Source organism: Aplidium turbinatum, chromosome 1, assembly GCF_918807975.1.
Source record: "Aplidium turbinatum chromosome 1, kaAplTurb1.1, whole genome shotgun sequence".
Taxonomy (NCBI): Eukaryota; Metazoa; Chordata; class Ascidiacea; order Aplousobranchia; family Polyclinidae; genus Aplidium; species Aplidium turbinatum.
Genome location: NC_137472.1, coordinates 53,670,065 through 53,741,342, shown reverse-complemented (window position 1 = coordinate 53,741,342; position 71,278 = coordinate 53,670,065). Strand labels below are relative to the sequence as shown.

General features: G+C 37.9%; 5 protein-coding genes across 7 annotated transcripts; 4 read left to right on the top strand and 1 right to left on the bottom strand.

The window, feature by feature from the left end:
• The first annotated feature begins 7,686 nt into the window (after positions 1–7,686).
• On the top strand, positions 7,687–12,666 carry LOC145771947 (RNA exonuclease 4-like). Its single transcript, XM_082583722.1, has 4 exons — positions 7,687–8,274; positions 9,333–9,487; positions 9,915–10,079; positions 11,490–12,666. The coding sequence occupies exons 1-4, from the start codon at positions 7,723–7,725 to the stop codon at positions 11,722–11,724; spliced, it is 1,107 nt and encodes a 368-aa protein (XP_082439848.1). The 5' UTR covers positions 7,687–7,722; the 3' UTR covers positions 11,725–12,666.
• Positions 12,667–37,148: 24,482 nt separating this feature from the next.
• Positions 37,149–44,436, top strand: LOC145767170 (mediator of RNA polymerase II transcription subunit 25-like). The gene is made up of 2 exons (XM_082578946.1): positions 37,149–37,182; positions 38,146–44,436. The coding sequence occupies exons 1-2, from the start codon at positions 37,149–37,151 to the stop codon at positions 40,638–40,640; spliced, it is 2,529 nt and encodes an 842-aa protein (XP_082435072.1). The 3' UTR covers positions 40,641–44,436.
• A 32-nt stretch (positions 44,437–44,468) lies between these two features.
• LOC145782991 (tRNA (guanine(10)-N(2))-methyltransferase TRMT11-like) lies at positions 44,469–47,212 on the top strand. Its single transcript, XM_082594749.1, has 2 exons — positions 44,469–45,266; positions 46,312–47,212. Exons 1-2 carry the CDS (start codon positions 44,471–44,473, stop codon positions 46,881–46,883), a joined length of 1,368 nt encoding a protein of 455 aa, XP_082450875.1. The 5' UTR covers positions 44,469–44,470; the 3' UTR covers positions 46,884–47,212.
• Positions 47,213–51,635: 4,423 nt separating this feature from the next.
• LOC145778051 (glycerophosphocholine phosphodiesterase GPCPD1-like) lies at positions 51,636–62,949 on the top strand. 3 transcript variants are annotated; one of them, XM_082589464.1, is made up of 16 exons: positions 51,636–52,145; positions 52,313–52,427; positions 54,542–54,655; positions 55,002–55,114; positions 55,682–55,773; positions 56,092–56,192; positions 56,988–57,114; positions 57,335–57,464; positions 57,889–57,943; positions 59,739–59,831; positions 60,118–60,235; positions 60,514–60,635; positions 61,111–61,247; positions 62,091–62,200; positions 62,300–62,480; positions 62,832–62,949. In XM_082589464.1, the coding sequence occupies exons 1-16, from the start codon at positions 52,075–52,077 to the stop codon at positions 62,851–62,853; spliced, it is 1,701 nt and encodes a 566-aa protein (XP_082445590.1). In that variant the 5' UTR covers positions 51,636–52,074; the 3' UTR covers positions 62,854–62,949. The 3 variants fall into 3 exon arrangements, with proteins under 3 accessions (XP_082445590.1, XP_082445582.1, XP_082445598.1); XM_082589456.1 differs by having other exon boundaries at positions 52,310–52,427; XM_082589472.1 differs by lacking the exons at positions 62,091–62,200; positions 62,832–62,949 and having other exon boundaries at positions 52,310–52,427; positions 62,300–62,451.
• A 4,622-nt stretch (positions 62,950–67,571) lies between these two features.
• LOC145771717 (V-type proton ATPase subunit D-like) lies at positions 67,572–70,500 on the bottom strand. Its single transcript, XM_082583448.1, has 6 exons — positions 70,367–70,500; positions 69,816–69,933; positions 69,083–69,262; positions 68,710–68,826; positions 68,563–68,629; positions 67,572–67,980 (listed from the first exon to the last, which is right to left on the bottom strand). The coding sequence occupies exons 1-6, from the start codon at positions 70,405–70,407 to the stop codon at positions 67,730–67,732; spliced, it is 774 nt and encodes a 257-aa protein (XP_082439574.1). The 5' UTR covers positions 70,408–70,500; the 3' UTR covers positions 67,572–67,729.
• Positions 70,501–71,278: the final 778 nt, after the last annotated feature.

Below are 71,278 nucleotides of genomic sequence, written 5' to 3'. Positions count from 1 at the left end.
TCAAGTGAAAGCATGTCACTTGGGTTTTGGAAGGGTTTGCATTTAGGCTCCAGTACTTGTAATATGTGGAATACTCGGAGAGTGCTCCTGTTAAGGTCTTTTCTATCACCGAGAAGTTTTTTGATTGGGTAGCTAGGCAGAGGTCGTCGGCATAAATGAAACGACGTACGTTGGGGGGTTTTGGTTGATCATTGGTGTATATGTTAAATAAGATAGGTGCAAGGACAGAGCCTTGCGGCAGGCCATTACGTTGGGTTCTCCATCGGCTTTTTCGACCATTCATCTCAACAAAAAATCGTCTATTTGTAAGAAGTGATTGAATAGCTTGGTTGATTGTGGGGTTCTTGATGGCTTGATCTAGTTTAAGAAGCAAGGCCCTATGGTTGATGGTATCATAAGCGGCAGATAGGTCTACGAAGACGGTTCCAGTGGCGAGTTTCTGTTCGAATCCATCCTCTATATATTGAGTTAGGTTTAATACTTGACCGCAACAAGAGCGCCCTGGTCGAAAACCTGCCTGGTCATGTGTAAGTTGGTCATCTACTTGCGTTGAAATCCTATTTAGTATGAGGCGTTCGTATACTTTCATGAGGATGCATAAAAGTGATATTGGTCTATAGTTCTTTGGGGAAGAGGGATCTTTTTGGGGTTTCAAAAGAGCTACTACCTTTGCTTTTCTCCAGATCTTTGGGATTGTTGCACCGGCCAGACAGTTGTTGAAGAATTTTAAGAGCCAGGATTTTGCTTTCGTACCAAAATGGAGGATCTGTTCAGTAGTGATTCCATCTAGGCCTGTTGCTTTACCACTTTTCAAGTGTTTGTAGGCTACCTGAAGGTCTGCTGGTGTAAAAAATTGATCGTTGGTTTCTCTTTCTAGTAAAGTATCGTTTTTGTACCTGGTGGGTTTGTGGTATCGGTGCTTGGCTTTGGTCTTTCCATTAAGGAGCAGTTGGTGGGCGACTTGGTTTGGTGTGACTGCTGCGAGGTTATTTTGCAGTTGGTTATCAGAATTTAATTTTTTTATGGTAGCCCATGCTTTCTTGCTATTGTGGCGAAGGTCAGTTGACTCTATCATTTTTCTCCAGCGCGTTTTTCTTTCTTCATCGAGTTTGTTGAGGACTGTTTCGCCAAGGTTCTGAGCTTCTTGGCTGAAAGGATCCTGGTTGTATTGGTTCAGGTATTCTTCATACACTTCTTTGCTTTCAGTTGTGAGACCAGGTATGTATTCTTTGCGGCTTCCTCTTGGTATGGTCTGTTTTGAGACCTTCCAAACCAGTTTTTGAAAAACAGCGTATGATTGGGGTGTGGGGGGTATATTGTCGATTTCTGCGTCTAGTACTTGTGTAAAGTTGTCCCAGTTAGCTTTGCGGAAATTAAACCGTGGCAGTGGTTTGGAGATTCGGGGCTGAATTACTGGGTTTATGTTGATGCATACTGGGAGGTGTTGGGACTTGGGTATGGGTTCGAGGATTGTTCTTTTAAAGGAGTTGATGTATTTTGAGCTAACAAAAGCAAGGTCGGGATTATAGCCTTTCTTCCATCGGGCACTGTGGAAGGTTGGTTTGTCTTTCGGCGAGTAGAGCAATGAGAGATTATTGTTGGAGGCCCACAGTTCGACCAGTTCTCCATCTTTATTGCTGCTGCTGTATCCCCAGGCAATGTTGTGGCTGTTAAAGTCCCCTATTATGAGGCACGGTTTGCTGTTGTCGATCCAGGTGTTATTTGGCCAGGAAAAAGATTCTGTGGGGGGTTTATATATTGAGAAGATTTCCAATGAATTAGTTTTTATGTGCAAAATTTCTAAAGCACCCGTTGTTAGGTTGGCCGATCCGAGAATCGCTGACTTCTCCCTGCAGAATATGGCACTACCATGGGTTCGGCTGGGAGATTGAATGGCTAAGTACATTCCTGGGATGCTAGGAGGGATTTTGTCTCTGTGTGTTTCTTGCAAGCACAGGATGTCTGGTTGTAAGTTAGCTATAAGAACTGCTTTCGTGGCTGACAAACCTTCCGTATTGAAGCTAATTATTTTCATCGTAGGGCCGAGGGTCTATCCTTTTACCACCCTAAATATGCTCTCTCTGGCAGTAACTGGAGTGTAGTGTTGAGATTAGTCTCCTGTAAAGGATTAACGGGGATCGCCACGTGAAGGCTCTCAACATGATCCCCAAAAACTAAACTGCTTGGTTGAATTCGCGAGAGAACATATTTATAAAATATTCAATTCAATTCAATTCCATTTATTTTTCTTTGTCAGAATGCAAAAGAAATGATATTGCGAAAAAGAAATACAGTAACAAAACTAACAAAAGGAAAAGGTGGCAAAACCTTAATGGTTTAAGACGTGCATGAAAGGATCTAATATTGCGGTATATGCATCAATAAATATAGCCTAGTTAAGCACGGCCACCAAACCTGATACTTTAAAATAAGTTGATGAATTAGTTAAGAATCAGTCGCCTCCTCGTTCCTGGAACAACTGGAGCGCCAATTCTTTAAAGCAATGAGAACACGACTGAACCCAACATCACAAAAACAAACTAATATACACAGTTACACACACATATTGAAATTACGTAACGGACTATCACAACAAGGACTATTTACAAATTTCATACAGAAATAAAGTGTTCGCAGCAACGATATTAAGTAGCCTATATATTGCAGAACAAATACATAATATGGCAGCTCATTATCAAGATAAAATAGTTAAAAAAGCTTTGTTTTTTAAATTAATTTCCTGCGCATGTAAGAGCATAAGAAGCATGATGATATAGCAGCGTGTTTTTGGTATTTCTAATAAGAGTTGAATCATCTTTTATAGCATCAATGAGGGATGGAGTGTTTTTGGTATCGCTAATGAGAGGTGGAGATTCTTTGGTAGTGCCGATGAAGGATGTAGTGTCTGAGTTGTTTCAAGCATCTTTTCCAAACCAACCTAAATAATAATCTTACGAAAAGTCAAGCGATCCTCTGAACGAACATAATAGCTTATAATAATCAGGGAGTAGTTAGATGCAAGCTGGTAGTAACATAGTGATATATTCTTATCTGGCAAATATTAAATTATACAAAATGGTAGAGTAGCTTATTTTTTTTGTAATATTATATTACTTGTAATATTCAATACAAGAGCCACAAAATTTATGTTGAAGAGCCGCAGTTTGCCCACCGTTTGGGCTATAGACCCTGGCCTAGTTGTTTTGAATACAAAATCCATCCAAATGAGTAAACTAAACTGCTGCACACTAAACAAATATCTTCACAAGCTCATCTTATACAATATGACATTAGCTATTGGCTATATTTAAATTTATTTTCATTTCGTTTCAATTGGTTGGTTGGTTTTTGAATCTTTACCCTCAGACTGGCAAAGCCGTGATAGCTTATTCCCATTCCTGGTAGTTTCGTGTACCCTACTTGTAGAGGCTTAGTGGCAGAGCAGGTTGACAGAGTAAAGTTTCCGATTGTTGAAGTGTTGTTGCCGGGGAATTATTTATTTTATTAGATGCCGCTGTATGGAGAATAGCCGTTAACTTGTGTTGCAAAAGCGCACACTCCGAGAGTTGAACAAGCTCTGTTTGATCTTAAAGCTACTTTGTTGACTTTTTTCGTTTGCTTGTTCGTTTACAAAAGTATTTCAAATGCCCCTTCTCCCTGATAAAATTCTGCCTACGCCACTGCACACAAGTAGACAGATAAACTACTTTCATGAATGAAAATGATTCTTAAGTCACACGGACACTCACCACTTCCTGAAAAAAATTAAAAATTTTCGCCTGGGCGAAAATAACGTATTTCTTACTGGAAACTCTGATCAGCGAGTTCGGCGTTGTTGGCTTGTTGCACCATAGATATCTATGGTAAAGGTTGCACTTCATCATTCAGCACTTGCTTAGATTAGAGGCATTCCGTAAGTCATTCCTTTAGTTGCTGACTTTTTGTCATTATTATTATATTGTCTTCTGGTCCAGTACACACATAGTACTACAGAGAAAAAACATTAACATACTCGCAAATAACAATTGATATGAAAAAAAAATCGCAAGGAGCAGAGAAGACAATCATGAATAGTTCAGTTCAGTTGTTTTTTATTTCTGACCATCATATAAAAAAAAACAATACACGTCAACATAGCAAAGGTCGAGAAAAAGGTAGAAGCGACATGTCCCTTAAATATTGCCATAGACATAGTATTGACTACAGCATATGGTAAATTTTTTAAAGTGTGGACTACTCTATTGGCAAAGGAAAATTTACGGCAGTTCAGTAGAGCAAACTGCTTATGTACCGGTAATGTAAAATTGTGACCTCTGAAATTATTTAAGTTAAAGAGGAAATATTTGGAAGATGGTGATAACGAAACCTTGTGCACTAATTTAAAAACTTTTGTCAAGTCTAAAATTAATTTCCGTTTTTCCAACGAGAGAAGGTCTAGTTCAAACAGTCTTTGTTTATAAGTTATGTTTTTCAGTCCATAAACTTGTGAGGATGAATCGATTGAATCAATTCATTGAATTAAGATTTGTTCTGGAGACAAATTATTTGTTAATTCCTACAATGCTTTACACTATATGGGCATATTTCAAAATTGTGTGACAGAGTAAGAAAAAATAGAATTGTAACGCAGTTAAGTCTGAGTAGGTTCAAATGTTAGGGTAATGTCTCTACAGCAAATATTTAACCTCACTTTGTTTTTATCATAACAGACAAACTTTTTCTTAATTTCTGAAATCTCCACCTGCTCACAAGCAAATTTTCATTAAAATTTCACTTAGAATGGTACAGGGTGTAAATGAATTTTGTTTTATTCTATTCTTCTAATTTCAATGTATCTGGAGAAGTCATGTATTTATGAAACATTATAAAAAAAATTAGCTGTATGTTTGATACATAGTTTAGAAAATAGGTATGCAAGTTTGGTAAGCCACACATGTCTGTCCGTTACCAAAAAATCTCAAAAAAGTTTTTTTTACGAACAACTATATGTTTTTTTAACTTCTAACATATATTGACTATCTCACATTTGGCAGCATATATCAACCCTATACAATTAACTTTCCTCCAATTTAAATAACTACATTTATGGAAGTTTGATATTGTGTCTGTCCGTTACCATATTTTTGATGAATTTGTTTAGATTGTAAATATGGCTTTAAACTCCAAGACTGTTAAAGATGACTGGGTATTTAGTCATAAAGGGAAGGTGGGAACTAGCCCTAGCGCATTAGACCCCCCTTTATAGATTGAAAAAAAAATTTGAAGTAAAAAAATATATAAATGTTTTTTATTAAAAAAAATTCCCATTATAATTGTGATTCGTTAATGAAGATCATGTTTTGAGTCAGGGAAATATCAAAGATGTTTGTTCTAACAATTGTTGGTTACTCGCTGCAAATGTCATTGACAAGTTTTGATTGCAAGTGAAGAGAGAGTAACTGTCAAATGTTATTTCAAAGCCAGCATATCAGGATCAACATGGAGATGGCCAAAGGATGAGGACTTCCATGATTACCCTATAAGTGATGTTGTGCAGGCTATAGTCAGTTAGTCACTCCACGCCTTATTCCTGGAGGAGAGAGAAATGTTTTCTTTTACATACCAGAACTTCACATTTGGGGATACTATGACTCAAATTGTGTGAACTAACTTGAAAAAGTCATAAATTTTCATGAATTATATAAAGATAATTTCAAGAATTTATATCCAAAAAACTGCTTTTATCTTCCACTAGTGAAAAGTGACTGATATGATGATGCAAATATTCATAAGAATATAAAAATATAGTAAGGAATGAAAGAACAAGGGTAGAAAAACACTTCAGCAGGGCTGGAAAAAGCAGAGTAGCGCCACTATTTGGAAATGCATGACAACAAATTCAGAATTGTATGTAATTTATGTATATAATTGTAATGGTAGCCTATGAATATTAAAACAATTTTTTTTGTAAAAAAAAACGACTTGTTTTCAACCAAAATGTTCCGAAATTGCAAACCATAATTTTTCCTATTGGGAAATAAACATTTTTTCCATCACCTTGGTTCAGTGTAGCAAAAAACTTCAGAAATGAGATAGTGTCTGTCCGTTACGTTTTAGAATGTCTGTCCGTTACTTTATATCAAGGTTTTGAACTAACTGTTGCGCAAACGCTGCATCAGGGATTAGCAAAAAATGCTACTTTTAAGATGGGGGGTAGATCTCCAATTAAAAAAAACTTTGATCTATTGGGTTTGGGAGCTGGATTTAGATAGAAAGTGCATGTTAAGGCTGACTAGTGGTTTTTCCCAATTCTATCTGTCTGTCCGTTACTTTATTTCAATAGTCCGTAAAATTGGTAATACTGAAACCAGACCCAAAATTATTTTCTACACAAACCACCATACTTAGTAGTTTTAACACGCTGAATATTGCGGAGCTGGGGCTCTTGTGGTCTTCAAATTTAAAGATTTTCGCATCAATGTCTGTCCGTTACCAAATTTTATTTTTGAAATATCACCATTATATATACAGGTCAATGCATTTGTCACGTGTTGAGGAACAGTGTAGCGCTTTATATTAACACTGATTTTCCCAATATAACAATTCAAAATAGAATTGTACTGTAGAATTCACTGTCAGTGATAACCAGAATTATGGTGCGGTAATGGATAGCATGCGTAATTGGTAAAGCGGGTGGCAACAATGTCATCCCTTGCCGATGTCGTACCCCCGATGTCTTCCCCTCATACATCGGGACACGCAATCATTTGCTTCTCCAGAAAAAGCTTCATATGCAGCGGGGCTGTTGCATTTCAGCTCGAGCATCAATGCCCATGTCTTTCTCACTGAGTGATTATGAATAACGCTGCCGAAAAAAATTGATATTTGCTAGGAATATGCTTTTTTTCTGAAGCGTACAAAAGCAGAATTGCAAAAGTACGGTAGGCTATTACATTTTTGTTCCGGACAATCGTTCACCAAATCAAACGTCACATAAAACCATTAAAACCAGCGTAGTTGCACTAATTTTCGACAGCCGGCGGCTATTTTTAACTGTAAAACAATTCTTAAAAAAGACGTTTCAGAAGAGTATTCTTTTTCGCGGTCATTGCATACAGACGAACAGATCCGGGAATTTTATGTTACAACTTTCCCATGAAGATATTATGGTTTACCGCTGTGACCAATTTTAAATATTTATTCTGGTGTTTGTTACGTTATTCTTATAGCTAACCCTAATTTTTACCTATATTTAAGTGGACTTAAAAGTTGAACATCTAGCAACAATGTTTCAAAGGATGACATCATTGTAGGGACGACGTGTTCAGGGGACGACATCGGTGGCACCTGGTGAAACGCCTGGCTTGTCGAATGAAGGAACTTCAAGATCAAGCGATGCTGGTTCAGCTCTTTGAGTGTGTGCTTGAGCAACGCACTGTGACAAACTTGAGCAAACATGTCACATGTATTTCTGCATTGAGAATTGAAAAATCCTAGTGCTACCAACTACCATTCTATGGGGACAAAGATTTGATAACAACACGAATTATATAGGTTTATTTTAAATAGTGAGCCCTAAGCAGAAAAATTTGATCATTGGTTGTTTTTGTTAGTATTGATGAATAACTAACTACCTTTGTAACCTAACCATAATTTTCTTGGATGCTGAAACGGATGATTTATATACTTGTTAACAAACGTATGTAAAGGTTATAATTTTACGCTTTAAATGAAATAATTATTATGAAAAGTGCAAAGAAAAGACAAAGTTTTGAAGGAATATCAGCGTTGAAGCATAGAAAGAAAACAAATAAAAACAATGTAAAACCTGCCGACGCAGCAAGTGATAAAAGAAGTATTGTGATAAAGAATAAAGAAATAAAGTCAAGTTCAACTGTTTTGTGTTCAAGGAATTGGAAAGCATTACAAGCAGAATTAAAAAATAATGATGCTGCAAAAACAATAAACATTTCAAATGTCAAAAAGTTGTCTGTTGTGAAAAAAAACTCGAAAAAACGTAAAAATGCATCTTTAAAAGAAGAAAATCATGCTGTTTATAAGAAAACAAAGCGTTCTACATATCACCTACATATCAATCTTTCAAATGGCTTTTTATCCAATCATGACATTGATAAATCAAATGTATGGTTTGATGATGTTGAAGATGCTGATATTAAAGCAGCAGAAATAGAAAGAACCACTGCCAACACTCGAACACATAGTAGACTTGGAAAAACTGTAGCTTCCACTCAATCAGAGTTGGAGCAAAAAAACGCATTTGATGGTGCAACGCAGGTAGGCTATGCCTACCTAATTATATATACTTCATAAAAGATCAAACGTATTCAATTATCATCATGGAGATTATCTTATTTTCCATAGGTGCAGCAAAAAACTTCAGTTTTTAAAATTTGAATTATTTATTGGTGGTTTTAAAAGCTTTGGTTTTGAAATACAAAGTTCCATATGTCATTACAATTTTGGAACTTTCCATTTTAAAACCGAAGCTTTTTCCTATATTTTGTAGTGTCATGGCCCCTGGGTATGATTTTTTGAGATAGCCTATGTATGATCTAAAAGTGTACACTGTACATACTAAAAGAAAATTCTGATTTAATGTGCTTGCTGAGGAAAAATTAGAAAATTTAAAGTTATAAGTTTGAGCTTTGTACTAATTCATAAAAAATAAATACCGGTAGATGATACACATTAGTTTTTATAAAGTTTATATATATATGTATAAATATAAGGAATGAAGCTGAAACCTTTCACATAAGTTTTTATAAAACTTATAAAAGTTTTTATAAGTTTTCTTTTTATAAGTTTTTATTTTTGTCATCACATAAGTTTATATATAATATGTAAAATGAAATGTTTTGTGTCTTTAAATTTTTCATTAGTTTTGTTCTCCATGGTTTCATAGCTTACTTCACCCAGTGTCCCACCCCCCTGGATCTGCTTTGGCCGACTTGGGTTAAGTTCAATACAATTTAAACAGTAGTCGGTCGGTTTCATTCCAATATGCACAAGTGAGGTTTGGCTCCCTCATCAGCCTGCTAATGCAGTGCGGAGAAACAAACTGCTGACCGTGTCGTTCTTGAATGTCCCATTTACAAGACACCAACTGGAATGCATGGCATAGCAGAACTGGACAAAGCTACACTTACCAGGCTTTTTATCACCTGTCCTGAAGTCTGAACAATCCTATCTCACACGAAAGAAGAAGATCATTTTTGTTCTAGGTTTAGACTAATTCTGCATAGTACCATTCAATAAAAATTGCGGTGTTTTTATTGCACCACAAAAGTGCCAATTAGACCTTTTTTGAGTTTGAAGCTTTTCTGTGTTTTTAGGCTGTTGCGATGGATTGTGAAATGGTAGGTGTTGGAGAAAAGGGACGTCGTTCAGTACTTGCCAGAGTGTCCATTGTGAATCAGTTTGGAAAATGTATTTACGATAAATTTGTAAAACCAAATGAGAAGGTGACAGACTACAGAACATTTGTCAGGTTTGTAATGTGCATAAAGATTGAAACTCAGTAAAATGAATTCTTTTTCCATTGTATATGCAAATTTTGAATCAATTGGAAAATAACCATTTTTGTCATTACTGACTTTGAGAATGGGTTAGTAGTAAATTTAGAGAGCTTAACTTGCGTGAATGTTTTAAACTTTTATAATGTTTTATTGTGTTGTGATATTTCCAGCAGTCCACTTCATACCACATGGGTTGCCAATTGTTCAACAAATGTATGTAAAAGTTATTTTATTTTAATAATTTGCATTAAACTGACAGGATTTTCATGTTTTTACTCTCATTTCCATTTGAAAATTCACTGGTTTATTCTATATGAGAACATTAGGCTACGGTCATTGAGAAGACGTGAGCTACTGCTCTCTTTTTAAATACTTAGTGTTTATGTTTTTCGGTTACAGCGGCATCAGAGCAAAAGATCTCGTCAAAGGTGAAGATTTTGTATGCGTCCAGCAAGAGGTCAGTCGTCTATTGAAAGGCAGACTTCTTGTTGGCCATGCATTGTGGAACGATCTTAAAGTACTTTCTCTTGATCATCCAGTAAATATGATTCGAGATACAGCAAGGTAGGAGATTATTATTAGAATGTAAGAATGCATTAATGTCAGTTTAGAAGTCTTTTTCAAGAATTTTTATTGGGCAACTGTTATAAAATTATAAAATCGTGTTGAGACTACAAGTATATGCGCTAATAGAAGGCTTTTGAAAACTTCGAAAGATATTAGCTTACATGCTCTGAGGTTACATTGCCTCCCTCAAAAATCTTTTTTGAAAATTTTTAAACTGCTCATAATATCGCTATAAATTATGACAGCTAATAAAACACTTGGAAATAAAATTATCTCGATGATTGATAGCTCCACCCCCTAAATAAATAAATGAATATCTATTTTCAAATTTAATTAAAAAAGTGCAATTTTTGAAACTTTTTGATTTTTATTTAAAAAGTGCACTTAGTAAAGTAGAAGTTTTAACGTTCTGCAAATTTACACGTTTACATGATTCTATTTGAGGAAAGCTACACCCCCTGCCAATTCCCAATAATAAAAGCAACCTTTTTCAATTACTCAAGATTTTGCATTTTGAATTATTTTCCGATTTCAATTGGAGTGTACTGTCATCTACTTCATGCTTTAATTTCTACTTTGTTATCTACTTCATGCAGTAATATTGCGTGTCAATGCGTGACAAACTGTGAGGCGGAAATTTATTGGTCTGACATAGGAGTTGCTTGTTACATCATAGAAAAAATTACGAAAAGTCGTCCAGTAAAAGTTTTCGCCGACATTCCAGTTTTATTCAGCTTAAAGATGCCACCGAAAAAGCGTTCAAAATTGCAGCCATCCATTGAGTCATTTTTTGTTGCGTCTAGTTAATATTTCAGCCAGCATGAAAGTGACCAAACGCCTGAACGAAACGAAAGTGTGCCACTGCCAAAAGGCGTTAGCACGATCAGGGAGGTGGAAGATTATCGTTGTCTTCCACCACCTGCGAGGCGGAGCGATCGTTTAGTGCACTCAGGCGCATAAAAACCTACTTGCGATCTACCATGACGCAACAGCGATTGAACCACGTCCTAATTTTAAATGTTTATCAAGCTGAAGCTTCACGGTTACAGCTTGACCAATTGATTAACAGAGCTGCTGTTCGCAAAAATACTTTTGCCAAATGTTAAGTGTCAGAGCAGCAACGTAACAATAAAATTCACGACATACCTCCTCTGCTTTGTTTTAAAGTTGCTTTGTAAATTATCGAGCTACAAATCAGGTGTGAAAAGACAATTGCATCTACGAAACTCGCTTAGTAAAAATCAAACAAAAACATGCAGTTTGAAAGTTTTTAGGTTGCCATATTGTGCTATCCGCCACCCCGTGCAAAAATAAAAGTCAGCGCCTATGGTTCCTGAGCTATAAATTCATGAAATGTTGCGTTTCATATGCAATTGCTTTTGGAATAACCAGTTGCATTTTTTACAGCTATCAACCTTTTTATTCCTTCAATAAGGGTAAGTCCCCTTCTTTGCGTGTGCTATGCAAGAAATTGCTGGATGTCCAAGTGCAGAAAGGCGAACATAGCTCAGTCCAAGATTCCCAAGCTGCCATGAGACTTTACATGACGCACAAGCATCAGTGGGAATTAGCTAAGAAGAGAAGTAAAAAACGAAAAGCAAAAGCTATGTCTGCAATAGGTCGCAAGAAATCCAAGGCCTGAGTTCATTTCAGTCTCTGCCGACTTACTGTTGTGGTTGATTTATCGCCATAGACAGTGTGATATTGTGATGTTTTCATATTGCTTGGCTCTACACAATTTCGTTTCAAATTATGTATAATTTTGTTCATAAAGGATTCCATGAACAGAATTATAGCCTTTTATATACAGTGTGACGGCCAAAAGTTACTGCAGTCTTGCTGTTACTGCCATACCAGATGTGACGAAGCGAGGGTTGCAGGTTTGACGGTTGCAAGCGGGTTCAACAAAATAATACAGGGTGATCAAACCAAGTGTAGACAAATATTTATTGAAATAAGAGCACATCCAAACAGGAAAAAATTATACATAGCCTACAAAGAAAAGCATAAATAAACAAAATGTACTCTTGTTTTTCAATATATCCTCTGCCTTTAACAAACGCTTTCAGAGCTGTAACGCTTCCATGATTTGAAGAACAGGCTTCACTCTCCATGATACTCCATATTGTGAAGTCCATTGGGTTTAAATCAGGAGAGGATGGAAGCCATAATTTTTTTTGCTAAAATCCTGCCATACCTACCTGGTTGGCTGCGTGCCTCATGCAGTCAAGTGCACAACAGACTGAGGCGTTTAGTGAAAGCAAATGGAGGATATATTGAAAAATAAGAGTACATTTTGTTTATTTAATATTAATAAGTTGCTTTTCTATGTGTTTTTTGTTCTTATGTGTAATTTTTTCCTGTTTGTATTTAGGCTACTGTTATTTCAATAAACATTTGTCTACACTTCGTTTGATCACCCTGTAGGTGTAGGTTATACAAAAGATGAAAGCTAAAAGAAAACTAAGTGCCAAAAGTCATTGTTGTGTTTGAATAAAAATGTTGACGAGGCATCGCTTCTACAATATTTCATATTTGAATCATGAAACTTTGGTGGAGAGTTCGCTTGTAGGCCTAACTTCAATGAGCGTATGGTAACATATTTTTATCAAAGAAAATGCAACATAGTTAAAACAAACACTTTCGACATGTCGTTGTGTTCCTCATCAGGAATCAGACTGAACAGCATAAACTCAACAGTGGTGCAAAAATGATTACGTGGAACACCGCGGGAAACAGGTTACAATGACGTGTAAAATACAGTAGAATTCGCCTATAACGGCACCTCTAGGGGACAGTGGCGCCGCCAGACCTTCAACATTGGGGGAGCAAAATATTGACAGTGCAAGACAGTAGCATAGTCCAAAATTTTGAAAGGGGAGGTGTTGACAGCCGGCGGGCGAAGCACGATGGCGTGTTCGCCGAAGGCGACACTTAGCGGCGGGGGGTCTGGGGGGCCTCCCCCAGAAAATTTTGAAAAATTACTTTTCGTTTGATGCATTCTGAGAGCATTTTCAAAAAAATTGTGGGTATGAATATTTGTGTAAAATGGTGCTGTCCGGTGGCACAGCAAAAGGATAAGATCATGTTTTCTTCGGCATTTTTCGGAAATAAAGCTAAGTCTCTATGTTTTCTTGTTGCTAATTCCAGACTGAGATATTTGAATGTTTGGTATTGGCAAAACTCGCTCTTTTAATACAGTTTGGTTTAAAATTAGGCAAACTTTGTTTTAGAGACATAGATTGATTGCTTTTTTTTGCGAGATTATTACAGTTTTATTATTTATCAATTTTCTCCTTGGTTGATTCAAACAGCGATCTTATTCCGGTAAGTCACTAACTTTTATGCTCTGAAGTCAACCCAAAGTTTAGAAAATGTAACGTCATAGAGATCATACATCTTGATGAGTGTCAAACAAAAAGCTTTGAGACAATGAAGTTACTTTAGGTTATTTCTAATATGTTCAAGTTTTGTATAACGAATAGCTGTTTAGATGTTAATCTAGATCGAACAAGCGATCTCAGCAGTTGCAGATGGCTTGCATCCTTGCACAGTTTGACGAGAAATTACATCATAGGCTAAAACTTTTCTTGTAAACAATGTATTAACATCCGTAAATTCAATTTGAAGGGTTGAAACCCCCAAACCCTCCTCCCTTGGCCACGCCACTGGTGCAAGACAGTGGTACATTATTTAATTTCTCTTGTTTTCGACAAGGGCTGGAAAAAATGTTTAGCTTCCCGGGAATCTGTTTTTTAGAGAAAAACCGCGGCTTGCAATCACGATAATGAGAACCTTATATTTTACCGATCTACGGAGCTGACGTAAACCTTAAAAGTCATGTCGACATATTCTTGATGCCCCCTTATCGATAATTGTTCTTTGTAGTACCGCTTTGAAGGTGAATTACGACTATGAACAAAAGAATAAATTTTAAACTTCATATTTGTATTGAAAATACATGACGTAATGTTTTCCAACCTTATCACATTTTTTTCACTGCGTAATATTTACCACCACCAAACCACTTTTGACGATCGAATTTGTTAATTTATTATTCGGTAAAATGTTTAGATGATGTTGCGTCATTACGCCGATTTACGTCGTATGGATGAAAAACTTTTACAAGTTTAATACTCTGCTGAGATTAAAGAAGAAACATAAATGATAAATATTGGAGAAATTGAGTCTCCTTTACAACTTAAGAATCGAACAACTCAAAACTGCTGAAACAAAACGTTTTGTTTAAGTGAAAGAATCACTGCAAGCAACCAATGCCAAAATGCGCGCGGAAGAAGTCATGGGAGTGTGAGGTATCAAAAATTTAACAGGTTGTTATTTTTCTACATCAATGTGACGTTAGTTAAAACTTTAAAAAGTCTATATCTTTGCTTCTGTAGAAAATCTTTTTATCTACTGCAGTGAAGAGCAACGTGGTCCAGGTGGTCCACAGAGAATTTTCGGTGGTCCACAGATAAAATAATTCAAGACACACACACTTTCGGTACAGTTATTTCCATATTGTTATAAAAAAATATTCGATCTTAGTGATATTTTCGAAGCTATCAATCAACTTAATCTGACAATACAAGGAAGAAAATCTGACTTAGTGAAAACCATCCAGAAAAGAAAGGGCTTCATGAATAAGTTGATGTATTGGAAAAATCTGTTTCAAAAGAAAAACACATCTTTGTTTAAGAATTTAGAAATCAGTAATCCTTCAGAAAATTGTATAAACGCTTGTTACCACCATTTAGAAAGTCTCCATGAAGACTGTCAGAGACGGTTTAAAGACATTCTGGAAAAAGATATCCCAGAATGGGTTCTTGATCTTTCAAACTTTGAACCAAATGAAAATATTGATCCAAAAATATGTGAAGAGCTGTTAGCCATGAAAGAAAATGTTCAGCTTATTACAAAAATAAAAAGGGAATGTGTCTTTGGTTATATATACTGAAATAATGAACTCCAATCCACAGATTACGAAATTGTACAATCTTTCATCATATCCTTTTCAACAACATGGCTAGTTGAGGCTGGATTTTCTGTTATTAATGACATTTTTTGTAAAAAAAGAAACCGACTTGATATTAATAAGCGTGGTAGGCTACAGTAAGATTTAGATTGAATCAAACTTTTACTTGTAGGCTAATTATGACTTAATGTGTGACAAACATCAAGAACAAGGGAGTCACTGACGTAAAACTTTATGATATTTGGTCAATTGTTACTTATAATTGTTTGGTTAAATTCATTACTTATAAATATGTGAAGAAGGGGTGTTCTTCCGGCCATCAGCACAAGACTGATCACTCGCTAGAACAGCGAGCAGCAGTACGCTTCGCTAACCATAACGGTGTAGCTTCCACGCTAGCCATAAAGACCTCCAATAAACGATAAGTTTCTGGGCAGCCGATTGTAGCATCGAATAGACAGCGATAAATAATATCGAATAGACAGCGGTCGATTACCTAAGTGGCAAGAATACGGTGCGATACTGATGAGCCCAGCCTCATGGGCGAAACACGTGTCTATCGCTGTCTATTCGATGCTACAATCGGCTGCCCAGAAGCTTATAAATATGTTGTTTTTCTAAACTTAAGCCACAATTATAAATCTGATATACAAAAAAGGCTATGGTCCACATAGATTTCTAAAAAAATTTATGGTCCACAGTCACAAAAAGGTTGCTCATCACTGATCTACTGTACAATTTAGTCATCAAGGTTTTCCATACTTTCTTTTAACCCATTAAAAGCCGCCACAAGTTCCCGTTGCTCTTTTTAGGAAATATTTCAGCCACAAAGTTGTATTGTCATAACTTTTGAATTAGTTTAAAAAAATTTGATCATTTTTGCTTTTTTGATGCATTTTTTTGTTTGCCTTTTAAAAGGACACCGGCCACATAGTCAAATGTAAATCTCGCGATACCTTAACATAAGAAGGTGTTTGTTTCGGTAGAAATTTGTCAGATCTTTCTTGAAGGACGTTTCAAAGTTATTGTATGAACATATTATATTCACAGTAACCATCGGCGTAGCTAGCGGGGGGGTGTCCCCCCCAGTTGGCAGTCTCCCCCTCGGTCGGAAGCTTGTGGCAGTAGAATATTTTTAAACGTAAACGAAAAAGCATAGTCAAAATTTTTTTTGAAATGGATTTGGCTCCTATTCTATTTGCTGGTTCCTACTTTGCGCGTTCAGGGGTGCAAAATCATGGTCCGTCGCGGGCGGCACAAACCATAGCGATACGCCACTGACAGTCGTCGGCTCCAGCTCGTAACCGAGCATTGGTTTTGTCATCAAATCGAATTTGGCTTTGGATGTGGATGTCATATATGGCTTTGGAGGCCAGTATATGATGGAAAAGACGTGGGCAAAAGTCACATTGTATGGGGGGTAAGGATTGTATGGAGGGATGGACGTGGTAGTTTTAACTTTTCTAGTGTTCGTTTTTCTTGGGCTTTTTGTATCCTTTTTTTTTCGAAAATTTCCGTGCCTTCCTTAGATCTTTTGTTCCAGAGTAATCTGTCACTAGCAAGGTTTTCCCATGAATCCAGATCAATGTTTGCATGGTTGAGGGAGACTTTCAGCTGATCTTTGTATCTCATTCTTGGTCTTCTGGAGGGGAGGTTTCCTGTCTCTAGTTGTCCCTCCTCGTTGTTTCTTCTCATGACATGTCCTGTCCAGCGAAGGTAGTGTTGCAATATGGTGGCTTCTGAACTGCAACCTAGCGCGATCAAGGATTGCATCTTTGGTGAGACAATCTTCCCAACGAGTGCCTAGCATTTGACCCCGTTTCCTCTGCTGAAAATTTTCAAGACGTTTGATGTAACGGCGGTATAATGTCCAGGTTTCACAAGCATAGAGAAGAGTGGATAGAACGACTGCCCGGAGGACCATAATTTTTGTGCGGATAAATATAGCATGGTTGTTGAAAACACGATGGTTAAGTCTTCCATAGGCACAATGTGCTGCTTTTACACGAAGTTCAATATTCTTTGACAGTGTTACAAACAACCAAAAAAATGTGGCCATGTGGCCGGTGTCCTTTTAAAAGGCAACAATAAATATAAAGCAAAATAAACAAATAAAAGAAGCAAAACCTTGCACAAATTAGAGTGTAGTAGGAAGCACAATATTACAGAGTGTCAAACTATGAAGAAACATAATTCATATCTATTACCAATAGGCAATAAAACATGCATGTTCCTCCTCACTTCACTTCATCGCGCTCTTCTCATTTTTCAACAATTTTCAAACTTTCACAAAATTCAGAAAAAGTACGTTGTTCGCAAATATTTATCAACACCTTCCAAAACAGACCCTAAACAACTACTAGCAAGTCCAAAATGATTCAATCAAAATAAGATGATGCAATACTGATGCATTCAAAACGATGTCCTTTTAAAAGGACACCGGCCATGAATGGGTTAAGAGAGAGCTTTTACCTCCTCCCTCCCCCCTCCCTTGCAACTTGAGTTGACTTACTTGAGGTTAGGATCAAAATATTAAAAAAATAATATTAATATGTATTAATAAAAAAATTAAAAAAAGATGATGCCCAAAACATTGGGGGGGGCAGCTGCCCCCCCTGCCGGCGCCACTGTTAGGGGATTACAAAAACTGACGTTATAGCCGAATTGACGTTATCGACGAACTACCGCAAACTATTCCAAAACTGTCTTTTGATTAAAGAAAGAGGTGTATAATCCAGTCAGGTTTACTGTGTAGGCTACCACCAAACTGACAAAAGTTACGCAGAAAATACAGTAAACAAAGAAATTGTTTAACAAAAATAACCTACAGCGAAAGGTACAGGAGATTTGCGCAATACAGCTTGTTACATACAGATACAGTAGTAGAGAAGTTCATTGTTTATTAGCAAAAAAGGCATTGATCTTCAGCTGTTTCGGTTTTGACACGGATTTCTCTACCACATAGCGTTCAGCTTTTGCTAAATAATGTAGGATTTGCTCGCTATCGTCGTGACTTCGGAAGTAGCTTACTGCATGTACAACTGTTGCTTTGAGTTGTTTAAAGGTCAGCTGTAGAGCTGCTTTTTACACGGGATAGTTTTTCACGCGGGAAAAAAGTTAATTCAGTTAATTAAAGTCCCTGCTGCAAACGACGTAGCAAAATAAAGGGAAGACATTTTGCAGGCAGCAGCGCTAACTGGATTAAAAGACTGACCGTTTGTGGTGAAGATGATGGTTTAAAGTGACGTTATAAACGAACAAAAGACGTCTGGGGAGAGGGGACCAATAAAGGGTGCTGTTACATGCGAATTGACGTTATAGGCGATGCTGTTGTAGCCGAACTACAATGTACGTAAAAGATAGTAATTTTGCCGGGACCGAGCGAAATGTGACGTAATAGGCGAATTGACGTTATAAACGAAGCCGTTACAGGCGAATTCTACTGTCTAACTACTACATTCTACTAACTACTACGAATTCTACATTCTACTAACATGTGACTTTCGGTTAGCTCAGTGGTTACGTGCCCAATTCAAGGTCAGGCGGCGCTGGTCGGCTCTTATGGTGTGCGCTTGAGCAACGCATTTTAGAACTGCTCTTCATGCAGTCACATCAAGTGGATGGAATAGTTTTCCTTCAACAACTATGGAAGTTTCACTTGTCAATCTTGCCATGCGTCAGTAGTTCAAAAGCCTTCATAACAGCGCTCTTTAAAATTTTAGTCATCGCGGAACTTCTGGTTTAACTACTTTCGCGTATGTCAAAGAACCTTCACTAACAAAATTTTTGATTAAAATAATAACCTAATGTTCTTGTTAATAACATAATGAACAAGTAACGGAAGAACTATTTTAGCCTACTAGGGTTACCGTATTTGATCATGGAACAGGCATATTTAGTATGGAGGGCCGTCAATGCACTTTTTTTTGTCAAATTACTTAGCTACTCGGCTCAGACAGGAGGCTTAATTAGGTCACAAACAAATAATCTGAAACTTTCTTTTAGATCGGGCCGCGGGAAAACGCCGCACAAAAAAGTCAATATTACCCAAATAAAATAAAAAAATTTTTCTTCCAAAAAAAGAAAATTGTTAAATAATTAAAAAAATAGAAAATACACAAAACGAAGAAAACAGTCAAAAACAATTATAGAACGTAACCTTTTTTTGACTCAAAACGTGAACGCTGTGAGCGAGCAGCAGTTCGCATCAGCGTAAGTTCATGTCTGCTGTCATGGCCGATGACTTCATCGCTTACTTCGGTGACGAGTTTGATTGCGCGCTCAACTGCTTGTGTGCAGCACGGAAAACTGTCAATCGATATAGGCACATCGGTCTCGACGAAAAGCTCGGTGAGCTGTTAGATGCTGAAATCGCGTAGATTGGCGGCTCAGTGAGTTTCCGCTCGCTCCACCGGTGCAACGAGTTTGTTGTCAAATCTGTGTAACCAAAGTTTAGTTTAAGAATTTCGAAACGACGTATCCCACCCGTGTACTCGTCCCTTTGCTTTCTGGATCCGATGAACTGCGAGCTTACGCATTGGTTGAGACTCGTCATGCAGAAAGGCCAACACTACATTCTCCGGATGAGCAGCGAAGGCCTTTGTTTATAGGCAACTGTCCACGACTTTTATTGATTGGCCTGTCAGATAGCGAGTCAGCTTAACCAACCGAAGGAAGGACCGAGCAGCAAAGTTAATCTTCTTGTTTCGCTTGGTAACTTAGTAAACCACGTCGGAGCGTAAACTTTTACGATGTAGCCTGCGTCGTCATTTCGATCAGCGCCTCTGTTGGTTCTGACTCCGAGATATAGCCTAAAGTCGGCATATCCTTGAAGCGAGAGTAAGCCATCGTACATGACCCTGTTTTCTTGGATTACGGAATCGAATGCTTTATGGAGGCAGACTTCCCTCGATGACCAACACGATATCGAGCAGACATGCCTACTTTTGATCGCCGCTAATTTCCATCACCTCATTGACTTTCGTCAGATTGGATTTTGTCTTCTCGAACTCGACGACTGCAAATTCTCCCATTTTGCACTTATCATTAGCGACGACACGGCTGATAAATCCTTTGAAGGTTTGCGGTCCTGATGATTTCCCGTCAGGAGTTCGTTGAGGTGAAACTGGCAAATCGATTAGGCTATTGCACCGTAGCCTACTCCCGATATTTTGCTCAACGGTAGTGATGGGCTGATGGCCCTGTGTGCGACGGCAATTCGGTCGCAGCCAACGACCCGAATGCCTTTCACGTCAGTTCCCTTCACTTCAAGAGCAGCCAACATCGTTTTGGCAATCTCGTTCCCAGTTGAACGCCTTTGAATGGAAACGTGGTCGCTATATTCAGATCATGGGTATTTCAGCATCACGTAGTGGGCTTCGATTGATTTTTGACGATAGCCAGTTATGCCATTCAATGTAAGGGTTTTATCCTTTCTGTCGTCAAAGTAAAGGCCTTCAACTATTGTGCCGAGCGAACTGGACGCGAGGTGACTCGTCTCCAAACGGAGCCGTTTTCGTGCACGAAAGAGCTTGTTTTTGTCGACTATATCATCGTCGGATTGAAATCATCTTTTGTGTGCAGTAATGTTGCGGTTGCGTGGGCAGCTGCTGCTAGACTCAGAATTCCATACTTTTCCGCCTGACGCGCAACTTTATGCAGATTGAAAGTACATCGCTCCAGCTCTTCTTCGAGTTCTTCTCTACCGATCGAGCACTCTTAAAAGAAACGCCTTCTGGGAGTTTCTTCTGTAGGCTATTGTCGTCATCCGAGTCGTGAGTACATTCTTCGCGTTCTTCTGCTCGTTTTCTCGCTTCTCTCTCGAAAGCAGTTGCTCCTTCTGTTCGTTCCTCTTCTCAGATTTCACCGCCTCCCAATCCAATAAAACCAATGCGTGCTCCGCGTTGGTCTTTAACGAAATCAACTTCGCCTGAGTGCAGCAATTTGTGTCGTCAACGACGTGGAAAAGAGTGTGGAGGGAAAGACTGACCTTCAATGAAGTTTTCCATTCAGCCGTCTTTCTCGTCGTGGGGATTTTATTCTTCGTGGGCAATTCCTTCAGAATCTTCTTGATCACTCCTCACGCGTAATGATCGCCAATGTGGCGAAATCGTAGACACTTCTTTAGTCGTCACTGCTTCCGCCAATTCGCTTAGCTCCATTTCCTTCTTGTAATCTCCGATGTCCTCCGTCTTCATGATTTTCTTCTGTCACTGGGGAGTAACTTCGGAGAACGTCACCACTGGTGGGGGGTAATATCCCAGAAATGGGGTGATTTACTGATTAGTTGGACCGTGTTGTGCACAGGCCCGGATTTAGGTGGAGAAAAGGGTGCAGTTGCCCCGGACCCCCTTTTGAAGGGCCCTCCGACGTGAAAAATGTGATTTTGTGTTATTATAATTATTTTCCCTCAGCCTTTGAAATTTCTGCAAAATGCCTCCTTTTTTATTCAAGGTTAATTTTTAGTCACAAGGTGGCGACTGAGCTTGGCGTAAAGGCATTAGCAAAGGTGTGGGTGACTTTCAAGTTACCTTGTGAAGTTTTACGCGCCCTCGGCGCAAAAAACTTTTTTTGCACGGGGCCCTCGGTCTGAGAGTGCCCATCAGTTAAACTCACCCCTGGTTGTGCACCGTCTTCCTGGCGTTCAATTAAAAAATGGTTTTCGATTTCGCCATTTACTCGGCGAACCTCCTAAGAAAGTCGAGTTGCTAAGCGATCTATTTCGGACGGCCCTCCCTAATATTTAGCCTACTATACTAGGGTTACCGTATTTGATCATGCACAATCACGTTAACGAATTTTTGTGTGCCAAACACTATTATAATATGTTTCTCGGCAGCCCATTTGTAGCATTAATAGACACCGTGTTTCGCCGATGAGGCTGGGCTCGTCAGTATCGCACCGTATTCTTGCCACAAGGGTAATCGGCGCCGCTTTACCAGTCCGTTTAACTCTTATCTTTGTTAATTAATTCTCGGCTTACTCAGTCTGAGAATGGAGATTCAAACCAACAGCAGTTGTTTCTCAATCTCAGTGGCGAACCCTTTTTATTCATTGAAGTAGTGTGCCTGCCTCTGCACACTAGTGTGTATGAATGTGTAGTTAGATTTACTGTGATTGGGTGGTGGCTGACTAGATGACTTAGGAGTCATGCACATTGCGCTGAAAGTTTTTGGACGCCATTGGCAACACTACTTTGAACAATTTCATTCCATCAGAATTAGAGTTGCCAGATTGGGCTACTTTTGATTTCTCCAGGCGCCAAAAATTCGTGTTGGGCGCACTTTTTTGGTTGGCGCCCAATTGGGCTACTTTTTTTTAAATATAATATAACATTTTATGTAAAAATTGTAACTTATCATGTTTAAGATTTTTACCTAATTCATAGTTTATTTCATTGAGGAACAGCGCTTTTGGAGGCCTCAGTCAGGCAGGGTTATCAATTTGGTATAGCCTAAGATGCCAATTTTCAAAAATAAGCATGTTTAGGCTTTGATATCTGGCAATCCTAGCAACTTAAGTGATCCAGGTTTTCATGAAAATGCAGTGGACTGGACATCAGTCAAACCCAAGGATGCCAGAGCTTGGTTTTTCCACCTAGATCTGGGTTTTTTTGACCACATCTGGGTTTTAAGTTTTTTTATTTCAAATTTAGGTAAATCTAGGTTTTTTTGGTTTTCAACTTTGTACAGAGCTTGCACGGTATTATGGCATTGGGATTTTCGATAAATGGTCCACACTGCTGACTGACTGACCTAGATGACCGTTTGGTCTTTTTGCAGTCTCCTCGTCATATGACACACAACCGATTATTATTGTATACTTTGTATTCTTTTCATGTTTGTGTTTGTGACAAATAAATAAATGAACTGAACTGAACTGCAATACAAAAATGATAAGGTACCGGTAATGTTTTTTGCATCAGCTACTGCAGTCAGTGAGGTACCGTACAGGATGCTGAAGAAATGACCCAACTTTATGAAAATGTGGATGACTAAAAATTGGAGTAGTACAACTATTTGTGTTACTGAAAATTTATTTATTGTGAATTTGAGTTATTTTTTTCAACATTATGTTCAAATAAAAAAGGCTAAGCAGGGTTTATTGCTAAGAACCAAGTTATCGTAGTTGTACACTAAACCGTAAGCACTAAGCAGGCATGATGATTCTCCTACCGCAGTCTACAACTCACACATTCTACAACTAACGCAGTCTACAACTAACGCAGTCTACAACTCACGATTAGCCGCAGTCTACAACTCACACAGCAAAAAGTTTAGTTCAAAAGTCAAAACTAACTTTAATGGCTAGCCTATACACTCATACATCTAGTCAGTTTTAGAAATTTTGGTTAAACACACACTGAACCTTGCTAGCTAGACGCTTTACCATAAAGGTAATTTTGAACCAAAATCTTTGCTGTGAGCCCATATAGGCCTACTAAGCTCTTGTTTTTGTATAGGCTATAGTTATATTACATATATTAACTACCATACCAACATAAGCATGTATATTGTGTGTTACTATTTGTAGCTTTCTGAGGCTTCTGTGTAAGGATTTAAAATGGTGCTGAAAGCACACGCAGGTTATTTTTACAGCTTTACTACATATTTTCTGGACCTGGGTTTTTTTTGCCTCATCTGGGTTTTTTTAAGCACACAATCTAAGTTTATTGGAAATTTGTCGCTGGCATCCCTGGTCAAACCATCAGTTCAGTTTGTTTTCATTTCTGACCATCACAACGAAAAACAATATATATATGTTCAACACAGCAGGGGTCTAGAAAAAGGTAGAAGCGACAAAACACGGACGCTATAACGTGCATGATGCCAAAGCAGAACAATCAGTTATGGCATGGTCGCAACACCTTAATAAAGTTTTTAAGTTAATGCAGGGATATCTAGAGAAGGGGATATGAAGGCTTTTAATACGTCTGACAATAGAAGGGCTTCTGTTTATCGTAAATAATCTCTGTTTACCGTAAACTGACAATTGGCACTGTCAGTAGTTTAATAACTCTTGTTATGATAACCTGCATTGCGCTATCAGCATCAAGCCTGGATACTCACTGCACGCTCATGGTTACTTGTTAATTCGGTGCTGGTTTAGGACAGTGTTGCCAGATTTTTTGAAAAAAAAGAGCCCAAAAATGCGCCAAAGCGATTTAAAAGTAGCCCAATTTGCCGTCGCGACGTCGACGATCGAGCGACAAAGGCGCAAGCTTTCTAGGGGGGTTTTGGGGCATGCCCCCAAGAGTCATGGACAAAGCAACATCTTTGTCCATCATGCTGATTGTGTAGATACAAAATGCATACACTGTTACAACATACATGAAGTAGAATGTTCAATATTGAATCAAGCATTGTTCAATAGAAAAAAACTTGGACGGGACAATGCCATACAGACTTCCTACAAATTCCTATTTTCAAATTCAAGATACAAATAGTTCCATTGTAGCCTAGATGCTAACGCATAGCATAAGCCCGTCAACTCAGATGAACTACTAAGAACCAAGACCCGACAAAATTCTATCATCAACTGCTGAAGCTTCATTTTCATAAGTAGAGCTGTCATACTTCAGCACTGATGACCGGGGATCAAACAGCATTTTTCCAATTGTTGCAGCAGAGTTCCGATCCTCAAAATCGCTGACAAAAGTTGAAGTCCCATACCGTACGATTTCGCAGTTTGGTTTTGATTGCAGAAACTCTCGAAAAGGCTCGCTCAACCAATGCATTCCTGATTGGTATACATTGTTAGTGCCAATTGAGCAACTTCTCTAAATTTATACTCCCCTGCACTGCAGCATTTCTAAACTCGTACACCTTGGTACAAAAAGTAGCCTACAACCAGTAGCGTATTTAGGGGGGAGGATAAGGGGCGATGGCCTCCCCCTAATGATCAGGTAAAAAAATCATAAATTTTGCAAAAAAGTTGTAGCGCAAGACTTAATTGCTTGGGTGATTCATCCTGCGCAACTGTGTCACAAGACCTAAGGGGCGATAATAGGCTTTTTCACCAACTTTTTGGCAAGACTTGCTCAGTTTTTGGCGAAGAAATCCGAATGCCGCGGAGAGCACCTAGACAACAACACTGACCTAACATTCCAGCTGAAACCGCGGAGATCTATTTCAAACAAACAGTTTTTCTTCCTTTTCTTGACAATTGCATGGCACAAATTCACGAGAGATCCAATGAGCACTGCTCGCTAGCTTTTAAAGTCAGCACATGATATATCTGCCTTCATTGATTCATGAAGATGAGAACTGCCCGATCGACGAGATTTTCGACTTCTACCATGCGTACCATGAAATGCTGGATGTTGAACCAAGCAATTGCTTTGCAGCTACTATTAAATTACTAAGAGCGAATTGGCTTGCAGTTTCTGTGGATAAAAGACATGCGACTTTTGTGGATGCGTGTCAAGCTGTTGAATAACTCGGCAATTATCCATAAATTACTTCGAATCTTTGCTACGCTTCCAGTTACAACTGCCTCCAATGAGCGATGTTTCAGTTCACTAAAGTAGCCTACCTGCATTCCTGCAAAATTATTACCGCACGACCATGACCGAGCCACGTTTGGATGGTCTCATACTAGCTCAGATGTATTTAAACAAGGATATTATACTCGAGTATGATGCAGTCATTGATATATTTGCCAAGCGCAGCCATCGCATTAAACTGTAAATTGTCATTGCGAATCGCCGAGAATGTTCAAAAGGTAGGCTATTCGAGGTCGGAAGGACTAACTTATTGTTTATGTTCTGAAGTGTTTGATATCTTTTGTTGGTTCATTGATTGGAACAGTAACTTACTTCTACGGATTTGCTCTTGATTTTGGACCCCCTCCCCTCCTATCTGACGGCTTCAACTAACCCTCTCCCCCCATTCTGACGCATCATATGACATTTTGGTATAGCCTACTCCCCCTATTTAAAGGATCAAACAAATCTAATTTTTACCCAAGTAGAAAAAATTTGAAACAATTAACAACCATTTTCACCAAATTTGAGTTTTCCATGTACTACCGTTGAGACTACCCCTATTGGCCTCCAGCCGCTGAGTCAGCCGCTATGCGGCTGACTGACACAATGTCTTGGCCTCCCCCTAACAAACTTTCTAAATACGCCACTGCCTACAACAATCTATCATTGTTTTTTCATCATACAAGGAAGACCTGTTTACATTCAGTAAATTTTTCCACTGACATTCAATTTTTCCAACTTTAATTTATAGCTTAGACACCAATAAAAGCTTCAAAAATTATGGCACTAAACCAAGATCATAACTATAATTTCCGATATTCGATACAAGTGCAATTTCGCTTTCGCCACTCGCCAGTCAGTCCTTCCATTCTCCCGGATGAAAATGAATACAGCATTAATGTAACAACAGTTAAAGCTGCTCATGGTCAGCGGTAAAATCAATCCTCATGCCGAATCATAAAAATAATGTAATTTTTTCCGTAATAAACCGAAACTTTACCAACATTTTCAAAGGCTCGTCGGATTCTACCAATTATTCAATTCTGCCAACTCAAAATTCACTGCCAAACAACTTAAAATTCTGCCAAATTTAAGCGCCGTATAGCGCCAAATAAGAGACTGAAAGTAGCCCAAAAAAGCGCAAGTCGCAAACCAACATTTTTTGGCGCCAAGCCCAACTAAAAGTAGCCCAATTGCAGATAAATCGCCCAATCTGACAACACTGGTTTAGGATCGGCCGCCTTGGTTAGTGACGTCACAAAAATCTGTGACGTCATGCAAAAAAACGCAACTACTTGTAGGAAGGGTGCAAAAACGCGGAATAGAAGTAAAAGCGGAAAGCCTATTGATTTTTAAATATTTGTAGGCATTATTATTGATCTAGCGCTAACTTAAACTGTTACTATTTTGTACCAATTTGAATTTTTACAATAAAAATACTTGCTTTATTAACGTAACAACTTTCACGTTTATATGTTATCTACAAAACGAGCAATCGTGGTTCAGTATAAGCCGCCCACAGTTTGCTGTGATCGATGAATACTGCCTCCACCAAATATGCTGTAGCTTTCTCATTTCTGCTCCGATTCTAACCATTTTACTATCGTTGGATGGCATTATGCTTCATCTACTCGAATGGATTAATTGCCAATCTAAAGTAGGCATTACATTTATGTAGCGCTAACTTAAACTTTACTATTTTGTACCAATTCTCAGCAATTCATTTATTACAATAAAAAGTATTCGAGTAGTATTCATCGTTCAGTATTCATCGATCACAGTTCACAGCAAACTGTGGGCGGCTTATACTGAACCACGATTGCTCGTTTTGTAGATAACATATAAACGTGAAAGTTGTTACGTTAATAAAGCAAGTATTTTTATTGTAAAAATGAATTGCTGAGAATTGGTACAAAATAGTAACAGTTTAAGTTAGCGCTGGATCAATAATAATGCCTACAAATATTTAAAAATCAATAGGCATTCCGCTTTTACTTCTATTCCGCGTTTTTGCACCCTTCCTAAAAGTAGTTGCGTTTTTTTGCATGACGTCACAGATTTTTGTGACGTCACTAACCAAGGCGGCCGATCCTAAACCAGCACCGTTAATTCAACTACCCGTTTATTTGCTTTAAATCTGGCTTAATGCAAAGACTTTGTTAAGAAAAACAGCTAACTTGTAACTTTTCAACTGTCTTTCTAAACAAGAATTCTTTAAATATGCTCTATGTAACATTTACTAACTGTCATCTGTAGCTGACTGTACCAGTTGCACAACAAAACTTTCTGCAATTGTGAAAAGAACTGCATGTTTTACGCACTACAAACTTCCGCCCTGGTAGTGTCATAAGAATAAGGCAATCGATGTGAGCCTTCGCATTCTCTTCTTTAGATATCCCTGAGTTAATGTAGAAAGATGAGAAAAAAAGGCTAGTGAATTTTTTTTAACAACTTATATGAGTAAAAAAGAAAACAAAAACAAGACAAAGATAGTTTCTACGTTGATCGATGGAGGGTTATCAAAACTGTTGATGGTCTTGAGGGGAACACTCTTGATGCGTTAGCTCATCAAGAAAAGCAATTATATATACCAGTTTTTGCGTTTAGGTACCGGTACTTGTTTGTAGTTATTTTAACAAACAGTTGAGTGAATGCATGGTTGCCAATCTGTCTGAAAGATTCGAAGAACTGGAAAAACACTTATAGTTTGGGACTGATGATAATAGCGCTCTGCAAGAATTTTGTATAATAGCCTACCGTATTTCTTTGCTTGGGCTCCATTTTGGGCTCCTTTTTAGAACCCTAAAAAATTGGGCTACTTTTTGCATAAGCTTGGGCTCTTTTTTATATTAACCTCTGGCAACCCTAATCAGAATCAGTTCTGCTTTTATTTCTGCATCTGAGTGTGAGAAGTGACTGTGCGAATGTTCATCTGAATGAAGTAAAGTTATTGCTCAGTCAAGGTTATAGTGTATTTATTTTTTTCTGCTCGCGAATATGATATGTATTAGGAGTAAGGACCAAAAGGTCATCATAGATAGGGTTAGGGTTAGCTTCCACCCAAACATTCATGCAAATTGCAAAGGCAATGGGTATTTAACCGGCTCCAGTCTCTTAATCTGAAACACTATTTGACCGGTCATGACGTTTTCTTTTTCTCTTTCAAAGCAAAAGACGAGAGGAGAAGGAAAAAGTGCCTATATAAGTTCTAAATTTGACAAATGTATTGAAATGAGTCCGTGGTGCGTGCAATCTTTCTCGGCCGGTGTTCGCGAGTGAATGAGTGCGATACCGGTACTACCCACGGATGCAACCTAGTTCGTACCCTGAACAGTTCGGACCCTCAGTTCGTACCCTGAAAAGATCGAGAGAAAAAATTAAAAAAAGCGGAAAGTGCTGATCGCAGTTTCCGCTAACCCTAACTCTAACCATAGACTAATCTATGCTCTAACCCTAACCCACGCTGATCGCAGGCATTTATCTGTAGTTTCCGCTAACCGCAGTTTGCGCTAACCTTTACCCTAACTCTAACCATAAAGTAATCTATGCTCTAACTGTAACCATGGGCTCCGTTAGAGGGGTGATTACCCCCCACCAATTGGAGTGGGGGGTAACTAATGCAAAATTACCCCCCCACTAATGTACAGATAAAAATTTAATTTTTAATATTTTTTCTACTTTTGTGTTTTATTTTCATTTTTTATTTTGTTGCACAACTTTTTAGTTGTTTGCTTGGAAACTCCGACTCGCAAGACAACGCAAACAAACAGAGACCTGCATAATGCTATGGGAATTGTTCAGGAGCTAAGTAGTTTGCAAAATCAGTCTGGCAAGTTCAAAATCGCCCTGCAGGAAGAATCCCACCATAGCCTGCACACTTTGTGCCAAACAAGATGGCTGACACGTGTAGGCCTATCGGCCATTTCTTCAGTGTTTTTAAACTACAAAGCCTTGCTAAAAACACTGCAAAATTTCAAAAATGCGAAATCATTAGGCCTTTATTCCCAATTATTGCAAGGCAACACATACTTTGCATTGCAGCTTTGCCAAGTTTTATTCAAACCACTTGAAAAGATAACTGGCCTGTTGCAGGTCAAGTCTTAGCCTATACCATCAGTGACATGATGGAGCTGGTTGAAAACTTTAAAGTTAATTACAAGAGTCTTAGAAAGGCAGTGGCTATTTGACCGGCTCCGGTCTTTGAATCTGAAACACTATTTGACCGGTCATGACGTCATTACATAAGTACTTTTTTCTTTTTCTCTTTCAAAGCAAAAGACGTGAAGCGCCGATATAAAGTTCTAAATTCAACACGTTCTCTTTAGCTCAGTCCGTGGCGTATACGTTGCGTCTCGGGTTGCCATTCTAGAGGGGATGAGTTCGATACTATCTGGAAGCATCGACTTTTTTTCATTTTTTTTTCTTTAAACTTTGAACCGAAGCGCATTTTTGTGATCAATTTTTAATTTGAGTAGCCTACAGCCCATTTTTTTATGTCTTTTCAAATGTGAGAAATAAAGTTAGAGTTTTTTTAATTTGCTGGAATTTGAGAATTTCTCTTGGTAATTTTCCGATCGTGATAAGTGGTCCAATTTTCCAATCGTCCATTTTTTTTAAAAGAAAATTACATTTTTGCTCTCAAGTTAGTTATAGCCTATACAATACTTCTTTAAAAAATATAACTAACTTGAGAGCAAAAATGTAGGGTCGTTCAGCAAACACGGTCACTTATGACGATCGGAAAATTACCCAGAGAAATTCTCAAATTCCAGCAAATTAAAAAAACTCTAACTTTATTACTCACATTTGAAAAGACATAAAAAAATGGGCTGTAGGCTACTCAAATTAAAAATTGACCACAAAAATGCGCTTCGGTTCAAAGTTTAGATAAAAAAAAATGAAAAAAAAGTCAATGCTTCCGGGTAGCATCGAACTCATCCCCTCTAGAATGGCAACCCGAGACGCAACGTCGCAACGTATGCGCCACGGACTGAGCTAAAGAGAACGTGTTGAATTTAGAACTTTATATCGGCGCTTCACGTCTTTTGCTTTGAAAGAGAAAAAGAAAAAAGTACTTATGTAATGACGTCATGACCGGTCAAATAGTGTTTCAGATTCAAAGACCGGAGCCGGTCAAATAGCCACTGCCTCTTAGAAATGAAGAACAATTTATGCAGTCATAGCTACAAGGAATATCAGCAGCAAATGGATAGCTTAGGCTTAGCTAAAGTCTAAATTGCAAAAAAGCGCGGTGAGCAAAGTGCTTCCCATGACCTCGCTTCTCTTTACAGAAGGTAGTTCTATGCATCTATTGACAGCATAGTGCAAGGCTTCACCCACCGCTTCAATGCCGAAGAAATTAAAACTCACCAAAAGCATAAAGAAGTTTTAGTATCTGGCACAGTCAACGACAGTGCTGTTACAGCGTTGGAACGATATGGCTTCGACGTGAAAATTTTGGGCCAAGATTTAAGCCACTTCCATCAGAAATTTGGGCCGATCAAGTATTTGTGCGATGTTCGAAACAAGTTAATGGGACTTATTACTGTCAAAGAGTTTTATGCCAGTGTGGAAAAACTTGTAAAATTGTTATTGGTCAATGGCCCTTCTTCTGCAGAAGCTGAAAGATCGTTTAGCTCGCTACGCCGCTTAAAAACATGGCTCCGAAGCACAATGACTGCTTCCAGACTCAATTTCATGGCCAATTGCCATGCCCATCAAGTGTATTTGGATGAAATGGTGTTGATGAAATCTGCAAAGAATTTGTTTTACAATGCACAAAGATTTAAAGTCTTTGGCGACTTCTGACTGTTCTGCTTAGAATAGAAGCAGAGTGTAGCCTACACAGTGTTTTGTTTGAGTTGAGGTGTTCGTTTATAACGTTATTTCTTTGTAGTTTTTGTGAGATTTTGGAACAAGGGTGTTATGGCATTTTTTGTTTAGTGTTATTTCTTACACGGCGCAGATGATAGGCCTTCCTGCAGTATCGATCAAGATGTCTCCTTATTTTCAGTTCTTGTAAAAGTTAATGCATTTTAGCTTTTATTTATTTTTTCTGAGTTGAATATATGCCTAGACCCTAGATGCTGAAACGTTTCATTTCACTGTGGAGTGTGGATGTTATGGCACAGGTTGTCATGCTGTATTCATGTAATCGTAAATTAAGTTATAGATTATAGCTTTGACCTTAACGCTTTTGGCCTTTTAAATCTAAACTTTTAGCGTCTGAAGTGCAAAATTTAGAGGACTTGAGCCAAGGAAGAAATCGAAGAATACAGAGTGGGATTTTGTGTACTTCCCCTCTTCCAGTCAAAATTGTCTCAAAACCTCCAAAAAAATGTGGCAAATGTTAAAAAAGATTTTGCTCGTGATTTCAGATTCGTTAAAGGAATTTTTCGATTTTATATATATCGTGCTGAAAGGCAAAAATTTTGCGCCTTCGGCGCGAAACATGCAGCCTAAGACGCTGTATAAGAAACTAAAGCTTTCAGTAATGCGAACGGGGTCTGGGGAGCCACCGTCCAGAAATGATGCGATAATCCAATAAGCCCCTGTCGATGTCAACACATTGTTCCCGTATCTGCTTAAATTACCCCCCCACTCGCAGGAAGTGTCCGGAGCCCCTGACTGTAACCCTCGCTGATTGAAGTTTCCGCCAAACATTTTTCCGCAGTTTCCGCTAACCTTTACTCTAACCCTAACTATAGAGCAATCTATGCTCTAACTCTAACCCTCGCTGATCGTAGTTTCCGCAAACATTTTTTCGCAGTTTTTGCTAACTGCAGTTTCGGCTTACCCTAACCCTAATTCTAACCATCGAGTAATCTATGCTCTCTAACTCTCGCTGATCGCAGTTTCAGCAAATATTTTTTCCGCAGTTTCCGCTAACCGCGTTTTCCGTTAACCCTAACCCTCGAGTTTGTTTGTGGAAACTCCGATCAGCGACTTCGGCTTTGTGCTATTAAACTGCGATCAGCGACTTTGGCTTTTTTTAATTTTTTCTCTCGATCTTTTCAGGGTACGAACTGAGGGTCCGAAGTGTTCAGGGTACGAACTAGGTTGCACCCCTACCCCACAGCGCTTTTTTTTAAACTAAATTTTGATTCAAAGTGAACTCAATTGATAGGCTGCTGCATTTTTGTGGTCAATTTTTAATTCGAGTAGCTTTTTTATGTCTTCTCAAATATAAGTATCGTAATAAAGTTAAAGTATTTTTAATTTGCTGGAATTTGAGAATTTCTCTGGGTAGCCTGATTTTCCGTTTGTCATAAGAGGATGTGACCGTGTTTGCCGAGCGACCCATTACTTATGCATCAACAAGCTAGTTTGGTGGCTGTAAAAAGTTATGTACAATACTTCTTAAAATTGTTTCATCAATGTCAAGTTTGTCAATGTTAGCAGCGCGTGCGATGTTTCTTGGGCTGGTATCCCCAAGGGTAGGCTATGAGTTTGATACTGCCCAGAAGCGTTTTATTTTAAACTAAAATTGCTAGCTAAAAACACTGCCTAAAAGTTAACTGAACATTGATGAAACAATTTTTTTTAAAGAAGTATTGTAACTTTTTACAGCCACCAAACTAACTTGTTGAAAGCAGAAATGTACGGTAATGCGTCGCTCGGCAAACACGGTCACATCCTCTTATGACAAATGAAAAATTACTCAGAGAAATTCTCAAATTCCAGCAAATTAAAAATACTCTAACCTTATTACTTATATATATTTGAAAAGACATAAAAAAGCTACTCGAATTAAACATTGACCACAACAATGCAGAAGCCTAATGATTGAGTCACTTCGGAAGAAAATTTAGTTAAAAAAAAGCGCTTCTGTGTAGTATTGAACTCATTCCCTCGGGAACACCGGCCGGAGAAAGATCCCATGAGCCACGGACTCAATTGAATAAAACTTTTGAATTTAGAACTTATCATATATAGGCACTTTTTTCTTCTCTCGTCTTTTGCTTTGAAAGAGAAAAAAGAAAACGTCATGACCGGTCAAATAGTGTTTCACATTAAAAGATCAGAGCCGGTCAAATAGCCACTGCCAATTGCAAAACACAAATGCAACCTATTTCGTCAAAAAAGCGCCAAATTTGCTGATTGGAGTTCCCGAAACAGTTGACCAAGCTAAGTACAGTAGAATTCGCCTATAACGGCACCTTTAGGGGATTACAAAAACTGACGTTATAGCCGAATTGACGTTATAGACGAACTCCCGCAAACTATTCCAAAACTGTATTTTGATTAAAGAAAGAGGTGTATAATCCAGTCAGGTTTACCGTGTATCACCAAACTGACAAAAGTTACGCAGAAAATACAGTAAACAAAGAAATTGTTTAAAACAAAATAACCTACAGCAAAAGGTACAGGAAATTTGCGCAATACAGCTCGTTACATACAGTAGTAGAGAAGTTCATTGTTTATTAGCAAAAAAGACATTGATCTTCAGCTGTTTCGGTTTTGACACGGATTTCTCTACCACATAGCGTTCAGCTTTTGCTAAATAATGTAGGATTTGCTTGCTATCGTTGTGACTTCGGAAGAGGTGCAACCAAGTTCGTACCCTCAGTTCATACCCTGAAAAGATCAAAAGAAAAAATTAAAAAAGTGGAATTCGCTGATCGCAGTTTAATAGCACAAAGCCGAAGTCGCTGATCGGAGTTTCCTCAAACAGCTATGGTTATGGTTAGCGGAAACTGCGGAAAAATATTTGCGGAAACTGCAATCAACGAGGGTTAGGGTTAGAGAACATATATAAATTACTCGATGGTTAGAGTTAGGGTAAGCAAAAACTGCGAAAAAATGTTTGCGGAAACTGCGATCAGCGAGGGTTAGGGTTAGAGAGCATAGATTACTCTATGGTTAGAGTTAGGGTAAAGTTAATTTAGGTTAGAGTTAGGGTAAACGGAAACTGCAAAAAAATGTTTGCGGAAACTGCGATCAGCGAGGGTTAGGGTTAGAGAGCATAGATTACTCTAAGGTTAGGGTAAGGGTAAGCCGAAACTGCGGTTAGCGGAAACTACGGAAAAAGTTTGTGGAAACTGCAATCAGCAAGGGTTAGAGCATAGAGCGCAGTCTATGGTTAGGGTTAGCGGAAAATGCAGAAAAATGTTTGCGGAAACTGCGATTAGCGAGGGTTAGCGCGAGGGTTACGGTTAGCGGAATCAGCGACTTCGACTTTGTGCTATCTTTCTCTCAATCTTTTCAGGGAAAAATTTTTTAAATGTTTGTGGATACTGCGATCAGCGACTTCCGCTTTTTTCAATTTTTTCTCTCGATCTTTTCAGGGTACGGACTGAGAGTACGAACTGTTCAGGGTACGAACTAGGTTGCATCCCTTCGGAAGTACTGCACGTACAACTGTTGTTTTGAGTTGTTTAAAGGTCAGCTTTAGAGCTGCTTTTTACACGGGATAATTTTTCATGTGGGAAAAAAGTTATTTTAACAGTTAATTAAAGTCCCTGCTGCGAACGACGTAGCAGAATAAAGGGAAAACATTTTGCAAGCAGCAGCGCTAACTGGATTAAAAGACTGACCAGTGACCGTTCATGGTGAAGATGATGGTTTAAAGTGACGTTATAAACGAACAAAAGACGTCTGGGGACCAATAAAGGGTGCTGTTACATGCGAATTGACGTTATAGGCGATGCTGTTGTAGCCGAACAACAATGTACGTAAAGGATAGGAATTATGTCGGGACCGAGCGAAATGCGACGTAATAGGCGAATTGACGTTATAAACGAAGCCGTTATAGGCAAATTCTACTGTATCTTGAAATAATTGTTGATAAACCGAATTTCGGTTTAGGGTTATTTTGATATAAAGCGAATCTCACTGTCGGATTTGGGTTAAGATTGTTACCCCTCCATTACAAATAATCACGAGCTGCCACACTGGAATGATCCATTCACTTCCAGCTAACATTTCTAGACAAAATTACAAAGAAAAAGACACATTAATTTGCTGGTAGCCCATAAAAATTCAAGGGGAAAATTGAGGGGGAAATTTTAAAATGTTGAATCCTCACATAGTCACAACCTCATACACGTTGTGTAACTAAATTTTAAAACAAAGAAAAAGCTTAAACTTTAATACAGATAATATTAAGTTTTATCTTTGGATTTTGAATTTTTGATGCTAACTGCACTTCATGATATTTTCTAACGGTTATGTCGTTTATCGACAAGACAATTCTTTTGACAGCCATAACTCATTTTACCTTGTCTACTTGCTAAATTGTGCTTTCACTGTAAAAGCTAAAGTTTATATACACTGTTTCATCATTAATGAATGACACTGTCAAATGTCAAAACGACACTGTCAAAGTCAAAACGGCAATGTGTGACAACAAGGATATAAATCAACAAGTGCGATCAATCTACTATTCTGCCAACAAATTAAAATCAAAATTTTACAAATGCTCGAGTGATATTAAAAATGTTCTATTCCGTTCATACACCTAGGCGTGTTGCCTTCAATAACACATTTAGAATTATACACAATTTGCCTAAACATTATAGTGTACGACTGTACGTGAACATCAAATCTTGTGCAACATTATAACATTTGATGCATTACTTCGGAAATATGTTTTTTCTTTTGTAGGAAGATGCGAATTATCGTCTCACTCTATTGTTGCCTCCCTGATGAGGTCCGACTGCCATGGTAAATCAAATTACCGTATTCATTAGTATGCTATTACCTAGTCTTGATGGCTGCCATGGATGAAAGATATCAATACCGATTACCGAGTATTCATCGTTTAATAACGTTAAATTTTACGGGTTGGTTGTCTGATCAAAATGAGCTCGTAATTTCATTTTGAATGCTTTTGCGTTGCTGCCATTTATATGCCTCTTATTTGTATACTTTTTTGTGCTGTTTCTTTTATGATTCGAATATGGGCATTAGAGTGGTTCAAAAAAACACAATTTTCTCGGAATCTTCCTCCACAAGGCTTAAAATGTGCCATTTTCCCATAGAAGTGCCCTTGCAAAAAATTAGACTGATTGGAAGTCGTTTAGAGGTCAATCAGATTTTCACTTTTTTACCACATTCTGCCTATGCCAAACCCTATCGCACACAGGCCGATATTGTGTGCAAGACTTACAGAGAGGGAATGCCCCCTATTGTTTTGAAAACCACAGCAGAGAATGAGCTAGACTTCTATATGATGCATAATTAAACTTCGTGTGTATGTAAACAGATTTATTAACTTAACACCCAACAAAGCAAAAATCTTATTTTCATACTAAACTATCGGCAATTCGGCATCTACCATTTTTATTGAAAAACACTCGAAACCGGCAGTAGTCTCATCAGTCATCACTTCAATTATTTTGATAGGTTAAATAAGTTTAAACATAATACAATTTTCCTTTTATCACAAAGAGACATCCATATCACGATAAATGAATTAAAATACAATGTTAGCATCAAGGACTGTGGTGTTAAATCAGATATGACATTCGGCCACTGTTTTCGTCACAGTCTCATTTCAGGCTTTGTCGAGATTAAGGGTTGCTTTGGTTGGCACCGGAAACCTTTTCCTGTAGATGCTTACTAACTGCAGTAGGTACTGGTACTGTTTCTGAGTCTCATGAAAATGATTGAAGTGATGACTGATGAGACTAATGCCGGTTTCGAGTGTTTTTCAATAATAATGGTAGATGCCGAATTGCCGATAGTTTAGTATGGAAATAAGATTTTTGCTTTGTTGGGTGTTAAGTTAATAAATCTGTTTACATACACACTAAGTTTAATTCTGCATCATTTAGAAGTCTAGCTCATTCTCTGCTGTGGTTTTCAAGATGATAGCGGGCATTTCCCCCTCTGTAATTCTTGTACACAATATCGGCCTGTGTGCGATAGGGTTTGACATAGGCAGAATGTGGTAAAAAAGTGAAAATCTGATTGACCTTTAAACGACTTCCAATCAGTCTAATTTTTTGCAAGGGCACTTCTATGGGGAAATGGCACATTTTAAGCCTTGTGGAGGAAGATTCTGAGAAAATTGTATTTTTTTGAACCACTCTAATGGGCATTCTTGTCTGATACAAATAAGTAAATAAAATTATGTTTAGGAAAGACATGTTTTTGTTTATCATCCGTTGCATTCACTCCTCATATCGCTTTATATCAGATCTGATTGTTTTTATCGTTCTGAATACTTTCAGTTTTTCTAACTTGTAACACTACCATTGTATGTAAACTTGTAACAGTAGATAGCCTATTTAGTGAGATTTTAAACTGACGACATCCAAAGTGGCTCTCTGTCACCTTTGTTCATTTGCAGTTTGTGTATTTGGTGCAAGCCTACTGTATTCAATTTATGTATGTACCTTTTTTTCAGTCCCTAAATAAAAATTTACTCATAAGGACAAGGTGAGATAATAGGTGTTTCATTCTTAATTTTTGAAATTAAAGGTTTTTGTTATTCTTAAATTAGAGCAGCATTCCTTAACTTATCACATTATCACGGAAAGTATAGCCACTGTCTTTTTTCAACAGGTATATTTTGAAGTTATATATATTGATGTTGCAACACTGGTGTTCTGTCATTCTGCTACTAGTTTTTTAAGCTGTTTATTTCAATGGTGTAGAAATGGCCGATGACTACTCCACCTCATATGAAATTGTGATCTTAGTCGAAGCAACTGCAAACTTGGTATCTCATTGGGATCTTATCAAAAAGCTATACATTGCTCCTGCAATTCAACACTTTCATAAACAATTGGCATCGAGTAATGATTTTTTATGCAATGCAGCTGGAAATCAGTATGGCTTGGTTTTGTTTCATGCCGCTGATAAGACTCCGGATTCACTAACGGAATGCTTACCTCCGTGTCGAGAGATGCACACTTATATGGAAATGTTAGATTCCATACGTTTTATTGGCGGCGGAGGAGAACATTACAGCTATATTGCAGAAGGTCTTGCGACAACATTGCAGCTATTTCAAGATATGGAATCATCAAGAAGAGGATCCGTTGTTGAAAGGTTTTGTTTTCTTGTTTGTAATTCTCCTCCATATCAGCAAACCAGCATTGACAGTCTTAACTTTTCCGGTTTGAATACAAAGCAGCTTGCCGAAAAGCTTAAGGAAGTTGATGTGAAATTGTCAGTCATATGTCCAAGACATATAGGTGAATTGCAACAAATATATTTGTCTACAACTGGCCCTCAAACTACTTTAATGAACTATGGTCAAGATCGAAGGCATTTAGTTTTAATCTCTGGTTTCCACTTGCCTACTGAGAAAGAACCTGTGCCACTATCTGAAAGCACTTCCGATGAAAAAGCTTCTGCAGCCAATATATTGAATGATTCTATTGTGCCAATGGATGTGACACCAAGTGTTTCTGAAATACCTGAAACTACGACAGCTATTTCATTAGAAAATGTCTCGAAGACATCTGTCCAATCAATGCCATTTACAAAATCAAAAACTCAAATATCTAACGTACTTGTTAGCAATGTCGCCACCAGTAATGCATCCTCAATGCTTTCACAAAATATTATTGCCTCAAATTCAAGCTCCGTAGCTTCTCAGAATAATTTTTCTGTTGCTCCTGTGGCACCTGTTCCAACGACATTTAATTCCGTGCAAAATGACCCTTCGTCTGCCAATGCTTCAAGCACAGCACGTCCAAATTTATTTCCTGCTACATTAATTAAGCCAAATGTTGTTCCGCCTCAAGGAATCAATACTCAAGCTTCGATCAATTCGTTACCAATTACACGGATGCCTACACCTCAATCTTCACTGAAATCCGCCCCACCAGGTACATTTAAAGCCGCCAAAGAAGAAGCAGACAAGGTTGTTAAAATGCTGAGCAACCAAGGGAACTCTGTTGATAGTGGCTTAAAGACAGTATGGTCCGGAATTGTTGAGTGGAGTGATAAGCGTCATGCTGCTAATGCCATGCCTAAACCTACCATATCTGCACACTGTCAAATTTTTCAATCACCTAACAGCTCTTTGCCTGATATTAACACAACTAATTGGGCTTCCAAAGTCACCTTGCAGCTTTTGCCACAGATGTTGACCACTCATGCTGCTGTGCAGCCTCATTTGAAGTCACTGCGACAAGTGATGTTGAGATTTTCTCCACAGGATTGTCAACAAATCATGAATCTTTTTAAGTCAAGAAATGTTCATGGTTTAATCCAATTCAATTTACCTTCTCCTGAGAGTAAAGTCATGATCATATTTTTCCTGCGAAAAAGAGATGATAAAACATATTTTATTGGTGTCTTACCAAATGATCCAAATGGATTTTTTAATGCCATCAAGAGTGTTCTTGCAACCATGCAGCCAAAAAAACGTGTTGAAGGTGCAATGACAGCTCAAAGCCATGATCCCAGTACATCTGGGAATATGCAACAACACGTGATGCAGGCAAACATTTCAAGTTCTAACACAGGGATACAGCCTAATAATAGTTTGATGACAGATCAAAGTATGAACATGCCCCAATATCGTAACCCGGTGCAACCTCAACAGCAGCAATTTCAAGGGCGTTCATTTCAAAATCAAGATATAGGAATGTCTTCCACTCAACCACGTATGGGTCAAGTGAATGTGAATAATATGACCAGGATGAATGTGCCTATGTCTACTCATATGACCATTCAGCCGACTGCTTCAAACATAATACGAGATCGGATGGCAGATGGAGGAAAAATCATAGGTGGAATGCGTAATATTTCAGGTGGTGGAAATAACATGCAGATAAGCAACAACATGACCAGTGGTCAGGTCAATTTAACCGGTGGACAAAGCAGCATACCAGGTGGCCAGAGGGGAATGGCGCGTTCTGTTATTGGAAATGCTACCACCATGAGCAGTGGCATACAGCAAGTGAGAATGCCCAATCGGCCTATGCAAATCCAAGGAAACCATCCTGGGACACAAGACTCCTTGCGTAGTCTTCTCAATGCAAATAATAACACCATGCAACCATCAACAATGAATCTTCGGCAACCCAATAATCCTGGTTTGAGGCCAGCTGGGTCTAACAACAACAACATGCAGCCACAAAACTACTTAAGAGGAAATAACTTGCCAGGAATGCCAAACCAAAGACCTTTCTAAGATATAGAATGTTGTATTGGTCTTGCTGATGCATCCACTTCAAAACAACAGTTGAGTGGTGAATTACTCGTAAACTCTCTGTGTTTTTATAGATTGAAACTCAGTAACAAAAATGCTATTTTTGTTTACTGCCTTGTTACTATTGTAAAGGTTTCATTTTTCACTTTTGCGGTCACTTTGCAAGTCTGCGGTCTCATTGCAAGATATGAATTTTAGTCGATATGTATGTACATACTCAATTACTCATTATATTGTACATGTCATTTCAAGAAAGCTCAGAACCCACTTGCTCAGAAGGGTCTGCTACTATTCGGTGAGTCCGATTCGGTGAGTTCCTAACCTCTAACCCCTAACCCTAAAACGGCAATGATAAAAAGGCTACGGTACCCAATAATTTAAAAAAAAATTGACAAAATCCCCCGTTAAGAGATCGGACTCACCAAATCGGACTCACCAACCGAAACGGGCCATTCCGTGCTCAGAACCCACTTGGTTCTGAGCTTCAGAGACGGGAGTGGGTGACACTGAACCGAATAAGAACGGGAGTTGGCCGCTTCAATGCTTGCTTGACATGCTGGGGCATAAGAGACTCTACTGCTTGTCAGTGCAGTGCGACGGAGCAAACAGCCAACCACATCATCTTTGGGTGTCCCATCTATTCCCCTCCCATCTATTCCCCTCCCAATGGAATAACAGGCTTCCGCACACTTGACGATCTGACAGAGAGTTGGCACCGAGTCCTGCCATTCGGCTGACCACAAACTTTTTCTTCTGCTTCATACGAACGACGACATGTCATTGCTGTCTGTGATCTGCATTGTATACCTTCACATGTTGCTCAGAGCTTCGATAAATAGAACAGTCATATCTCTTTTTGTTGACAAACTAAGAATTTTTTGTCATGTCCACTATCCAGACTTACATGTGGTGGTTGAAGATTTATATTAAATGGATAAGAAGGCAAGGAACCAATCTTCATATCCCCCTTCAGGCATGCCTTTAAGTGTCATGCCAAAGACATACCAAGATACTTTTCGGCAGTGTTAAACTCTTTCGAGTACCCTACCAGTGCTCTCACCACTCGGCTATCCAGTCGACAGAATGATTTATATGTTAAGGTTTTTAATTGAGCACTTAAATCTTCAAACACAAGTAAAGGTGATTGATGGTTGATAGACTTAACTAATGCGGTATGTACAATGATATTCCATCAGCCATCACATTGTGGCAATGAAACTGTTTTCTTACTATATCACCCATGGATTTAGAACTTAATCTAATTTTTCTGCTGACACAAATTTTCACTGAAAAAATTTGTAAATTGAAAAGAAACTCAGAGTCCAGAGAAATTTGTAGTACCGTACTTGGCCAATATCAAATTATCACAAAACATTATATTATATGTATTATTGTTTCGGGGATCTTATACCACAGACAGGCAAAGCACAACAACACAACAGGAGCAGAATATATTATTGAAACACATCTTTTTTTCAGTGAATGTTTGCCTTAATACAAAAGGATACCGGTACTTTTTTAATTATACTTTTTATATTAGTAATGTATTTTCACAATGTATTTAAATCTTCATGGTGGTTTTGGATAATTTTATAGGCCTAAAACAAATTGTTGGAAAGCTAGGCCTATTTGATTTGTTCTGTCTAATGTATACGTAAACATTTTTTCTACTATATATTTATTTATTATTAAAATACATACAAATCATAAACCAATACTATGGTAGCTGAAATATATAAGTAAGATGTCACCATTCCCTGAAAGTGACATTTATATAATGCAATCATTCTTATCTTTTTTCACTTTGCATTGTTAGGCTCTTAGACAGTCTAATTTTTAGGCTACTCTCACTGTACGGCGTACGCTTGTTGCGTATTAAATTAATAACAACTGCAACTAATATCTATAAGTATATAACTTTTGTAATAATAAGAGCTATGACTTAATACTGTTATGGTATGCTTATAGTAATTAGTATAACAAAACAAAATTATCCTTAATTACACTTCAGCTATGATTTAATTTGTATTTTCAAAGAATAGCATCTTTATCCAACTTAAAGTTAAGAAATACAATGTTAAATTTGTATGAAATGTTTTGAGGATGCAAAATGAGTTTTTGAGAAATTTTTGGGAGCAACACTCCCAGTTATCCATACCTATGTTTGTAAATTTTATGTGCCGTACAATATGTTTTTAACTTAATACTGTACAGTAAATGCCTTCTCACTTCTCAGTGTCCTTGAAACTACTGCAGTTGGCACTCAACTCTCTCAATTTTGATGCTTTACCGATGTATAATATTTTGGTCATACTTTTATGTCATGATCATTCTTTCTTGAGGTGTAGTTTATTATGTCAAGCAACACAAAATTTTCAACTATAATGCATGTTCAATTGTTCATTGTTCAAAAACAATAATTTTGTTAATTGCCTACTTCATAAAATTGTTATTGTAGAACTTGCAAGTGCACGTTTTTCAAAAGCTTAAGTTTGTAAAAGAATTATTTAATGTGATTCATGTGTCTGCAGTAGACAGAAAGAATGTATTTATATGGTTGTAGTTACCTGGTAGCAGCTAAGTTTGGCATGTATAGTTGTGTGACTATTTTGGTATCTGTCTATTGCTACTTTATGGTATTTTTTTAATTCAAGGGATAGTTAGGATATCAGTTGCTAAAAAATCAAGCTGTTTGAATGATATCGTTTTTTTTTTATGTACTTTGATGACATTGGTTGCACATTCCTCATGCTTAGTGCTTACTATTGTTAAGCAACCATAAAATCACTTGGTTTGCTACCTGCTTGTGGTTATAACCAAGATTAAAATACTTTTGCTTCAGCAATGCTTTTTATACTTTGCATTTGCCAAGGAACATGACATGGCGTTGCTGCATGAGTGCATGTGTTTGCTAACTATCGATTAACTTATCGAAAATCCCTATGGTCATATGATAATATCAGCCAGTGCTAGGATTTCTGTCATGAAAACACCAATCTGACATGCACCAAACTGACAATGTCAAGACGCTATGGGTCTGCAGATTTCACCTACATAAATATTTCTTGTCTGTTATTGCACCATTTTATTTGGTGGACTTGTGTATACGTGTGCTTTGCTCATTTAGAGCACTTTTGTGTTTTTTGTGGATGTTTTACCAAAAAATACTTATTTGCTTTCGCTGATTGTTTTAACTTGTTAGGACTTTAATGTATTGTACTAAAGTGTATTTACTTCCAAGTAGTTCCTGATAAGTGTATAGCTGCTTATTTTAAGTCACATTGAAATCTTCAAAGGTGTCATAAAACAAGCCTGACAAATTGATTAAGTTAGTTGGATCCGTTTGTTAATCACACTGGGTATATAATATGTTCAGAAATACTTGAAAAAGAATTTGTGTTTTAGATAATATCATATTTATAAGAGTTGTTTTAAACTGTTTACTGGAAAGCAGCACAATTGCCGCTTTGCAAATTGCATATGATATATATAATATGCTTTTTTAGAGTGGCTTGCAACTTTTTTTTATTTTAATCATGTCAGTTTAATCAGTAATGTCATCTGTATTGTAATTTTTTTTGTTACTGTATTGTAACAATTATTTGCTTTGCTGAAGCATGAACAATTAATCCACAGCAATCGTTCATGTTTATTATTGCCACATGCGTATTATATTCTTTGTAACTATGTATGGTCGGAATGGTATTATACTTTGTATCATATTCAAATGTGCTGTGTCGATTGCATTGTAACATTGCTGTATAAATTTGTTGATAGATTTTTGAAGTCACTTTAAGTTCATATGTTTGTAAATGGCAAAACAATGCTTTCTTCTTCTTGCTGCTCAAGAAAAGTTTCTCTGTGTTCTTCCTGAACTTGAATCCATTGCATCCACTTTTGGAATAAATCTAAAAGAAAAGCTTGTTTCAAAAGATATTATTGGGGGTTTTGATAACTCATTATTTCAGATATTAGCTTCAATGACAGAAGAAGATGTCAGAATGCTTATGTCGCGGTCAGTATTGGTAAAACATGCTTTTGAGTTGTGGGGTTCTGGCAATAGCATAGTTGAATTGAAACAATCTATTAAAGAAAATCAAGCTTTTTCTGAGAAAGGCTATTTTTCTGTTAAGAATTCATTTGCTGTTCGTATTAAAGGCATAGGTAAGAAAATATCGCTTTCTCAACAAGTCTCCAAAATAGATCAATTGGAAGATGTACTTCCATTTCAAGGAGCGGTAAATCTTGTTAATCCAAATGTTGAGCTATATCTCATTGAAGATTATTCTCCAAGAGTTAATGGCCAACCCCCACTTGAACCAAGACAGTTATTTTTTGGACGGTTTATATGTCATGGCCAACGCAGTTTAATCAACCAGTACAGCCTAAAAGAACGAAAATTTATTGGAAACACTTCCATGGACTCAAGGTTAGGTATGATCATGGCTAACCTTGGCTGTGCTCGGCCTAATGCTTTAATTTGTGATCCATTTGTTGGCACTGGTAGTCTCTTGATATCCGCTGCTCACTTTGGCTCTTATGTTGTTGGTGCTGATATAAGCTACAAGATCCTCCATGCCCAAGGGAAGTCATCAAGAAGAGGAGCAGGTTTGTTTGTTGGAGAATTTTTATAGAGTTTTTTTTGTTTAAGCAGTTATGCTGTGTGGGTTAGTTGTGTATAGCGGCAAGCAGTTAGTACGCTAGCCTACTTTGAAACATCATGAAATTGTTTTACTCTACTCAGTACTCACCTTTAAAATTGCCTTAGTTTTCCTGAAAATGACCTGTAGTTGTAGGCACACTAGCACGGGTCTGCTACTATTTGGTGAGTCCGATTCGGTGAGTCCGATTCCGTGAGTTCCTAACCTCTAACCCCTAACGCTAAAACAGCAATGATAATTAGGCTACGGTACCCAATAATTAAAAAAAAAAATTGAAAAAATCCCCCTGATAAGGGATCGGACTCACTGAATCAGACTCACCGAATCGGACTCACCGAAACGGGCCATTCCGCACTAGCACAGACACATTGACACATACGAAGTAGATACATGCACTGTGGCGGAGCTTGGCTTGGTTATTATGTTTCATCCTAAAAGGAGGATCATCAGAAAGTCATTATTCAAATAGAAATTGTATCATATCAAATAGGCTAGTAATCTCTCTGCTTGGTTTTTTGCTTGGCATTGAGCACATTTTGTAGGATTAATAGTGTAGTTTTGTAGTATTTATTGTGGTTTTATCTATTTTAGGCGTTATAGCAACATTTACCGTATGTCCAAAGCTATTGTTGTTGATTTTCTACTTGGTAGGTCAATGCTTTCACATGAAAGTTTGTACCAAACAATAAAACATAAATCAAAGTTGTAATGCATAAAATTTACACATAAAGAAGTTGCAATTAAAAGAGTAAAATATAATTGATTGAAAAGTAATTGTGAATTGCTCACCTAAATCGTCTGGCACCACAGTATGAGTCCCTACCATGGTCCGTACACTTGATACAGGCATGAATTCTACTTTGAAATTTTGTTTCATGTTATCGGGGTGTATCCTAATTCCTAGTAATCTGTATTACAGTATATACAGATACCGAGTTGCATTACACACCAGGATTTATCTGCATACTTACAATTTTGATTTACTTTCACAGGTTGGCGAGAGAGAGACGAAACTATTCGGCACAGTCTTGCCCAGTATGGTGTTGGAAAATACTATATTGATGCTTTAGTTTGTGATGCTGCCAACAGCTGCTGGAAATTAACTACAAAAGAACTTTTTGATGCTATAATCACTGATCCTCCATATGGCATAAGAGAGGCTTGTCAAAGACTTGGTTCAAAAAAGGAAGGCGTAGTTGAAGTTCCTCAATTAGAGCCTGGTCAAATACATTTCCCTGAACAGAAGGCTTACCATTTAGATGATGTTTTCAAAGACTTGTTGACATTTGCATCCAAAAGCCTTGTAATGGGTGGTCGACTTGTCTACTGGTTACCAGTACACAGGTCTGACTATACGCCTGACATAATCCCAGCACACCCTGCATTAAAATTACTGTATAATCTTGAACAAGTCCTGAACAGTCATTCTTCTCGAAGATTGATTGTAATGGAAAAGCATAAGACCATTGATTCTCCAGTGACAGCTGATATTAATCAAGCTCATATTAACAGTAACATATATTGTGGTCACAACTCATTTCGAGATAAATACTTTAAAGCTTAGCTAACTTTTAAGTTATCGATTTTCACTAAAAGTCAGGTTTAAACCAATGTAGGAAAATTGTAATTTAACCAAAAACAGAGGTGTTAGTGTGCTTGTGCTTTACTTTGTGACTGTATGAGTAACTTTTATAACTTTTTTGTCCGTATCACAAACTTTGATAACATACTAGATTTCTGTAAAACACTCCACTGTTTCCTATAGTTTGATGAAGATATGTTTTGTCTTTTGTTTGTGTCAATGGACGTGCTGATGTACAAGTACATAACAATAACAACCAAGATTTTAACTCATCATTTGCAAATGTATGATACAAGATACTCTTTGCATGTTAATACCGGAATGGCCCGTTTCGGTGAGTCTGATTCGGTGAGTCCGATTCGGTGAGTCAATGGCTTGGAAGGCATGATAGCAAAACTGAACCCGATGTGACCCGTTTAGGCACACTTTTGACGTTTAGAGTACAGTGGCTGGTCAGTGGTCACCTTGGAAAAGATTGGAGCCTTACCAAGTATATATTCCATAGTAAACAATGCTAGCTATTAAAACGAAAATGAGTCATGGAGACTGATCAGGGCCCCCTGCTGTGAAGTCCCCTAAAAGCTACAGGGAAGGAGGAACCTCTTCTATGTGCACAGCTGCTCGTGATGATGGCTTATGCCCAAATCCCTCTGGAAGGCATAAGTCTGATGGTAGACTGCTGAATACTAGAAAAAGGGCACTCAAAATAGGAACATGGAATGTAAGAACCCTTTATAAAGCAGGTCGATACGAAAATTTAAAACAAGAGATGTCGGTCATGAACTTTGATTTAATTGGGATAAGTGAAACTAGATGGATAGGTGATGGTAAAGTGACAGAAGATAGATTTGTTTTTGTATATTCAGGAGGAGAACAGCATATGTACGGCGTCGGTATGATAATGAAAAAAGAAATAGCTTACTCAGTCATTGGATTTTGGCCAATTTCTAACAGAGTTATGATGATTAAATTGTCTGCAGCACCATTTAATGTAAATATATTACAAATCTATGCACCAACCCAAGAACATACCGATGAAGAGATTGAGTTGTTTTATGAGTCAATAAAGGATGTACTTAAATATACTAAAAGTAGAGAAGTTAATATAGTAATGGGCGATTTTAATGCAATAGTGGGTGATCATCATGAATATCCCACAACTGGTCGTTATGGATTTGGCAATTTAAATGAACGTGGAAGAAGGTTGCTGGAGTTTTGTAAACTTAATGATTTAGTAATAGCGAACACTCTTTTTCAACATCCTGCTAGGCGGTTGTATACATGGCAAAGTCCAGGTTATCAATTTCGGAATCAAATTGACTATGTTATGACAAACCATAGGTTCAGAAATGCAGTAAGACAAGTTAAAACGTATCCAGGATGTGACATAATGTCTGACCACAATCCAGTTGTTATGAAAATCCAAATAAAGCTAAAAAGAGTGAAAAGAACAAATATGTCAGAACATATGGACATGAACATGCTTAAAAATGAACAATATCGAGAAAAATTCAGTATTACAGTAAACAATAAATTTGAATTATTACAGCAAACAGAAATTCCTCAAGTAATTACACAAGAAACTATAGATAGAAGTTGGAATGAAATTAAAGAAACCTTAAATGATGCAGCTGCCAATATTTTACCATCAAAGAGGAAAAACATTAAACAGCCTTGGATTACTGAGAAGATACTTGACTTAATGCAACAGAGAAAGAAAAACAAATTCAATAATCACAAGAAATATAAAGCTTTAAATAAGGAAATATCCCAATTATGCAAAGATGCTAAACAAAGGTGGTGGGAAAATCAATGCAGTGAAATAGAACATCTAGAAGCATCTCATAAGTCACTTGAATTACACAATAAAGTTAAACAGCTAACATGTTTGAAGAAAGTTGAACAAGCAAACAGCTGCATCATGGATAGTGGAGGAAAAATGTTATTTCAGGAAGAAGATATAAAGAGTAGATGGGAAGAGTATGTAACAGAATTATATGATGATGATAGAACATGTATGCCTGAAATTACCAATAACGAAGGAGAAGAAATATTGATATCTGAAGTTGAGAAAGCCATTCAAGATCTGAAATGTAATAAAGCTGCAGGAAAAGATAACATTTATCCAGAAATGCTAAAAGCACTCAATGGCATAAGTTTAAAACGCATACACAAATTATGTAATGAAATATATATGACTGGATTTATACCTAAAGAAATGAATGAAACTGTTTTTGTCAGACTACCAAAGAAATCCAAAGCAAAGAACTGCAGTGACTTTAGAACATTAAGTTTGATCAGTCATGTACTGAAAATTTTGTTGAGAATAATTTTATTAAGAAATCGAAAATCTATTGAGAATGAGGTTAGCATGACGCAAAGTGGATTTATAACTGGTAAAGGAACACGAGAGGGTATACTTAACTTCAGAACAATTTGTGAGAGTTACAATGCAGTAAATAAAGATGTATATGCATGTTTTATTGATTATGAGAAAGCATTTGATAGAGTTAACCATGAGAAACTGATTTATTGTTTGTCCAATATTGGTATGAATGGCAAAGACTTACGTTTTATTATTAATTTGTACTGGAATCAAAAAGCATTTATTCGCATGGAAAAAGATTTATCTAAAGGGATTGATATCAAGCGTGGAGTACGCCAAGGATGTGTACTTTCTCCATGTCTTTTTAATTTATATACAGAAATGATTTTTCGATACATTGATGATATGAACATGAAGGGAGTAAAAGTTGGTGGCTTGAATGTAACAAATTTACGCTATGCTGATGATACTGTTCTGTTGGCTGAATCACAAGAAGATCTTCAAGAAATATTGGACAATGTTAACTCAATTGGTGAAGAATTTAATATGAAAATTAACGCTAAAAAGACCAAATCAATGATAATCTCAAAATCACCAGACACCACAGTACTCCAAATTATAATTGACAATAAAATTATACAAAAAGTAAAATCTTTTTCATATCTTGGTCATTTAATAACTGAAGATGGGAGGTGTGACCATGAAATTCTTAGACGGATAGAAATTGCAAGAACTACATTTGGAAAAATGAAAAATATTTTAACCAATCAACGTTTAAATTTATCAACTCGTCTCAGGATCTTAAAATGCTATATCTGGTCGACCCTATTATACAGTTCTGAAACTTGGACAATATCACAAAAAATGGAGAAACGGATCGATGCCTTCGAGCTCTGGACATACAGGCAAATGTTAAAAATTTCATGGAAACAAAAAATCACTAACGATGAAGTACTCTCCAGCAAAATGCTCTTACAAACAGTCAAAAGAAGAAAATTGAAGTATTTCGGACACACAATAAGGCAAAATTCATTACAAAGATCATTAATAGAAGGGAAGATAAACGGTAAAAGAAGTAAAGGCAGACCAAGAATGATTTGGACAACAAACATCACAAAATGGACAAAATTAACTTATGAATGTGCAGTACGCACAGTTCATGGTCGAGAACAATGGCGCATTGTATCCAACCCTCCAGACGAGGAAGGAACAAAATGATGATGATAGCCTAATTATCATTGCCGTTTTAGGGTTAGGGGTTTGGGGTTAAGGTTAGGGGTTAGAAGTTAGAAACTCACCGAATCAGACTCACCGAATCGGACTCACCGAATCGGACTCACCGAATAGTAGCAGACCCGTTAATACTGTAGATCCTTTCAAGTTTGTATAAAAGTCGCAGATAGTAAGAAAAAAAATCATCGCATAATGTAAAGTATGAGCTTTTGGTGTAGATTTAACTTAAAATTTAAATCCGCTTTGTTATCTGCAAGAAAACTTCACAACAGGCAAGATGAAAATGATTAGCAAACACCACATGCTTGTGAAACTTGCGCTCCAAACACACCCATGTAATGTTTAAGTCTGTGTCTGACAAATTTCGCCCTTTTTCAAAATACTATACATGTATTTCAATTTCAACACAGTTTGACTTGTGCGTGTCGGTCAGTCACTGATTCTATCAAGTTACACGATTAGGTATGTTTTTTGCACATGTGCACGCTGAACTTTAACCTCATATGCGATATTTTACACGTTGGTCTCCATTGAACTACGACGATAGTACTACCACAGTCCATCGATGGAGAATTTAACAAAAAAGCAAGGACTTTAATAGTGTCGTACAACCACCAAGTCACAGTCAGGCCATGTTGTGTTACCTGAATTCTATAAATCACGCTGTGCAATTTAAGCCATTGGCAAGTGGAATCCTTTGGCGACGTCTTTTGTATTAATGTTGTCATCCTTATTAGACTTCACGACCACGTGATTAACGCTTGTTTTTAAATATATTGGTTCTCTTGTGAAAGCAGCGCAGAGTTGCTAGTCGTGGCTATGTCTTGCTCAAATTACATAACGTTTTATGAAATTGTTTTGACTAAGCACAAACACATTTTTCCGATTGATTTTAGTACAATACTTCCAGAGACTCATCTGACTATTTTTTTAAATTCTGCCAGCGTTTGAAAAATTGACTTCATTTTGTTTTTACTTTTACATCCTCATTGACACTGTGGATCATGACTTGTGAGGTCACGTTTTCAATTGCACCTCCATCTAATCTCAGTAAGTCCAGTTTATTTATTATCTTGTTTGCAGTTGCGTGACTATTTAAAAGCACTATTTCTATAAGTGACAAATCTAGTTTTGTTTCATTTTTTGTTAAACTGCAAGTTGTAAAAGGTTAAGAATCACTGTCGTGGAGGCTTTGAAATGCAAATGCATGCCTAGTCAGCTACGTTGGCAGCGTTAAATTTCGGCTGATTGTTTCCAACAGACCACTTCACCCACGGTGTGGGATATCGTTGGGTAGAGAGTTATCCCTGAAATGCGCTGGTCAACAGCACACGCTAGGAGTTGAATGATCGTTGTGTGAATTTAGATTTTCTGCGTTACAAAGCCTGGTGTGACTGTGTAGTGTGTATCGATTGAGCGATTGCAGTGGAGATAACAGAATGTTTTTTACACGTGAACAAACAAAAATTTTGATGATTTGCTGAAAGAAAAGAACAGAATCGATTTTATTTTCTTGTCCAGTTGCGTTTAGATGTTTTACTTTCTTGTTACCGAAAAAAGAACGCACTTTACACGGCACTTTGTTGGTGACTTCACACAGATCGCAATGAGGTCATGGGAGTGGTGGGAAGCTTGGATGGCTTGGGCATGTGGGATGTTAATAGAGCTTTGATACTGAAGAAAAAGTAAGTTGAACCTGGAATCTCTACTTTACGCCAGCAACGATAATGAAAATATTTTAACAAACAATTCTTTATTGTATGATACACTGCAACCATATACGTGTTGACATTTTTGAATGGATTTAAAAACTGTTTTATTTCAAATTTTCTGAACACTTTTTGAATAGCAGTGAACTTTCAGCGGGACGTTGGGAAGGCACCCTGACAGCAGATAGAGACGTTGCCATCAAGTATCGTTACTTTACTGCCTTGCAACAGATAAAGCAAGATTCCTCATCAGAGAAGGTATGTGCAATTATTTGGTCATGCACTACAAACAGCTTTTCAATATTTTAACTTCTGTATCGTAACTCAGTGTTGCCGTGTGTATTAACCCATTAAAAGCCGCCACAAGTTCCCATTGCTCTTTTTAGGAAATATTTCAGCCACAAATTTGTAATGTGATAACTTTTGAATTAGTTTAAAAAAATTTGATCATTTTTGCTTTTTTAATGCATTTTTTTGTTTGCCTTTTAAAAGGACACCGGCCACATAGTCAAATGTAAATCTCGCTATACCTTAACATAAGAAGGTGTTTGTTTCGGTAGAAATTTGTCAGATCTTTCTTGAAGGACGTTTCAAAGTTATTGTATGAACATATTATATTTACGGTAACCATCGGCGTTGCTACTGGGGGGGTGTCCCCCCCAGTTGGCAGTCTCCCCCCCCGGTCGGAAGCTTGTGGCAGTAGAATATTTTTGAACGTAAACGAAAAAGCATAATCAAAATCTTTTTTGTAATGGATTTGCCTCGAATTCTATTTGCTGGTTCCTACTTCACGCGTTCAGTGGTGCAAAAATCATGGTCCGCCGCGGGCGGCACAAACCATAGCGATACGCTACTGACAGTCGTCGGCTCCAGCTCGTGACCGAGCATTGGTTTCGTCATCAAATCGAATTTGGCTTTGGATGGTGATGTCATATATGGCTTTGGAGGCCAGTGTGTGATGGAAAAGACGTGGGCAAAAGTGACATTGTATGGGGGGTAAGGATTGTATGGAGGGAGGGACGTAGTAGTTTTAACTTTTCTAGTGTTCGTTTTTCTTGGGATTTTTGTATCCTTTTTTTTCGAAAGTTTCTGTGCCTTCCTTAGATCTTTTTCTCCAGAGTAATCTGTCACTAGCAAGGTTTTCCAATGAATCCAGATCAATGTTTGCATGGTTGAGGGAGACTTTCAGCTGATCTTTGTATCGCATTCTTGGGCTTCTAGAGGGGGGGGGGGTGTTCCTGTCTCTAGTTGTCCCTCCTCCTTGTTCCTTCTCATGACATGTCCTGTCCAGCGAAGGCAGTGTTGCAATATGGTGGCTTCTGAACTGGGCAGCCTAACGAGATCAAGGATTGCATCTTTGGTGAGACAATCTTCCCAACGAGTGCCTAGCATTTAACCCAGTTTCCTGTGCTGAAAATTTTCAAGACGTTTGATGTAACGGCGGTATAATGTCCAGGTTTCACAAACATAGAGAAGAGTGGATAGAACGACTGCCCGGAGGACCATAATTTTTGTGTGGATAAATATAGCATGGTTGTTGAAAACACGATGGTTAAGTCTTCCATAGGCACAATGTGCTGCTTTTACACGATGTTCAATATTCTTTGACAGTGTTACAAACAACCAAAAAAATGTGGCCATGTGGCCGGTGTCCTTTTAAAAGGCAACAATAAATATAAAGCAAAATAAACAAATAAAAGAAGCAAAACCTTACACAAATTAGAGTGTAGTAGGAAGCACAATATTACAGAGTGTCAAACTATGAAGAAACATATTTCATATCTATTACCAATAGGCAATAAAACATGCATGTTCCTCCTCACTTCACTTTATCGCGCTCTTCTCATTTTTCAACAATTTTCAAACTTTCCCAAAATTCAGAAAAAGTACGTTGTTCGCAAATATTTATCAACACCTTCCAAAACAGACCCTAAGCAACTACTAGCAAGTCCAAAATGATTCAATCAAAATAAGATGATGCAATACTGATGCATTCAAAACGATGTCCTTTTAAAAGGACACCGGCCATGAATGGGTTAAAGCGCTTTTTCGTTTTGTTTTTTTCGCATATGCTGGTGATGCAAAATAAAAGAACTTCTTCTCTTTAGATGTACTTATTAGATGTTCATACGATTTTACGCCCGTTATTTTTTCACGTGAACAAAAGTCTAGTGATTTTAGTTCATTACTCATGAACAGTTAAGAAATGTTTTTCGTACATAATCAAATAAATCATTTTCTGCGATGTCGTTCTGAGTAACTTGTGTCGGCCTACTCCTGTTGGTGATTCCCAAGGCTTCTTGCTATCGCATCCAGGCCTACGCTCGGGACTCGGGAGTTGAAGGTTAGACTGAGCTTCTTTTTGTTGATAGGTTACTCTTGTCAACGCATGGGAGGTGCATCTTGACGCGCGTTCAACTACCATTCCGAACCAAGCAAACTTCATCATCGAAGATGGACAGTTTGGTTCCGTAGGAGGTCAAAAGGTAATTTGCATTCATTTCATCAATTAGTCGTGATGAAAGCCGATGATGATCCCCACACACTACTCATCACAACCCAAAGTGCAGTGAACTACCTAGACATACAGTAATGATGCTAAACGAGAAGCAGTCAAGAGAAAGGAACTGTTCATTTAATTTTATTTTTTTTTTATATTTAATTTTTAAATTTAATAATTAATTTTTTAATTTAATTCTCTTAATTTTTTATCAGCGCCGTAACCATAAAACTATAAATTGAATAGTATGTAACATACAAGCATAGCACTTGCATATACAACCATTTGTGTTTATCTGAAAGGGTTGTTTGAAGCCTGATTTGTTTTCACAGACTGTTGTAGACAAGGGATGGCTTGCCAATCATTATGAAGTAAGATGTTCTATCAGCTCCACGAAAAACTGCACGTTTTTGGAGCTTTCCGATTCTTTTACGCACTTACCTAAGTAAGTTGGTTTGTGTGTTAAAACAAGTGCACTCTTCTGTTGTCTGTGAATTATTCTATCCTTTAGATGCCACTGAAGGGAAAGCAGTCCTGAAATGCGTTGCTCAAGCACACACCCCGAGAGCCCGGAAGAGCCAAACATAGCATTATTCACTGCTACATAATCACTACATAGAATTTTCCAAAATTCAACGTCATGTCATTACAAACAACTATCCCAGACAACAAAATTTTCCATCTTTACATTAATTCAACGTCTGCAGACGTTGAATCAATGTAAAAGTGATTGATTTTGCTGTCTGGGCAACCTGGCGAAATGAAAGTTACAAAGTTCAAAACAAAAACTGCACTAATTTTAACACAACGACAGAAAAAGTAATTTTATTGTAGTCAATGAACAAGTAAATTTTACTGTCATAAGGCATGTTAACAAAGACAAAATGATCAAAGTTGTTTTTTACAGGTTGTTGACGTTCATATTTGTATTTTGCAATTAAGTCTTTTGCGCAAATGTCATCGTTTTTTTTTAAAAGTAAGGAAGTTTATTTCGTAATACGATTGTACGCAGGGTCCAACTTTTCGTTCAACCTAAGGCCTGTGCGTCTGTTATATCTTCCACTCTCACTGTGATATCGCCATATGAATATTCCGAATTCACAGGTGACATTTCGTTCTCGTTATATTTACCCGTTTTGTGAACTATCAAAACATTTACGCTATCGGTAAGAAGTTTCATCAGCTCATTTCATGACAATTAAGATTACTGACAAAGCCACCTAAGTGGTGGACATGTGGTTTTAATATTGTAATAACACACATTCCTGCACTGAATGTGTTTCTTAAAGTGACATTGATTCCATCTTGCGTTTGTAGATTCTCGTTTTATTTTCGATAAGATCAAGATACCTGAGGTTAAATTAGGAAGTGCCAGCTTCTACGTTATTTCGCATTCAAATGACGTCATCTTTTATATTTCAGATGAAGCGAAATTTCGAATCAAACTTCCCAAGCCTGAAGAAGACCATAGCAATTTGTCTGTGCAAACATGCGATCTCAACAAACTGTTCATTCAATTCCATGTAAAGACAAGTTGTTTCACTTCGCTTTAAAAACCACGTTTGCGAGCAAAGTTTTTTGCCGATTGTAACACTAAATTGACAGCGATGGACGCTGGTGTTTCGCCCATGAGGTTAGGCTTGTCAGTATCGCACCACCAATTTACTGCCGAGAAACGCATAGTTGATTGGATAGTCTTAATGGCTGGCGTGGGGGCTACACAGCTCTGGTTAATGAATCGCAATTGCTCGCTGTTCTAGTGAGACCTCCGGAATAGCGCCTTTCGGAGAGGCCGATTCGGAGAAATCCCACTTCGGAAACAGCCTTTTTCGGAGAAATCGATTGGGTGATTTCTTAAATCCTGTCATGGCTTCTGTTTATTTAGAGATTTGTAGGGATCATTTAGGTAGGCGGTTTTTGTATTTTCATTCCTCTTTCCCATGCAAACGAGAAACTTATTGTTTCAGTGAGGTAGATGTAAATTAGCTGATACCTTGCGGGTACATGGTTAGGCTATAGCGCTATCTAGCAACTTTAGTTGAGACATTTCGCTATGACTTCATTTGATTAACCACTATTGTTTATCACGAAACGCCGTTTGACAATTGTTTTATTTTTTCGCTGAGACTTTATTTGATCAACCTCTATCATAAGCTAATTCCTTTGAATAAACAGATGCCGCTGTGAGATTTTAGAAATCTCCGAAAAAGGCTTTCTCCGAATTGGTATTTCTTCGAATCAAATTCTCCGAATAGCAGCAGACTGTGAGAACTCAGCCTTGTGTTATGCAAACAAATGCAAATACTTTCTCCGTACAGGTCTCGAATGGAAGTGGCAAGCAAGTCGGTGTGGGTGTGCTGTCGTGTAATTCGTGTCCAACTTCGAAAGGAATAGCCAGGATACCTTTGCTAGACTCGCAGTTTTGTGTAGTTGGTGTCATGAGAGGTAAGAAAGTTTCACGACAGCTGGTGTTTGATTTTTGTGCTCTGATATTTCTTCTGTCAAGCTGCGAATGAAAAGCAAATAGTTTTAATAACTTTAATTTTTTGACGTTGACATCCACAAAGGTCATTAAGTTTTAAGAAACTGTTAAACCAATAAGTGATGTAGTTGCTGTGATGTTAATTGTTTCTGTCGTTTAATCACGCTTTTAATCCGTTTTCAGTTCCTTATTTGCTGGTAAAGCCGTTTTCATCTGTGCTGTCAATGGAACGAAGCTTTACCACACACTGGAAACCCAAACCAATGGTGCATGTCGGTCATCGTGGAAGTGGGAATTCATTTACAGGAAAAAAGTAATTTTTTTATTTGTTGTCGCATAAAACATTTGATGGCAACACAAATATACTCGTACAGCTGCATAAGTTATTGAATTATTATTTATTTTTCTTGGCAATAGCTTGAAAGTCAATTCACTCTGTGATTTACCATAAACGTTTTTTCAACATCAAACATTACCCTGTTTAACTACGTTTATTAGTTTTGTATAATACAAATGGCGATAGACTAGCACTAGCCTTTCCCTCTCGGTCAGTTAAGTTGGGAATACAAAGGTAGAAAAAACATTAAATACGCTTTGCAGCCATCCCAACAGACTCAAGCCTCTGTTTGTTAGCTAAACGTATTTCTGCTGCTGCATCGCCTATACCTAAACCCTTCCTTCAACTTCCATCAATGCATTGGTTAACCATTTACTTTTGCATGTGTTTCTTGTGACAGGTTGTCCAACCAGTTTGAAAACACCATTGCATCGTTTGTCAACGCAAGCAACACTGTAAGTGAAATGTTTCAATATTGAGGTGATGACTGAGTACACTACCATGGTCACGCCTCAAGTGTAGTTTACTTTTCTACGTTTGTTCATTACATTTTTCAATTAGTTGCTTGGCACACAACGCAGTCCTCGAAATTAGCGGCGGCACACGGCAATTGCCGTGGTAAATGCCGCCGCAAACGTCATAATGGCCATTCTGCTACGGCAATAAAAATGCCGTCGCAAAATAAGCATTTAATTCGGACAAAAATTGTTCAAAATTTTCTCCTGTTTGATTTACTCGCAGCGTGAGTTTAATCAGCAGAAACATCGCACCAAGACCTCACCTCGGACTATTTTACTTGCTGTGAGCACTCACGCAGTTTTCGAAATTAGGATATTTTTACTTCGCAAAAACGTTGATGAGGCCAAACAGCAGTGAACGTTTATTTGTACCAAAACAATTTATTTGTACCGAAAAAATTGTACCAAAACATGTAAAACGAGAAGAGAAAAAAAATATTCGAATAGTCTATCATTTGTTGTGATGTAATAATACCAAAAGTAGCGATAAAGCGAACAACGCGATACGCACGCTGTTACGGTGATTCACGTTAAATAAGTCACGGGGGGAGGAAGTAAGTTAATTTTGAGTTGGTTCAACGTTCGAGTCAGCACAAATCGATTTAAGTTTGCCGGTGGGTTATAATGCGTAACAACAATGCCCAATAAGAAATTTACGTTTGTTTTACATTAATTCGACATCTAGCGACGTTGAATTATCATGAAATAACGTTAATTGCTCAACGAGAAGATTGCCTCGATTTACGTATACACTCACATATTTTCGGCACAATTAGGATACTGCGAGCAACACAAAGTCTGTTGGATAAAGAACTAGTCAGAGTCGGAATCATCGAAGGATGAGGTTGTCGCGTCGTCACTGAAATACTTGAAGACGCAAAACTGCCCTTTCATGAACGCGATGCCATATCATCGGAAGCATTACTTTTCTTTACTGCCGAAGAACCATTTATTCGATGAAAGAGTAACTTTTGCGTAACAATTAAGCCAGTATTTGTAAGGTTGCAAACTTTTTACAGTTCACAAGAGCATTGTCAGCGCATAAAATACAGTAGCTTGCGTAATACTCTGGGCTACCGCCGTGTGACACGATGAAGAGCATGAAATTTCGTTTGATTAAAGCATACGGAAATTGCCGCCGCAATTCAAGGTTTGTTGATTTGGCGACGGCAATGTTTTTGCCGTCGTAGATGGAAGCTAATTTCGAGGGCTGCAACGTGGTAACACACTCACTAATAGGCTACTGACTTTGGGTGCAACTATAGATAAAATGGACTTACCCGGGCTAGATCGGGTTACGTTGTTCTCAAGCCAAGTTTGTTCGATTAAAAGTGTTTTCATTAACAGATTGTGATTCAACAGTAGTGATTGATTATGCGTTAAGTATACAGCAACATTTGAAATCTAGTTGATGATCAACATTTCGCGTACCGTGTCAATGCGCTATTGCGCATCCTCAGAGCGAACGGCACCTCGCACTATTTACTTGGCATCACGAGAAAGGCTTGGATATTGCTGCCTGTCCAACACACGTTTCATGATGAAAATCGTAGTATTCGCAATCGTGTTTTTATTTGGAAAGAAATTCTAACATGGTCAGGTAGTCACAACTCACAACGATATTCGAAGTTGTTCAATGTTCTAATTGCTGTCTCATTGTTTCTCTCTGTATCGTTACATGAAACAAAATGCTTCAAGTTAACTGTAGTGCTTTTTATTGCCCTGTTTCTAGGTTGCTCGCTACGTAGAGTTTGACGTGCATTTGACCAAAGATGAAGTCCCTATTGTCTATCACGATCTCACAACATGTGTCTCCGCTCAAAAAGTAAGACAAGGACTTATGTGCATGTATATGAGTTGCTTTGAAAGGAATTAAAAAATCGGAATGCTGGACAACTTGGATATAACATGGTAGAGTACTCTAAAGCACTTGCACTTCTTTGCTCCATTGCGGCAGAACCTGTCAAGTTTCGTACCACCTCTTGTCTACTAAATCATTCCAGTCTGGATTGCTATTTACAAAGAGCGATATTTAAGCACGCCTATGGTGCACACGTTAGAGGTGACTGACTTGAATTAATTGACTTAGTAACGTATTGTCATTTTCACAGAAAGGAGGGTCGTCAAAGTCTCAACTTCTTGAGATACCGGTTCATTTGTTGACTGTAAACGAACTCCAATCGTTGGACATGTTGCACAGAAGCCGCAAGAACTCAACAAGGGAGCTTAGTATGTGTGTCTGGCTTGTTTGTGTACTAGTAGTAGTAGTCCAGTTTTAATCCGGTGATGTCCCCGTTACCGAGGGTGGCCGGATTCACCTCCAAGTGCAAAATCATCACAGCAAATATATTTTATGCTTTGAATATCAATTACCGTAATCAGTTACCGGAATTCAATATATACTCTGAATATCAGAACATATAGGCACCCAGCCAATGCTTCAGTGTCATATTATATCTGTGATCTGCGTTATGAAAATTTCAATAGAAAATTTAAAATGCTCGCAGATTGTGATATAGACACCCCGTTATGTGATGGGCACCCGTTTCCAACGTTAAAGAAAGTATTTCAAGAAGTCCCGATAACCACTGGGTTCAATATCGAAGTGAAATGGCCGAACTTGGACGAGGTGGGTATCTGCGCTGACATGATAATAATGCTTGTTTTTATATAGAGCTACATCCATCGCAGAATGCGTTGCTCCTCAGCGCTTTACAAAGTAGACATTGTCAATGCAGCCGTATAGAGGCGCAGCTGAGTACATTATAAAAAACTGAGGACATGATAAAAAATATCCGACAATTTGTATTTATTTTTGACCACCACAGCGAAAACAATTCATGTCAACATAGCAGAGGGCTATAAAACGGTAGAAGCGACAAAACGCGAACGTAAAAACGTGTTTTTAAGTAAAATAGAATAAATCACTTGAAGATTTCGTCACGGTTGTAACACCCAACCTCTTGTGATACGTTCTTAGACGTCCAACTTGGGTAAATATACTAAATATACAGTACTACTTGTTGGTACACGTCAAGGACAACTGAGGTGTCATTCTAACATGGCTTGCAAGTAGAAATGACTCCATCTTGTGTATGTTGCAGAATTATGAATACGAAGATGGCCTTGAGCATTATTTTGACGCCAATATGTTTGTTGACGTCATACTAAAGGTGGTATTTGAGTGTGCAAAGTCAAGAAAAATTATTTTTTCCTGTTTCGACGTCGACATTTGCATCATGTAAGAACTTTACCTCTCACTCTTACCCATTGAAGCTTACGATTTTATAGAGAAAATAACTTTATTTGTTAATCAGATTGTATAATACTAAACTTACGCAATGATATACAATTCGCAAACATAGAGAAGCTCTTGAGTACGCTCAGTGTTGAGCCAGGAACAGCGAAAGACCATCCAGTGAGCGGCTTCCAACTGGTCATACTATTTGAATACAGGGCATAGCAACGTATTTTAAATGTGTGGTTTTCAACCAGGGTCCTACCTGGTTTGCTGAAGATCCGCACAAACAGTTTATTATGTTGTAACTTATTCGTTTCCAGTTAAATCTAAGTAATTTTATGAAATGTTATCAGATAATGTGTTTACATTTTATGCCATGGATTATATGTCTGCAAACGTTGAATCAATGTAAAATGAACTGATTGTACCCACTGGTTAGTGACCGAATCACGTATCCAAATCCAACTTTTCGATTTTTCCGTTTTCCGTTCACACACTCAGTTGATTGTTCGTTGACTGACTCTGCAGTAGGGCGTTTCATTTTTTCCACACTTTCGAAATTCGAATTCCAAGTACCGTGCAGCGGATTTTGACACCAATTTCGTCTCTCTACCATGTTCCGTTACCGAGTTATGGGAAATCCTCTATTTTTTGACTCTTGAGTTTCGACCACGCGGTGCCACATCTAAATGACGTCATAATGGAATAAAAATTACATTTTTTAAATCAGTGTCCAAAATCCCATCATACGCAAACCCGAACGTTTTTAATTTCGAAAGTGTGGGGAAAATGAAACACCTTACTCAACAGTAAACAATCAATTAATGGCTTGTCAAATTGAAGGTTGCGTCGGAAGCAGAACCTTTATCCTGTTTTGTTTCTAACAAATGGCGACACTGGTTTTTATACTCCAATGCTCGACCTCAGAGAAGCGACCAATTCAATGGCCATTGGTAAATATTGAAAGGACTGTGTTTCTTCTAGATTTAATTTCAATATGCTTGATGATACCCGATGTTCTTGGTTCAACCATAACATTGATTTTAACTCAGGTACAGCAAGAGCTGAAGGTTTCCTCGGCATCGATACTTTAGATCGTGACGTATACAAAACTCCAGAAATAGTCACCAAGACGCACGATGCTGGATTGATCTTTGCCTGTTACGGAGACGATATCAGTGAGAACATGGACGCTGTGGCTAGCTCGCTTGTTGACATTGCTATCTACGACCGGTAATGTCTAATCAAATTAATGTGTTCTCGTTAAGCTGGTGAACTAATTATGTTTATTAAGCGACACGTATGGTGTTCATTGGTTGTTCTGTTCATGCCTAAAGGTGCATTCTGGCACCGTGTATAAAACTTTTTTGTTTATTTTAGTCTAGTGAGGTGTTTTATTGGTTTAGAATTTGCTTGTGTGTTCCCAATAGTCTAATTTTACACCCCTGATGTATAATGTCAAAAGCTCTCAACGAATGATTGTTCCGAATAAAAAGCACATTTTCTCTATGAAAGCAAACGTTGTGGTGCTGGTGATCCAGCAAGAACTTATCCACCACTGATTTGTCTTACTTTATTTTTCAGAGTCTACGAAACAAAGGGCTGATAAATTCCGCTGATCAGATTGAAAAAAAACGAATTTTGTTCAAAAATTAGAATAAACAGACGTGGTGTTTCTAATAAAAGACGTTAGTTATACGAAAACAATGATGTGTTTCACTTCGTGAGTTTTCCCCCAGTCGAGGATGAAAAATTTTGTCTGCACACGAGCACAGTTGAGCAGTGGCGGCTCGTGGTATTTATAGCAGGGGGTGCTGCAACCGGAAGTAGCCTATACGTGAAAGAGCGAGCGCCAAAGGCGCGACGCCAAGGGGTCTAGGGACATGACCCCCATAAAATTTTACCTTATTTTAGTGGTATTTTATGAATTCTGAGGCTATTTGAGCACTTAATTTCCTGATGTTCATCAAGTTTAAATAGGCTGTTTTAGCATGTGACCTTTGGCCTTAACTTATTATCGTAAGTTAACAATGAACCTAGGTTACATTTAGTTTATAAAAAATCCACCAGGTTTGGTAACTACAAAAATTTATTGGTAGAGCTTTTCTTAAATTTAATTTAACAACACCAATGAAAACCTAGTCTAAGCTTTATCTTTTTGTGCAGAAAGCAAAGCACATTAGTCTAACCATGTAACAGCATCAGTCGCAGCCACCTAATATCGTGCTTGAAAACAACAGTATTTGCAACAGTAGCTAGCCTGACCACGTGACCAGCAACTGCAAAATTTGCAGTTCGAAATTGTGGGATTTGAAGCAACCTCAGCCAAAATATGACGTCACAATTTCTCTTTGTTCCTCTTTTATAAGATCGCAACTGCAGGGCTTGCAGTTCAGAGCTGCCAAATACAAAACTTAAAAAATCATCATATTTTTTAAAACCCAGAAATTATGAAACTTCCAGTCGGTAGGATCTGTAGAGAACACGAAAATAAACGTTAAATTAATAAAAAAAATAAAATACTGAAATGTGCAGGGGGTGCTGCAGTTTTGCAGTTTCTATGGACGAGCCGCCACTGCAGTTGAGAATAACATTTTCCATTTTCTGCGTGTAACCTTTATGAGTGGTGTGATGAGAGTAAATATGTTTTGCAAAATTAGAATTGCAAACAGTTTTAGGTAAGCGAAACCGTGCGACACCATTGCAGGAGCGCCCAACTTGACTTTTTTTTTACCAGTTTTCAATCAGTCTCACCAGCTTTGCCCCCACGGTATGTGCGCCCCGCATAAAAACATACCAGTATGAACAGAAATATTTGACAGTTAAAGGACATGAAGGCAAGAAATACATTCCTGGAAGCGTATCTTCAATTGGGTCGGTCATTTCGATCGTATAGCCAGAGATGTACGTATGCGCCGCAAATTCTACGCCGCATACTTGCGGCGTAGACTTTTTGTTTGCGCTAACGCTTGCGGCCACATTTTTTTGGATAGTTTGCGCTTGAGGATGCGCCGTAAAGTTTTCGCGTTTTTTTAGCGCATAGCGTCAACGCATACTTTTTAATGTCTTAGTTGTTGTTTGCATTTTTTTTTGTCAAACTGCGAATGTTGACGTCTTGCAATTGCCCATTGTTCTAGTGTTGTGTCACAGTGTCATCTATGGTTCAGTCAGCTGGAGTTTGTTTGTATATCGCACTACTGCCTTTGACCCTAGAGTCCCACGTGGAAACTGAAGTCTTGCAGAAAAAAAGAAAGAATTAGTTAAAACAACTTAGGCCTACTGAGAAATTACCTAGTAAATTACGGGTCAGAACAGGAATGTAATGTAAGCAAGCAAGTAGGTAGGTTGGTAATGTCGCTCCATGTAAAATGTAAACAATGACTTGGCTTCGTAGTGTGAAGTTTTTTTAGTCATGCAGTGTTGAAGGCGTTTGTAAGCAATTGTGAGCACTTTAATTTATATTAGTTAAGTCTTGCATTTTGGGGCAAACCAGAAACTTCTCAGGCAATGAGCAGTGCAGCCTATGTATCTAAAGTTCTAAACAAACTCATATATTTGGTCTCCGACCGTGATTGCTTGAATGATGTTGTACTCTGTATGTTATATGTAGTACACTACTTTGCCTTTGCGGGTTATTCTGGTTGTAGGCTATGTAGCGTAGTAATGTGTAGGCAGGCCCGGATTTAGGGGGGGGGGGGCAGAGGGGGCAGTTGCCCCGGGCCCCCCGACTTTTGAAGGCCCCCCTATGTGGAAAAAAATGTGATTTTGTGTTATTTTATTCCTTTTGACCTTTAAAGTTTCTGCAAAATGCTGTGCAGTACTGGACTGATGCTACTGTAGACGTAGAGATGATTTTTACGCGCCGTAGGCGCAAAACTTTTTTTTGCACGGGGGCCCCCCGATCTAAAAGTGCCCTGGGCCCCCCATCAGCTAAATCCGGCCCTGTGTGTAGGCCTACATACAGTAGGCTATCAAGCTAAGGTAATTTTTACTTGACAATTTATACATTCTGTTGCGTAAGTATGTAATTATACATGCTTTGTAACTTGATGAGCAGTTTAGCAAAACATGCATCCAGATGCCAATTGTGAGAGGCTTTTGAGTAGCCTACTGCTAATAACACTAGTAATGCTAACTATCCCTGAATGCTAATAACAAAGAGTTGTGCAGTTCAAAATCTAAACTTGCTTGTGTCTAGCAGTTTTGTCTTCCATTAACCCACTTTTTAAAAATCTTATCAGAAAAAAGCATAGAGCTTATTGAGAGAATTATGGCATTAAAAGCAACATTAGTCTTATTCAAACGGAATCATTTTAAAAATAGTGTTTTTTATAATGGATTTTTAGGGAGCGACAGTTAGTATATTATACTAGAAGCGACAGTTAGTATAATACAAGAATTTTCTTGATAGGCATATGCTACAGTTTCTTACACTAGCCTACACTATTGTATTCAGGGAATAACTTACGGTAATAATCTCCAAGTGAAATGGAGCATGATAATACAAATCCATGGCCCTACATGGAAAAGTATTTTAAGCTCTCTTCTCCGAAAGGCAAAAACTTATATTTTCAATGGCAGATGTGTCTTCCGGCCAAAAAGATAATTTTTTGTAACGAGAAATCGCGAAGTGGCTTGAAAAGTGTATTGTTTCGAGTGGTTTATACCAGTGGCGGATTCAGAACGCAATTTATGGGTGGGCCTAGGAAATATCTTGGTGGGCCTTCACCAATAATGCCACGGCGGACCAGCATACAAAAACTTATAGTGTTACCGAATATCTCTTACAAATGCTGTGAAATAGTGATGCCACAGACAATTCAGTGCCACTTGGTTGTTCTAGTGTTAAACATTAACATGTTTTTTTCAATAATCTGATTTTGGGTGGGTCCACTGTCAATCTGGGTGGGCCTGTACCAATCAGGCCCACCCGGTAGATCCGCCCCTGGTTTATACCGTGTGAATGTTTGGCACCTAGCAAACAAAATGAGTTTGCGCTAGAGTATGCGCTAACGCTGACGCCGCCAACTTTTTTTACAAGTTGCGTTGACGCATGCGGCGTATAGTTTTTCGAACGTTTGCGCTGACGGCGTCAATATTTTTTGTATGCGCGTACATCACTGCGTATAGCCTACAATCAGACTGTAGTTCCAGGTTGGCGTCGCTGTACAACAGATAGCGTTGGATTTTTGGGAACGAATGCGTTCTTTTCTGGCGTTAAAAAAATCAATCGACCAAAAATCATGTAAGTGTGGCCCGCCACATCTTTCCTTGTGCTAAAGTGGCCCGTATCCGTATGCAAAAAAGGTTGATGGTGCCTGCTCTGATGATGTTCGCCCTTCGTTTCCGAAGATGGCCAATGAGACTAAGATCAAGCTTTTTTTTAGTGTGGGCTATGGTCAGTGTAGGCTACATGAGTGCGGAGATGGCTGATGAGGCCTATCTGTGCGGTGAAGCTTCTGCAGGATGGACATTGGAAGGATTGTTGGCTAGGGTTGTTAGAGGCTCGGGTCTTGCGATGCTCCTGCTCTAACAGGTTGATCAATGCAGTTGCGATAACATTTTATTACAAGATCAATGATCGCCTAATATCAAACAAGACAAAACGTTTTCATGATAAAATTGACACAACAGACTAATGGAGACGTGCTAAAATCAACCTAATACTCGATAGATCACTGCAACAATATCCTATTGAGCGATTTTAATCACCTGCGAAATTTATTTGTATCAACGAGACAAGTTATCACGTTAAGCGTATTTGTAATCTGTAGGTCCCTGCATCAGATGTTTTGACCGGTAGACACTTTAACATACGGTAGGACAATTTTCCCTATGAACCAGCTGACTGCAGTCATTGTGACCTTTCTAGCACTAGTCAGAAAGTTGGTTCTTGCTTTGAACTTTGGTAACTACAGAAGAGTAATGGCAGTAGTGGGAATCGAACCCGTGCCATCAAAATGCCTAATACTTCCATAACCTCAAACCACTAGGCCACTCTTACTTTCTAACGTACATGAGTCACATGACTAAAAATAGTTGATTTTAATCTTGCCTTTTGATTGGTTAAAAAAACTCATCTGCTGCAGCGACCTGCAGATTACAAATATACGCAGCACCGTTGACGGGGGTATTTTTGAACCCGGGATTTATTTTAGTGGAACCTTTCCAGTGTGCCCATGAATTTAAAGAAACCACTACCGGTACGTATTATTTAGATATTGTGCATTTTTCTCAGAAATGTCCCAATTTTGGGCTCGAGGATCTCATTGGTACCGGCCCAAAATATCCTCTAAATACGACCACTGACAACGGGCGATCAAACTCCAGGGCTTAATTATATTTGCAAGAGTTTTTAAGAATAATGCAAGAGAAGAATAACCTAACAAGCCATATTTTCAAGTCCTCTTCATCAATACGTAGCATTGCACATCAAAACAATAAAAAAGAAACTTTCGATATAATGTTATAGTTTGTGTGAGCTAAAACAGCAGATCCTCATCTTCGTCTTGAGCTAAGAGGTCTACAACAGGCTTGGATTCCCTTTGCCTTCCGTATTTGACCCGATTTGATTCCTGCTGGGCTTCCCAGGCTTCTTTTTGGGCGGCTGACTTCTGTCGAACAATTTCTTTCTTCTGCTGAATCTTTTTCAAGCGAAAGAACTCTTCTCTTTCGCCTTCATCCAACTCTGTGCGGATGTGCACCAAAGTTCGTTCAATCCTCGGGATAATTACTGTTGGAAAGAGAAACAAGTTAACCTTCTTCAAACACAATTGTTCTATTGTGTTGCATGGTAAGCCAAGCCAATGCTTGGGCGGAAAACACGGTTGCGCGACACAACGCGTTAAATCGGCTGCAATTTTATAATCTCTCGCTTCGTCCAGGCATGTAAGACATTTCCGAGCTCAAATAGATCCGCCATTTTGCATTTTCGGAAGGTTAAAATCACCGGATGTAGTTTTTCCCAACTTTCGATGTGTGTCGCTATGGCCTCGTCGTTAACTTTGTCGCATGGCTATGCACACGTTCGATTTTTGTGACAGGTGATTTTACAATTACCAACTTGGCATTGGCATTACCAAATTGGCATTGGCAACTTGGCATTACAATTACCAACTTGGCATAAGTATACACTTGGCATACCAACTTTACAATTACCAACTTGGCATAAGTCTGATTTTACATTAAAATACAAGTAGATTTTCGTAAATAAAAGTAAAATATTTATTTTACTTTTATTTACGAAAATCTACTTGTATTTTAATTCAATACATTATAAAAAGCGGCAACAAGAGACAAATAGATGATCACTCACCATGTTCAATAGCGTTTACTCTTCTATTGGTAATTTTAATCGCATCGTCTAATGTCACAAATGCAGTCTGGAAAACACATAATCATACGTCAATGGATTTCAATCTTAACCTTTAAGGCTATGATGTCAATCAATGCCAATGCTCACCTGCAATGAAGCGAGTTCAACAAGGAGCTTGACTGCTTTCGCGTAATTCTTTTTCAATCTACTCAGTTGCTCCCCTCCCCGAGAAAGACCAGTTAGTTCGTAGCTGTCTGTTCCATCCTTATGAGGTCAAAAGAAAGTCAAATTACAAAAACAAAATAATAATTCTTTAATCGTTTTTAACATTTGGTTGGCCACCGATACAGCAAAGCATTGTCCTTTGTTAAGAACACACTTCCGCAAATAGATTATTTATATCTACTACACTACATCTACCATGTAGCTCAAGAAATCTTTTTTAGAACAATGTTGCAAAAGCCAGAGAAAGTTGATCGCATACAGCCTTTAGTTAAAGTGATGCTTCACTAGACCACACCTCATAATGCTCGAAAGTTGGCAGTTTTACACCGGCAACATTTTCATTTTGGCTTCGAACTTTCAGTTGAGCTTTGTTGACATTCTGCAAGATAACAGGACTAAAATCCCCACCGGAGAACTTTGTTTCTGCCAAAGAAAAGGCAGCTTCTTTCATCACAACCCCCATTTCTTGTTTAGCCTGAAACATGTTTCGATCATTAAAACGTAAAAGCAAAAACAACTGCACTGCAAAAACAATACAATTTTCAACATGAAAGGAGTTTCTCAAATATCTTACGATGCTGTTAGGGAAGAAGATCATCATGTACTGCACAGACTTGTTTGCCTCAGAATTAAACAGCCGATTTCTGGTGTTTGCTTTCTGCAATCAACTTGCACTAATAATTTCCGTAAGAACTTTTTGCCAACGTAAGTCATTATATTCTTGGTAGTCGAGTGTCAATTCAAAAGCAAAATATGTCAATTCTTGCTACACTCGACTACCAAGCAGCATGTGTTTTTTGAAAAGTCTTAATGGCTAATATGGAGACTACATCAGTAATCGGTATGGTTAGGGAAAAGCAACGCTCGCTGTTCTATAGCAAGTACTCAGCCTTGTTCTGGCGCCAGATTACTTCTGTTCAGAAATTCAATATTTTGTTCAACGAATTTTGAATTCATACGGTAACTATTGTGTGTTTGTAAAGAATACAAGTTCAACTTCTGGTCATTAACCCAATGCAATATCATACATCAATGATTTTCTTTAATATAACATGAAATCGTATCTTCAATGCATCTGCTTTTTTCTTCAATAAACTGTGACCTTTGTGTGCTCCCTTTAGTCTCACTTTCATAATAGTGAGATTCCTGAAAATAAAACGAAAATGTTAGAAGCAATAGGTTTGGAACGTTTGGTCAATTCATCAAAAACAAAAGAGCCCAAAACTCATGTTCAGCAAACGTTTTAAAAACTACTGTTTCATCTTTACAAATTTCATCTAGCAACACTGAAAATGGATATAATTTGAAACGAGTGCTGAATATTACCGTACTATCTACATTTCTGGCTCTTCATGTTTTGATGAAAAGAAAACTTTTTCAAATTAACAGAAACTTTCTTGAAAAAGTATCCTTAATCTCAAATGTTAAGTGACAAAAATAAATATGCAGTGCTTAAAACATGCTGATTGCACACAAAACAAATGTAGATATAAAAAGTTTTTCATTCCAGCCACATTTTGGCTTCAATATAGCCAAAAACAACAAATTGTGTGGCAATACTGTGCGAAAATATACTTACATTCGAGAAGGAAAGACATCAATTCTATCATGTGAAGACATTTTGAATACCTCAAGATGATTCTTGTGGAGATAAATAAAAAAAAACACAGCAATACTACAAAAAATACAATAGATATAATGTACCAACTTAGAAGCTGTAACTTTTAAAGGATACAACAAAGTTCATTTATAAACAAGTATTAAAATTTGTTGATCTGAAGTATATAGTATGCTGCACAGCTTATTATCTCTGTTTATTAAGCCCACCTCAGAATCGGACAATTTTGGGCTTATTAAACGGGTGGATCTATTAAGCGGGGATGAATTTCTACCATTCATATACGCATAATTAACTATGGCCGACTGTACTATGGTTAAAATTAGGAGACTTTGGCTGTCGGAAAGAAGCTCTGGTAGACCATGCTTGGTTGCAAAATAAAATAGCTTAGAAGCCTGAATAGTCTTTCAGAGAAATTTAAAGGAACAGGCTATGCTCATGGCGCCGTAGATATAGCCGTTCCATGCCTTTTTTAAAATCTTTACGTTGCTTTTACTGTGCATGTGCGGCTTGCGCGCTGTTGCTGTGTTTGCGCGCTTGCTGTGCTTTTTTCTTCTTCAACTTTCTCTTTCAAACCAAAGACGAAAGAACAAATGAAAAAAAGTGCATATATATAACTTCTAAATTCAACTGTTTTTACCAAGTGAATCAGTGGCGCGTGTGATCTTTGTCTGGCTTGTACTCCCAAGGATATGAGTTTGAGACCACCAGGGGGAGCTTTTTTTTAAAAGTAAATTCTAACCCGAAGTGACTTAATCGTTAAGCTACGCATTTTTGTGGCCGTTTAGTTTGTTTTAATTCTGACCATCACAAAAAAAAACAGTACGGTATATGACAAACATAGCAGAAGTCTAAAAAAAGGTAGAAGCGACA

What these genes read in the sequence shown, in the direction of transcription:
- LOC145771717 (XM_082583448.1), bottom strand. Translation starts at nt 70,407, where the DNA reads ATGTCTTCACATGATAGAATTGATGTCTTTCCTTCTCGAAT. An exon ending in TTGAACTCGCTTCATTGCAG is followed by an intron (nt 68,630 to 68,709) that starts GTGAGCATTGGC and finishes TGTGTTTTCCAG; the next exon opens with ACTGCATTTGTGACATTAGA. An exon ending in AGTAAACGCTATTGAACATG is followed by an intron (nt 67,981 to 68,562) that starts GTGAGTGATCAT and finishes TCTTTCCAACAG; the next exon opens with TAATTATCCCGAGGATTGAA.
- LOC145778051 (XM_082589456.1), top strand. Translation starts at nt 52,075, where the DNA reads ATGGGAGTGGTGGGAAGCTTGGATGGCTTGGGCATGTGGGATGTTAAT. An exon ending in AATTCATTTACAGGAAAAAA is followed by an intron (nt 57,465 to 57,888) that starts GTAATTTTTTTA and finishes TTCTTGTGACAG; the next exon opens with GTTGTCCAACCAGTTTGAAA. An exon ending in TTGTCAACGCAAGCAACACT is followed by an intron (nt 57,944 to 59,738) that starts GTAAGTGAAATG and finishes CCCTGTTTCTAG; the next exon opens with GTTGCTCGCTACGTAGAGTT.
- LOC145782991 (XM_082594749.1), top strand. Translation starts at nt 44,471, where the DNA reads ATGGCAAAACAATGCTTTCTTCTTCTTGCTGCTCAAGAAAAGTTTCTC. An exon ending in GTCATCAAGAAGAGGAGCAG is followed by an intron (nt 45,267 to 46,311) that starts GTTTGTTTGTTG and finishes TTACTTTCACAG; the next exon opens with GTTGGCGAGAGAGAGACGAA.
- LOC145767170 (XM_082578946.1), top strand. Translation starts at nt 37,149, where the DNA reads ATGATTGAAGTGATGACTGATGAGACTAATGCCG. An exon ending in GACTGATGAGACTAATGCCG is followed by an intron (nt 37,183 to 38,145) that starts GTTTCGAGTGTT and finishes TCAATGGTGTAG; the next exon opens with AAATGGCCGATGACTACTCC.
- LOC145771947 (XM_082583722.1), top strand. Translation starts at nt 7,723, where the DNA reads ATGAAAAGTGCAAAGAAAAGACAAAGTTTTGAAGGAATATCAGCGTTG. An exon ending in CATTTGATGGTGCAACGCAG is followed by an intron (nt 8,275 to 9,332) that starts GTAGGCTATGCC and finishes CTGTGTTTTTAG; the next exon opens with GCTGTTGCGATGGATTGTGA. An exon ending in ATGATTCGAGATACAGCAAG is followed by an intron (nt 10,080 to 11,489) that starts GTAGGAGATTAT and finishes CATTTTTTACAG; the next exon opens with CTATCAACCTTTTTATTCCT.